Source organism: Microtus oregoni, unplaced genomic scaffold (genome assembly GCF_018167655.1).
Source record: "Microtus oregoni isolate MIOR12 unplaced genomic scaffold, Mior012 000003F_ref0000135, whole genome shotgun sequence".
Lineage (NCBI taxonomy): Eukaryota > Metazoa > Chordata > Mammalia > Rodentia > Cricetidae > Microtus > Microtus oregoni.
The window spans coordinates 32,361,066-32,427,307 of record NW_024543062.1 but is presented as its reverse complement, the minus strand read 5'-3'; the positions used below and the strand labels follow the sequence as shown (position 1 = coordinate 32,427,307).

The following is a 66,242-nucleotide window of genomic DNA, read 5'->3' as shown; positions in this document are numbered from 1 at the left end:
CCCCTCCTGAGAGTGGAGCTGGGCCCCAGAGACAAGGCTGGCGTCTCTGGCGTCAAGAAAGCTAGGTGACCTGGACCTGCCAGTGTCTTTGTTTCCCACTTGACTGGATTTGGAATCTCCGGGAGACTCTGGGTGTGTCTGTGAGGAAGTTTCAAGAGAGTCTTAACCTTGGGGAAACCCACGCTGAATATGGGTAGCAGGGATCTCATGGGATGGGGCTCAGTGAGAAGCAGGGGAAGTGAACTGAGCATCAGCGTTTCCCCTCTGCTTCCTGGTCACAGGATGCAGCCAGATCAGCTGCCTCAGTCAGGCCCCCGCAGCCGACCCTTCCCACCACAATGGACCATATCCTGCAACCGTGAACCGAAATGAACCCCTCCTTCCCAAAGCTGCCTTGTCAGGTACTGACGAAGTAAGAGACACATAACTGCCGTGGACATGGGTGTGGGCTTCAGCAGCTCACAGCACCTCAGTAGGGATACACTGGCTGGGTGCAATCATCACTACCAAATTGTCTAGAAAACAAAAGGCCTAAATATCCACCAATAGGATGCTGTTTAATTAAACAAGTAATTCCGTTACATCTGCTAGGACGTAATCAGTGGTGGGCAGGGGAACGTTTGGAGGTCAGATTAAAAGATGACTATAAATGTCCTGCACAATCTATATGCATTTTTTTTTTTGATTTTTCGAGACAGGGTTTCTCCGTAGCTTTTGGTTCCTGTCCTGGAACTAGCTCTTGTAGACAAGGCTGGCCTTGAACTCACAGAGATCCGCCTGCCTCTGCCTCCCGAGTGCTGCATTTTTTTTAAACCAGTGAGATAATGAAATGCTACAGACAGGTAGACTGGACTGTAAAGCATCAGGGAAAATGGTAATAAGGATCACCCATGGGATGATGGGAGATCTTGCTTTGAGGTTTTTGCTTATAGATATATTTTAATTTTTAAAGATTTATTTTTCTTTGTTATGTATGGGTGAGTGTTTCGTCTGTCTCTCTGTGTGTGTACCATGTATGTGTGTACCGTGTGTGTGTGTACCATGTGTGTGCAGTGGAGGCCAGAAGAGAGCCCCAGATCCCTTGGAACTGGAGTTACAAATGGTTGTGGGTGCTAGGAACCTAACCTGTCTCTAGGAAAGCAGGAAGTGCTCTTAACTACTGAGCCATCTCTCCAGTCCTGCATAAATTCTCAATATTTTGACAAAGATTATGTGTTATTTAATATAAAGAAGGAGAACCATTACTGTCAGGGATCAAAGCATTCTAAGTGAGAAGCAAATGATTTTTAGGAGCTGGGTCTCCCTCGCTGGCATCTGAGAGCTGTGTCCTTGAAAGGCTGGTCACGGTTTTCAGAGCCCTGCTCCCTTCTCTAAAGGACACCACTGGGTGATGGGGGCTGACTTACTTTCCTTCTTCCCTGTGAATGGAAGCCTGATCTTGTCTGAATGGTCAACCTTTCACATGTGACCCCTCATATGGGTCCTGATTGGTCAAAGTTTTCCCTGACAGTGATTGGTTTAGCATCAGCCACGTGAACTGGCTCTAATTAGTGATATGCTAGGAGGGGTCTACCGAGAGCTTCCTGGAGGGTCCTTTTCTCTTCTCTGTGATAGGAGTCAGCTTGTGACCAGTACAGTCACACTTTGGCGACAAAGCCTTGTCCTCTGAAAGCTAGCAACAGTGTGGCAGAAAGGAAGCACTCCTGGGCTCACCAGGCGCTCTAAGTGTGGAAGTGAATGCCTGTCCATGTGTCCTAGTGTGCTCTAGCGGATACAGTCTCAGTCCTCAGTTTACTGCAAACTGACTCCAAAGATAGATGCCAGGAAGAGGGAGGTTGTCAGGGCATGTCCTCACTCCGTCTATCCTCCTTTGAGATCAGCCAGACAGTAGGAGTGAATGCCTTTAATCTCAGCACTCAGGAGGCAGAGTTAGGCCATCTCAGTTCAAGTTCCAGGACAGCCAAGGCTACACAGATAAACACTGTCTCAAAAAAAAAAAAAATCAGAAAGTCTTTATAGCAAAAAACCCTGATATTCTTTGTCTGCTTCTCAAGTTTACATGAGTGTGTGATGGTAAATCTTTGGTTGTCAACGTGTCAGGGTCTAGAATCAGCTTGGAAACAAAGCCACAGACGTCACAAAAGGGAGAAATGGAACTGGATTGAGCACCAGCACTTCCTGACTAGAAGGCAGCGTGACTCGATGCCCGGTGGACCACACTGGGCAACTGGGAGCCAAAGTTCTTCCTTCCTTGTTGGGGATTTGCTCACAGCTGACGCAGACATGTCTATCACAGACAAAATACGAGGAGAAGGCTGAGCTACTGAAAGAATGAGCTGGCACTGCTCATCTCAGTACTGATGGGTTGTGGGGTCAATTGAGTATAGGGGACGTAGGCAGGGCTGGCTCAGACTGGCCATAAAAGCCTCCAAATAGCTGACATTTGTTGTAGAACAAACTGTTTGAAGAAATCTGTTTACACCCAGGAAGAGACTAGGGAAATAAAATGAGATTTATAACAAGGCCACTGGTGGAGAAGAAACCAGAGATTTTTTTTAATTCTATGTGCATGAATATTTTGCTCACACGTATGTCTGTGCACCCCATGTGCCTAGTGCTTGTGGAGGTCAAAAGAGAGCGGGGGGGGGGGCACTCTTTACGGACAGGGTGGGTCCTAAGTGGGAGGTAGCAGGAGATGAGAAGATAAAGTCTGGGATCGAGACCTTTCACACACACTGATGGCTCAAGCAATCAAGTTTATTAAAGAGAACAGCCCCTCATATGCTATTTCCAGGGGAGACGTGGGACAGAGGCCTCAGCAACTGCCATACAATGGGACGAAGTCAGCGGGACGCTAACCCAGCAATATTGCACACAGAGAACACGGTATCTCAAAAATATTATAGACCGAGCACACGGCAGCAGCCTCGGGGCTAATACAGTAGCCCCATATGCCAACAAGAGTTAAATTCCCAGGGTCAAGCTGAAGCCCCTGCCAGGCTCTAGCCCCAGATCCTTATCAACTCTGCCTCTACATGAGGGCCTTGAGGAAAACCTTGCATTTTCCTAACTCTCTGCAGGACTCCCTGGAACTGGAGTGATGAACAGTTGTGAGCCACCATGTGGATGCCTGGAATTGAACCTGGGTCCTCTGCAAGGACAAGTGCTCTTAACGACTGAGCCCTCTCTCCAGAGAATAGAAACCAGTGACATCTGATTCCAGCAGGTGGGGGAGCTGGTGGTCCCTGTGGTGAGAGTGGACTGGGACCAGGGGGCTCACACTTGTTTTCTTTCAGGCTGCCTCAGTACCTGCCTCTAGATGTCATCCACTGGGCTTGAGGAGGGAAGAGCCATCGGTCAGACCCCTTCCTATTCCGAGACTCAGGGCCAGAGGGCAGTTGCCGGCAGGTGTGTGCTAGATTCCAGAATGAGTCTCCACTCCACTCCCCTGTAAGAACTCCGTCTTCTCTCCCCAACTCATCACCAAGCCTGTCTCCCCACTCTGCCTTGATTCCTTGGAATCTGGCTTATTTAACAGCACGTGTGGTGACCAGGAAAGCCGTGGCTCTGCACAGACAGCAGCTTGGATCCCAGCTCCAGCACAGCCAGCATGCGTTGCAACTGACTTACAAAACCAGGAATGGTCTGAGTCCCCAGAGCCTAGCAAGCGCTCAATGCAAACCAGTGGATGGGCGTCCAATGGATCTGTCGTCTCCCTCATCCCCAAAGCAGAGGCTTCTAAGGACAGTGACCTAGGACAACTGATGTACCATTGTCTCCGGCCTCTCCTCACCATGCCTGAAAGCCCACCCCCAGTCAGCCCTTCCGAGTGAGGCATCCGTGACTGGCCAGAGCCTTCTATTGTAAACACCTGCTACGACCAAGAGCCAGCCATCCTTGCTATCAGCCAAATGCATAGGCCTCGAGTCCCCTTTCCTGTCTCCTTCAACATCTGGAATCAAATCAGAAATTCATTCGGCTATCCAGATGCTGTAGGATGCCAAACATCTGTGCAGCAGAAACCAGGTCACAGAGAAACCTATGCCTGTCTCTACTAGCACATCTGGGCTGCAGAGCTTCAGGGCGCCAGGGGACCCCATCCACGGCCAACACAGACTCCATGCCCGATTTCCAAGCAGAAGGGTAAACACAGGAAGTCTGTGGTCACAACCATGCCTGCCAAACCTTTAATAGAATCCTGGTCTGGAAAACAATGGGGAGGATGCGGGGCTGGAGGTATCTGGTTCTTTTATTCCCAAGCTGCAATAAACCAGACAAGCAGGAATGAAGGCCATTAATGAAAATCTATTCTGCCCCCCATGGTTCCCAGTGGCTTCAGGAAGAGCCACAACTCCTCCAATTCATACAATGATCTGGTCCACCCTCTCCACACAAAGTCTTTGGGGGGCGTTGTGAGGTTACAATAGGGAACCGAGGGGGAAGGAACCACGTCAAGGGGGAAGGACTTTCATCCCATTCAGTGATAGCAAAATGCAAGCAGCTTTTCCAAGCTGAGCTCTGTTGTGGGTGCTGGGAACTCAGGGCGAGTGGGGCACATGGGCTCCTGCCCCAGGGAAGTTCCTCTTCCGATAGGCGACAGACAAGAGACAACTACATACGTAATAAGTGAAGTGGTTTTGATGCCCATGCTACTGAGAAGTGAGATCTCGTCTGTGACCCTGAGCAGGGGTCAGACTACCTCAGAGGAGGTTGCTGAGGGAGTGACTTGATGTGTTTGGCTTGGGCTTTTCTTTTTGAGGTCAGATCTCTGTAGTCCAGCTAGCTTCAAATTCCTGCCTCAGCTTTTTGATTTCTGGATTACAAGTGAGCCATCATGCCCAAGAGGAGGTGACATTTGAGGGGAGTTGGGAAATACATAGGCAAAGCCAGTACCGGAGGCAGGATGGTCCCAAAAGAACAGCCTGGGGAGTGGTTATGGTGGTGGCTACCTGTTTGCCCTGCTTAGATTCCGAGGGCCAGTGAAGAGAGCGGGCTGACTAGCAATTGATGTCATGGAGAAGGAGTTGGTGGCTGGCTCTCCAAGGTTCTGTGTGTCATGGCAGCAAAGGCTGGGTGTGTTCTGAGATGGAAACTTGTGAGCCAGTGGTCCTGGCCGGTGAGGGGCTTGATGATGGCCCACGTGGAATGATGGCCAAGTACTTGTACTCCTGAAGTCTTGCAGCATCCCAGAGCTACAAACCATCCATATGGGAAACAAGGAGTTTCAGAGGTGTTTCAAGGCCCCCCCCCCCGCCAGGCCCCTGATTGCTGTGCACAGTGCAGGTGGGATTCCAGCCCACGCAGGCAGAGAAAGGAGCCTCTCTTGCCAAGTCATTGCCATCACAGAGGCCTTTAAACCTGGCTATCGGCCGGGCGGTGGTGGCGCACGCCTTTAATCCCAGCACTTGGGAGGAAGAGGCAGGCGGATCTCTGTGAGTTCGAGACCAGCCTGGTCTACAAGAGCTAGTTCCAGGACAGGCTCCAAAACCACAGAGAAACCCTGTCTCGAAAAACCACAAAAAAAATAAAAAATAAAAATAAATAAATAAATAAATAAATCTGGCTATCTGCGAGAGCTCACTCTCTGGGTGGATTCCACCGGGACCATTCCCATCTGCCCACAAAGCTTCATGTCTGCTTTCCCCCTGCCATCTGCAGGGGTGTGGACGGAAGGTCACTCCTTCAGACACCATCTACAAGATCTTTCATTCTCTTCATAAGACATTCATCTCAGATACACAGACTGAGATTTTATTATATGGAGGTGTCCCTGCCGTTACCTCCCAGGTTCAGAGACACCCTTACCAGGGCAACAGTGAAGATGTCTTAGAAATATCTTGTTTCTGCTCCAATGTGGGTTTTGCCAAGACTCAGTTTCAGCCAGGATTCTGATGGACCCTGGGCAAATGGCTGCCAAAGCTGGTATTCAAAGTTTAGCCATGAAGAAGGCAGATTGGTGAGCCTTGGGTATCCAAGCTGAAATTTTATTTATTTATTTATTTTTATTTTTTTAAATATTTATTTATTTATGATGGATACAATATTCTGTTTGCATATATGCCTGTTAGAAGAGGACAGCAGACCTCATCACAGATGGTCGTGAGCCACCATGTGGTTGCTGGGAATCGAACTCGGGTCCTTTGGAAGAGCACGCAATGCTCTTACCCGCTGAGCCATCTCTCCAGCCCACCAAGCTGAAATTTTAAAAGTGACTCTCAGGAGCATGCTCACACCACTCTCATTGAAGTGTGTGTGGGGGGGTGTCCCCCGACTATTTGTATCCTGTTCAGTTTCACAGTCTGGGAAATAGGGTGCTGGCTGAGAAAGGGTGAGTTTGAAGTAGTGTCTCTTCCGAACTCCTAAGCCCAGAAGCTGAGAGGAACTGATGAGCCTGGGAACATCATGTCCTCCCCTCCAGGGGCAAGGCAGTCCCTCAGGCTCATCACCACCCCACCTCGAAAGCTAATGGGGGTGGACAAAGACTGACCAAATAACTTCCGGAGAAAGCAAGAGCTTTCAGACAGACAGACAGACAGACAGACAGGGCTTGGCTCTCAGTTCTCACTAGCACAGTTCACCTCACCTGTCTGAATCTCTCAACTTCATCCATCTATGGACAAGGCACTAGGTCTTAGCATAAAGTCTTCCATGGTCTTTCCTATGAAGATTCAGTGAGATTGCGAGACGGAAATGCTTGCCCCAAGCTTGAGCATGCCCAAGTAATCACACGATTACTACAGCCACTATTGAGCCTCCCAGGCCAGTTGGGCATGCTCTGATCTGTGTGTCTTCCTCCCCTGCCAGCTCTGTGTCCCCACCTGGCCAGTGACCAGGCTGGCATGCCTAGAGTTGTGCCCATGCTCAGAGAGACAGAGCTGGTTGTCCAAGGCTAACCTCCAGCGCAGATGCTCTGAGTAGCTCCCACAGCTCCCACAGCAGCAGCTTCAGCGCGCCTCTGTGCGCCCGGGCTAATGTATGTATTATTTACAGAGTTTCCTCACGTACTCAGAACTCCTCTGAGAAGTATAATTGTGCACTGGGAGGTACATTTGAATAATATTTACAATTAATTTCCATCAACAAACTGATGCAGCAGGACCTCTGTGCTGCACAGATGGGCCCAGGGTTGGCTTCTCACTAACCACTCCCCTGAGAGAGCTCAGAGCTTTTAAATACCTCCCCAAACTCTCCACTCTCTCCAATGTTCCCAGTCCAGAGACCTCTGCTGTGCAGCCTGCCTCCCAGCTTCCTTTCCCCAGTGCTTTCTAGAGCGGAGAGGGGAGGGATTCAACATGCAGGTCTAAGCAGGTCAGTCCCCACCTGGGCCTCCCCAGCTCTGGTCCTCTGCCGCCTTCTGCTTACTATCCTGCAGTCCAACCCTCAGACCCCTGCATGGCTCTCCCTCGGCATTGGTACTCCTCCAGTTCTACCTGGAGCATCAGCCCCCCCCCCCCCCACCATTTCAACACTGACCTACTCTCCCCAGGTCAACACAATCCCTTCCCAAGGACATGTACCTAATCCCCTGTGACAAGCATCACACCTCATAGTTGCTCTCTCCACAAGGATAGAGAGCTCCATCTGAACCACAGAACCACAGACTCCAAAGAACCCCAGGGGATGAGCTAGAGGAGTTCCAGGAGAGCTGGGCTAGTGGGAAGGAGGTGGAGGTTCCGCTGTCTCTTTTCCCCTCCTCTTTTCTCCCTCTTTCCCCCTCCCTCCCTCCCATGTTGCTTTCTTGGGTTGACAAAGGTGGGGTCTCAGGCAGCAAAGCTGGTTCCAAGTGCCCCCCCCCATATACCCCACACCACTTCCTAGCTGTGTGACTCTGACTTCACCTTCCGCATGACCCAAAGGGACACAATGTCCACCTCTGCCAGGTCCAGGCAGAGACTGGAAGGCTCATTGGCACCTGGATGCTCAGAAGCATGGGTCCTCTCCGCCTCAGCAAGCCCTGCTCCCCTCCCCCACGCTCCAGTGATCTTCCTTTCTTGTCCCCCCACATCTTGTCTTGTTCCTCTGTTCTCTCAGCCCATCCCCCACCCACGAGGCATCAGTGAGGCACTTTGCTGGGTCCCAGCCCCAGAGAAGGCGCTGTCCTGGTCAGTCTTTGCAGGGACACAGGGGGCCAGCTGCAAGGATTACGCATGGGTCCAGGAGATAGGGGTTGCTGTGGGAAGCCGCGAGGACAAGACTGGAGGTTTCACTTAGCACTTTGCAGGAATAGGGTGTTAGGACAGTCAGGAGGAAGAGGGCTTGGCCAGTGTCACTCTCCTGTTCGTCAGCTTTTCCAATGGTCCCCTGCCTAGCCTGGCCAACCCTGAAGTCTGTGGCATGATGAATCCCATACCGTGGCATGCCACAGTTCACATCTGGGGCCCTGGGAAGGACAATGGGAACTCAAGGCTATTTTTAAACCTCCCTCTTTGTTCTCAATCCCTGTAAGTTCAGGCCCTCTGAAGCAATCAGAAGTTCCAGCTTGGATCAGTTCAGAACTGCTCATCTCAAGACCCCACAAGGGAGGAGCAGCCTGTCCCCTGATGGAGTGAGAGTTCTAGCAGCCTAAAGTTCAGGAGCTTCCAGGCCAGAGGACACACATCTGTCTATTACATCCTGACGGAGGAGTGGCCTGGAAGAGAACCAAAGGTGGACACCATGGACCTGGAGGCCATGGACCCAGAAGGGCTACCCCTGCCAGGCTCCTCCTTCGGCTTGCCCAGATTTCGAGTGTGTGTGTGTGTGTGTGTGTGTGTGTGTGTGTGTGTGTAATCAGAAGGAGTGGAGGTTGGAGATCAAGCACATTTTCTTTGCATGTTGGATTACTCTGAAATCAACATGCAAAGCTTCATAAAGACTTAAAATGTTCATATGGATCCACTAAAGAACCAATATTTATGGCTAAAACCCCAAACCACTAGTTTCTTTCTGACTCCACCTCTCCTTTGAGACAGGAAACTGAGGTTCAAATCCAGCCTGCCAGCATCTCACTTGGTCCCACTGCCCAGTTACTTAACCTCTTTGAGTCTCTGACTCCTAATATGTATAAGGACCTAAATCAGGGTTTCTGTGAAGAATGAATGAGAAGATACATGTGAAACACTTTAAATGCATGGTAAATGTTTTAAGTTTAATATGTTTAAATAATGCAGGGTATCAAATCCTCAGTGTAGGGGTGAAGGCAGCCAGGCAGAGCTGGGCTCAGGTCTGTCACTAAGAGTGTGGAGTGAGCCATTTCCCCTCCTCAAGTCTTGACTTCCCTGCCAGGAGAAAGTGTCTGATTTGGGGAAGAAAGTCCATCCATGTGCCGCCTCACCTGGGAAGGGTGATTCAAGGAGGAGTCAGTCAGCTCATCAGCTTCACAGCAGAGCCCCCAGAGACAGCTTTGGGGGATGCTCTGAGCCTGGAGTCTCAAAACTCCACTCTCTAGTCTCCAGGAAGCTTAAAGAGGATGGATGGGGGAGATGACACCCTCACCTTCCTCCCTCTACCCTCCACCCTCCACCCAGGGAGGTGTATTCTAAGACCTTCCAGCCAGAGCTGAGAGGATTAGGGAAGGAGAGAAGAGATCCTGAGATGGAGAGGAAGCTTTGGCGAGGATGTCCTCCTCCCCACCAGCCTCAGGTTACAATAGGCACGGAAGCAAAGGGCTGCCACCACCTGAACCCACAAACTAGAGCACCATCTCCCTGTGGCATGCTGCTGATGTTCTGTGCCTCCATCCTTTGGGTTTCTGCTCTCCTCCATTGCTTTGTCACCACCACCACCCACAGCTGGCCTCTCCCTTGCAGGGTTCCGTGCAGCCCCTCGGGTCCTGGTCTTCCCAGCTCATCTGAAATCCAAAGTCAAGTTCTTGGAGGATGGTGGCAGTGGCAGGGGAGGCTTGCTGGCTTGACTGCCCTGTGGGCTCTAACAGGTCTGCAATGGGTTTACGCTGAGTTCTTTACCCACACTAGAGACTCTGCAGCACACACAGAAAATTATGTGCCCGGATGGAGAACCCTGTTCTCTTCTGAGTCAGTCAAAGCTGGTCCCCTACTCTTCCTGCTCCAGAGGCTCAGATTGATCTGACTTCCATTTTGCTGGAAGAGTGTCCGTGTCCACACTCTGGAATCCTACTCAAAACATGAGCACATGTACAAAATGTAGTGACATTGGAGCATACCAGACAGGTTCCTATCATGTCTCCTGCTTCAAGAGGCAAGTCCTGGGTATCCCTGGGTGTCCCTGGGCTGTGGCACCCATGGAGGCATTGCCAATAGGGCTCAAAGTGCGCTGGTCTCCTTCTCATTCACTGAAGGCTTCTCATTCAATGAGGACATCTTGGTGAAGCTCCTGTGACTGGGGTAGGAGGAGGCTCCCGTGTCTTCACTCAGGGCATTGACCAAGCGGGAGAAAAGAGCCACCTTGAATTTCTTGAAGTCGTGGCCCATGAAGACGTAGAGAATGGGGTTCATGCAGCTGTTGGCAATGGCAATGGCAGTGGCCAGAGGCAGTCCCAGGCTGAAGACAGAGCTCGGTACAGCCGTGTGGTGGAGCTCGAGCAGGTAGAGTGTGTGGTAGGGGCACCAACAGACGAAGAAGGTGACGATGATGGTGATGATGATCTTGAAGGGCTTCTTGTTCTTGGCCAGGCGATTGCGCTGCAGCTTGAAAACGATGGTGAGATAACAGGCGGTGATGATAAAGACGGGAATCAGGAAGCCACAAAGGAAGCGGGTGACAGTGACCACCACGTGTCTTCTGAACCCTACATGATCCACCTGGGAGTTAGTGGAGTGTGGGGAAGATGCAGGGGCAGACAAGCTGAAGTTGTTGAAGCAGGTTATTTTCCCATGCGTATTGTTAATGTCCCGGAAGACAAGAGATGGGGAACTCAAGAAGAAAGACAGAACCCAGACGGCCACACAGGTCATGTAGGCCAGTCGGACACTGCGGTGGTTCTGGGACCAGACAGGAAGCAGCACAGAGATGCAGCGGTCAAAGCTGATAACCGTGAGCAGGAAGACGCTGGTGTACATGTTGTGGCTGAGCAAAAAGCTGCTGATCTTGCACATGGCCTTCCCAAACACCCAGTGGTAATCCATAGCGGCGTAGGTGATGTGGATGGGCAGGAAGATGTTGAACAGGAAATCAGCCACGGCCAGGTTGACGAACCACACAGTGTTCACTGTCTTCTTCATCTTAAATGTGGCAACGGCAATCACCAGGCCATTGCCTATGATCCCAAGGAAGCATACCACGCTGTAGATCACCACCAGGAAGACACGGGCCACCGTGGCCTCTAGTGGATTCTCCTCCTCCAATACCACAATGGGGTCAAAGATGTCTGTGTAATCATAATTGTAACTGCTGGAATCATTGTAAGCATCGTACTCCATCTCTGCAAGAGATGACAGGGTCACAGGCTAAAGACCTCTACAGACAGGTGCTAAGGCGTTGCCTGGCAACAGAGAGACCATCATCTGAGAGAGGCCAGGGCCGTAAGTCAGCCATCTCCCCTCTGTTGGTTCATTTCTTTGCTTTGTATTCATTGCCTGTCATATGTATACATACATGTGTTCATGTAGTAGGTGTATGTGAAGGGCAGAGGGTAATGGCAGAGGAGCCACGGAACACGAAGTTCCTCAGTTCATTTAGTACTCATAACCATCTTCCTGGCCTTCTATTTCCACTGCTATCACCACTCCCTTCCTCCTCTTCTCCTCCTTCCCCTAGTTCTCCTTCTACTCACCCTCCTCGCCTTTCTCCTCCTTCCCCTAGTTCTCCTTCTACTCACCCTCCTCCTTTTTCTCCTCCTCCCCCTAGTCCTCCTCCTACTCACCCTTCTTCTCTTCTCCTCCTCCTCCTCCTCTTCTTCCTCCTCCTCCTCCTCCCCCCTCCTCCTAGCCCTACTCCTCCTCTTTGTCCTCCTCCTACCCTCCATTTCTTTCTTTTTTTTTTTTTTTTTGGTTTTTCGAGACAGGGTTTCTCTGTGGTTTTGGAGCCTGTCCTGGAACTAGCTCTTGTAGACCAGGCTGGTCTCGAACTCACAGAGATCCGCCTGCCTCTGCCTCCCGAGTGCTGGGATTAAAGGCGTGCGCCACCACTGCCCGTCCTACCCTCCATTTCTTACTGTGCAGTCCCAGAACTCACTCCGTAGACAAGGTTGGCCTTGAACTCACTCACAGAGGTCCACCTGCCTCTGCCCTTAGGTGCTGGAGTTAAAGGTGTGTGCCACGACACCTGGCCTACTTTATTTCTTTCACAAACATCTGGAAGCCCGGCACTACCATACTCATTAGCATATATAGACAGTAACAGCTGGACCCCACAAGTCCAAGTAGGAATGTGAGGCCAGACGGAGCTGAGCCCCAAACAAGCTGAAGATGCAGAGGTGGGGATGCAGTAGGAACCACATAGTGTTTTGAATAAGAATGGCCACCCTAGGTTTACATGCTTGAATATTCAGCCCCATTTGATGGAACTGTTTGGGAAAGATTAGGAGGGGTGTCTTTGTTAAAGAAGGTGCATCATGGCGGGAGGAGGGGTGCGGTGCTCTTTCTGTCTCCTGCTTGTGATATGGACACTCAGCTGCCTGCAGCCACGCCTTTGCTCCACCATTATAGACCCGATCCCTCTGAAACAGTGAGCACAATTGTGTTCTTTTATAGATCACCGTGGCTGTGGTGTTTTAATCACAGCCATATAAAATCACTAATACAAATCTCAACAAAGCCAATGATGAAATCCTCCACCCCCACCACAGAAAAAGGCTGGGTTCCTAAATTAAGTCTCACTGGCCTCCTAAGGACCCTCCCTCTGTAATGTGTGTGAGGTAATTAGTATATATTAATTATATATACTAATATATATATATATATATATATATATATATATATATATATATATTAGTGGGGTATAGACTATCACACCAGCTCTGATGCAGTGGAGAAGGGAGCCTGTTGCTATGACCATGGTTCCACTCACACATCCAAAGCCTCGGGGACAGCCATCCCAGCATTCTCCCCTGACCCCACCCTGCTGATGACCCTTTGGAGACGTAAGTCCCTACCTTTGGAGACCTTCACTCTTTGCTGTTGCAGAACAGAATTCCAGTGTGAGTTCCCAGCCAGGCAGTCACTATGCACAGCTGCAAATACCTGCAGGGGGTGGGGAGGGTGGAGAAGAGGCAGTAGGTAAACCCAGAGCCCAGTAAGGAGGAAACAGCTACTTAGAGATGTGGGAATCACTCAGCCTAGGTTCCCCTGCTGGAAAGAGCGGAGCCCTTGAACCTAGAACCAAGTGGCTCTACCCACAACAGCTGCCATAGTGTGTGGGCACCAGCATAAGGGGCGAAACACAGGTGAGTGCATGCAGATGCCACACAGGCTGTGGGGGTGGCTCTGGACACTCACCCACATGAGAGGGCCCAGAAAACACCAGCCCCCAAGGCAATGTGGGGAGAGAAGAAGGAAGGATGCGCCCCTTGAGATCATCTAGTCTTCCCAGGGCCTCTTCCCAGCAGGCATTGCTGCTCTTGCTTTACAGACTATGGAAACTAGGCTGGTGAGATGGCTCAGCGGGCAAAGACACTCACTGGCCATGTCTGACAACCAGAGTGCAGTCCTGGGGACCCACACGGTGGAAGAGAATCGAGCCCCCAAAACTGTCGTTTGACTACACATGAATATGGACACATTCAGGCCTTCACACACATGTCAAATAAATAAGTAAATGATTTTTAAAATTAGAAATGTGGAGAATGAAATGACTCATGCTTATAATCCAGGCACTTGGGGAGGCTGAAGCATGAGTTTTAGGTCATGAGTTTTAGGTTAGCCTGGGCTACAAAGTAAGACTGCCTCCAAAATGTGTGGAAACAGAGCTCAGAAAGCCTTCTCTGGGCCTGGTGGTCAGCGTGAGTTAGATATAGACCTTCCTGTCCTGGTGGTCAGCACTAATTAGACATACACTTCTTGACCTGCGGACTTTGTATGAGGACAGTGACCCACGCAGCCTCTGAGCACTGTCAGGGCAGGCTTCCAACTAGTCCTGTGTCAGCCTCTAGCAACCCCGTTAGGCTTCTAGGAGAGTTTGTGAACCTGGAGGTGCCAGAGGCAGAGATTGGGTGCAGGGCTCAAATCTGACTTTTTGTCACCTCCCAGCTGTGCACTTCTAGCATATGACTTCTGTCTAAACTTCAGGCCTCCCATCAACAAAACAGGGAAATTCAGATCCCAGAACATGTCAGTGTGTTAGGAAGCAGTGGACATCAGGCTATGGGCAATTAGCTTGGCAAGGGGACACAGAAAGCCATCAGGGCTTAGCAGTGAAGCGTCACCCCCCAGGGTGCACAGGATTTGAACTGAAGGCTCTGACCTCCACTGTGGGAGTCCTCCAGTCTCGACAAATGGACTCTAACCCCAGTGAGACTGTCAATCAAAGTCTCCCTTTTTCCCAACCAGCCAACTCCCTTGCGCTTGCATTCAGGGCTGCTCCTCTGGGGCTTGAGCACGCCTCTAATTACAGAAAAACACTTTCCGTGAGCTTGATTGTCACCATACTTGGTAGAATGGGAGCCTATCCAAGGAATGAACACTGGGAACAGGGATGCCACACGGTGGAGGAGCACTCAGCTAGCACCTGGGGTTCATCATTCCTAGTGCGGGAGGGGGAGGAAGAGAAAGAGGGAGGAGGGAGGGAAGGAGGAAGGGAGGAAGGGAAGGAGAGAGAGAGACCCATTGTCAGGGAATACTTGCTGTCTGACAGTATGAAGTGCCACTTGAAACTCTTAGGTGTTGAGAGCCTGGACTGAGCACTCAGTCCCAGTGGTGGTCACACTGGTGTGTGCACGTGTGTCTTTATGTGTGCATGAGTGAGCATGCATGTATGTAAGCATGTTTGCGAGGACACAGGTAGGAATCAGGTGTCATCTTCCATCTCTTTTTGTCAGTGTCTCTGACTGTATCTGGAGTTCAGATTCTACTGGTTTGGTGAGCCAGCAAGGCCCTTACATGGCTCTGCCCCTGCCTCCTCGGTACAGACATTTCAGATGGCTGCTGCTACAGTTTTTGTTTTGTTTCCTTAGGGTGCTGGGGTTGAACTTTGCAGAGCAAGCTCTTCACCAAGTGAACCACCTCCCCTTAACCCTGGAGATGCTACTGTGTAACGTGGGGAGCAGAAGGCCCCTATGTAGCACACAGAGGGGTGAGAAAGCCGTCTGAAGCCTGCAGAAGCCAGGCTTAACTGCCAGGCCACGGTGCCCTGAAAACTGCTGCCATGTGTCTGTGCTGGGTCTCACAGGCACCAAGGATGGGAAGCAACTCCCTTAGGGTCTCTTCCCACAGTGGACTCGCAGATATGACAGAGGCCAGGGCAGACCCCAAATATTCCAAGAAGTAAGAGGAGCAGCATTCAGCCAGGGACTTTACGCTTTCTGGGACAAGGGACCTCTGAGTGGGGGTAAAAGGCAAGCAGGAATGCAGATGAGGGGCTGAGAGAGGAGGGAAAAGGCTCCACCCAGCACCCTCCATCATGGCACAGGGAACTCAGACACTGCTGGCCATAGAAAGATTACCTCAATGACGTCATGTCTGGTTCTTAGACTGGGCTGGGAGCAGCTGGGGTCAGAGGCTGTGTCATTTCATCTCTGAGCCAGGGCCACAGGGATGGCTCCGGAGATATATATGAATATATAGCTTTGCCAAGTCTGTCATGGTTCATCCTATTGGAAGCAGGTCGGCTGTTGGGTAGCCTTTACCTTTCTGCCCCTAGCCCTCCTAAGTGGAGGAAGGCCCTCAGCCTCTGTCTCCCCATAACTTGAGCTGCATGGATTTCCTGGGGACCTGGAGGGAGTCAGTGGTCTCAGCACCTGCCGTGTCTATAAAGGGAATGTGAAGGGAATAGATGATGTGTACTTCACTGTAGGGGGTCCCAAGGACTGACTCCTATGTGTACTTTACTGTAGGGGGTCCCAAGGACTGAGTCCTATGTGTACTTCACTGTAGGGGGTCCCAAGGACTGAGTCCTATGTGTACTTCACTGTAGGGGGTCCCAAGGACTGAGTCCTATGTGTACTTCACTGTAGGGGGTCCCAAGGACTGAGTCCTATGTGTACTTCACTGTAGGGGGTCCCAAGGACTGAGTCCTATGTGTACTTCACTGTAGGGGGTCCCAAGGACTGAGTCCTATGTGTACTTCACTGTAGGGGGTCCCAAGGACTGACTCCTATGTGTACTTCACTGTAGGGGGTCCCAAGGACTGACTCCTATGTGATACAGTGTCTGGCTCCCAAATGCCTCTTAGATACCCAAATCCTCACATCCATTTCTAAAATAGTACATTGGCATATAGAACCACGTGCATTTTGCCAGATGCTTTAAGTTTCCTGGGGGTTGAGTTCAGTGTCTAATGTCATAGATATTCTGTGCACATAGCCTTTGTATCTCAGCATTCTGTGACAAGAAATGAGAAGAAAAGCCCACACATGCTTATAACACCAGCAATTTCAACCTAAATCATCTTCTTCCTTTTCTTTTTTTTTTTTTGTTCTTTTTCTTTTTCTATTTTGATTTTTTTCTTGGTATTGTTTTTGGTGGTTTTTTTTTTTGGTTTTTGTTTTTTGAGAAAGAAAGCATCTTGTTGTGTAGGCCAGGCTGTCTTCAAACTAGTAATTCTCCTGCCTCTGAGTACCAGGATTATGGGTATATGCCACTGAAAGTTTTTTATGCCACCATATCCGGCTTTCCAAAATACTTTTTTTCTATGGTTGGTCAAATCCAGGGACAGAAAGCCCATCAAGAAGGAGGGATGGCTGTGCTGAGAACTGGCCTGGCACACTGTCTCATTGCCCTTTATGCCCCCTCTGGTGGCCTTTGTCAAGGCAGATGGGAAAGGGCCAGCCAGAGAGGCCTGAGGAATGGCTGTTCCATCTGTCTTTCCTGCTTGGGTTCAGAGCCAGGACACGGTCACAGGGCTGGGCATCCTGGTTCCTAAGCTCTGCCATAGAGTTCCTCCCATCCACTGCCCAGAACACTGTGTGCAGTGACAACGGGTGCTTGGTCTCTGCCAACTGTGCAAAGAGCTACTGTTACTCACACTCCTTACACACACACACACACACACACACACACACACACACACGCACACACGCACACACGCACACACACACACACCGCTGCCGCCAGGAAGCTCGTGGAATAAAGAAGTGGGACCTCTATGTACACCCCATGTCCCATAAATAGCTAACACAGACCAGAGCCCTGGCCACATGCCAACACCCTGCAATGCTCAGATGGCCCCATGGGGAAGACTCCGCCTTGTGGATGAGGAAGCAGGTTCAGAGAGGTGAAGCCTCTTGTCTGTAGCCACACAGCAGTGAGTGCGAGCAGAACTTGACCCCTAGGACGCCCCACTTTTCTGCTGCTCTAGAGAGAGGGCAGCCCCAGTCCCACCTGCTCCAAGCCTCCAAGCTTTAGCCTTGAGTCCTCAGAGTTCAGGCCCTCCCCGTGTCTTTCTCCCACAAATATGCCTTCTCTAAGCCGCCTCCCCTCCTCTCCTGGAAGTCACCCCACAGAACTGTAGCGTTCTTGCCCCGTGCTACTGCTCTCCCCCAGGTGCCCCCGGAGGAATACCCTGGAGGAAACTGTGGTAAAGAACAAGGCTTCTCTTGAAGAAGTGCTACTTCCTCTATCTTGATAATCCATGATCTGTAATATCACATCACCCTTTTTCATGTGGCCGCAAGGAAGCTCGAGGTCATGTTTGCAGATCCTGGCAGTAACTCCCTCAACTCGGTGGGTCTGTAGCCGGCCTCTCTGGCCTCAGCCGGTCCTCGTGCAGTTACCTACTCCGTACTGATTCCGTTATCAGTATACAGTTATCCAGACACTGGGCTAAGCACCTTTAAGTTCATTAGCTGGAAGGCCTCCACCCATCCCCAGAGCCCTACTACTGTTACCCCACTATAAAGGTGAGGGAGGGGGTGCAGCTAACATCTGCTCAGCCAGACTGCTCCGTGCCCACCACTCCAACCTCCACCCTCGCTTTTAGTACACGGAACACTTTATTTAGTGTCTGCCCACACCCTTCCTGATGCTGCAGGGTGCTGTCCCTTCTAACCAGACAGCCTCCCTGTGGTGGTTTGAATAAGAACAGTCACCATAGGCTCATACATTTGAATGCTTGGCCACCAGGGAGTGGTACTACTTGAAAGAATTAAAAGGACTAGGAGGTGTGGCCTTGTTGGAGGAAGCCTGTTACTGGAGACGGGCTCTGGGGTTTCAGAAGACAATGCCAAGCCCAGAATCTCCCTGTGGATCAGGACAGCTCTGTTACGGCTGCAGCACCTGCCTGCATGCCGCCATGCTCACTACCACAATATTAATGGACCAGACCTCCGAAACTGTAAGCAAACGTCCAATAAATGTTTTCTTTCCTAAGGGTTGCCGTGGTCATGGTGTCTCCTCGCAGCAATAGAACAGTGACTAACACTTCCTCTTGTCCTACTTTTCTAAGCCCCATCTCTCCTAGCCAAGGAGTGCAACCTCCCCGATTTCCAGAACCATCTGGCTGAGGTCAGGAACACACAGGGTCACAGATGAAGCAAGCACGCCTGACCTCCCTCTCCTGTCCTCAGCTCCCCCAGAGACCAGGAACAGACTCTGAGCTCCTATCCATCTGACACAGGAGCCTAAAGTGGCCTGCCTGATCCACAAAACCTTAGGCCTGTCTTGTGCTTTCTCTGGGACAGTCCTGCATCCCTAGGAAGAGAAGCAGACACAAGGAGGAGGTGGCAGCAGAGGGCCTCTGAAATCAGTTCCCCTTCTTGGGCCTCAGTGGTACAGTCTGGGAGTTGGAAAGATGACAACACCAACGCCTGCTGGAACTTACCAGGACCTGAACCTTCTAAGGCTAAAGAGCTGCTGTGGTAGGAATGAAGCAGCAGATGGAGAAATCTCAGAGGCCCCAGATGCCCTGCATGCATCTGATTAAGGTCCCAGCTCATCCCAGTCCCGATGGATTTAATACAGGAACTGCAGAAAAGCCAAGTCAAGGCATCAGCAGGGCAGCCCTGGACCAGTGCCAGTGCAGGCAGTAGCACCAGGGCAGGCAGCAGCACCAGGGCAGGCAGCAATGCCCCCGCGATGCAAAACGACATTTCCCTCTCCAAAGTCATCCTTGAAAAACCAGGTTCAAGCATCCTTACAGTGGGATCTTCCCTTGAAGGTCTCTACCCCAGTAGTGGCTGGAATGATGTCCACTCTTTCAGAGAAGTGTGTTCACTTGAGTCTGTGAATCTGGAGCTACTTGGAGGAAGGATCTTTGCAAAAGTAACTATGGTAAACGCTGTCCTGAATAGAATTGGTCCTAAATGAGCAAACAGGAATAAAACAGGAATAAACACCCAGAAAGGCAGCAGGAACGTTATGAATTCCAAACCAGCCAGAGTTACTTTGAGAAAGCTTGTCAGAGAGAGAGAAAGAGTCAGAGGAGAGAGAGAGAGGGAGAAGGAGGAGGAGGAGGAGGAGGAGGAGGAAGAAGAAGAAGAAGAAGAAGAAGAAGAAGAGAGGGATCGAGGGAGGGAAGGAGGAAGAGAGAGGGAGGGAAGAAGAGAGAGGGAGAGAGAGAGAGGAAAATAGAGGGAAGGAGGAAGGGAGGGCAGGAGAGAGAGGAAGAGAGAGAAAAGAAATGACAGAGAAATTTGACATTAGAAAATGAGACCACAAGAAGATGAAACCAAGATGCAGAGCCACCAGAGACAGAGAACCTGCAGGAAGCCCCTGGGTGATCCCACCTGATCCCTTGGATCCAGCTTCTGCACTCCCATAGTTGTGAAGAAACAATTTTCTAATTTTTCTCTGTCTTAGGGGATAAATACCAGGATTCCATGCCAGCTCCCACCATAGCCTGCTCACATGGGCAGGGCTTGTCCAGTAGAAACAGAAGACTATGGTTCCTTATAGAAATGGGCAGATGGCTGGCTCCCCCAGGACAATGGCTGGCTCTCCCAGGACAGTGGCTGGCTCCCCCAGGACAATGGCTGGCTCCCCCAGGACAATGGCTGGCTCCCCCAGGACAGTGGCTGGCTCCCCCAGGACAATGGATGGCTCCCCCAGGACAGTGGCTGGCTCCCCCAGGACAGTGGCTGGCTCCCCCAGGACAATGGCTGGCTCCCCCAGGACAATGGATGGCTCCCCCAGGACAGTGGCTGGCTCCCCCAGGACAATGGCTGGCTCCCCCAGGACAGTGGCTGGCTCCCCCAGGACAATGGCTGGCTCCCCCAGGACAGTGGCTGGCTCCCCCAGGTCAGTGGCTGGCTCCCCCAGGACAATGGATGGCTCCCCCAGGACAGTGGCTGGCTCCCCCAGGACAGTGGCTGGCTCCCCCAGGACAGTGGCTGGCTCCCCCAGGACAATGGCTGACTCCCCCAGGACAGTGGCTGGCTCCCCCAGGACAGTGGCTGGCTCCCCCAGGACAGTGGCTGGCTCCCCCAGGACAGTGGCTGACTCCCCCAGGACAGTGGCTGGCTCCCCCAGGACAGTGGCTGGCTCCCCCAGGACAGTGGCTGGCTCCCCCAGGACAATGGCTGACTCCCCCAGGACAGTGGCTGGCTCCCAAAGGACAATGGATGGCTCCCCCAGGACACTGGCTGGCTCCCCCAGGACACTGGCTGGCTCCCCCAGGTCAGTGGCTGGCTCCCCCAGGACAATGGCTGGCTCCCCCAGGACAGTGGCTGGCTCCCCCAGGACAATGGCTGGCTCCCCCAGGACAATGGCTGGCTCCCCCAGGACAATGGCTGGCTCCCCCAGGACAGTGGCTGGCTCCCCCAGGACAGTGGCTGGCTCCCCCAGGACAATGGCTGGCTCCCCCAGGACAATGGCTGGCTCCCCCAGGACAGTGGCTGGCTCCCCCAGGACAGTGGCTGGCTCCCCCAGGACAACGGCTGGCTCCCCAGGACAATGGCTGGCTCCCCCAGGACAGTGGGGTCTGGTTCTACTTCGCCCCCTCATGTCAGTGAGAGCAAACTGGGACACCAACTGTTGCTTCTTCTGCTCTGGCCTATTCTGTCTTCCCAATGCAGCCAAGCAAAACATTGTGTGGATACATAGGAGTGTCCTCTAGTCCTCTCGGCATGGTGACCTTGGAGCGGTGGGTTCTGCTCACAGCCCTGGGTTCTAGGAGTGAACTAATCCTAGAATCACTTCTGCCTTCCCGCCTTTCATCTGTCTGTTTAAGCTATTACAGACTCACAGTCAAAAGGCACCCCATGCAGCTCTCTCCCATCTGCCCCGGGGTGCATCACACACAGCTCTGGTGCAGGAATTACAGGATCATCTAGTGAATGGACGGCCACGTGATGGATGAACACGTGTGCCTCTGAGGCTTTAGGTAAGTCTGGAAGGTGGAAATGTAGCGTGACACATGGATATCACGACTATCAGCCATGAACTCTTGTGTCCGGCTCGATCCTTGAGTGTCTGCTGGAGTTCTAGGGTTCAGCCTCGGGGCGAGGGGGCTGGTGTGAAACCTGGTGTCCTATTACAGCTTTAACTGTGAACTTGATGCAACCTAGTCACCTGAAAAGGGAGCCTCACGAGGGATTGCTCAGATCAGATTGATGGAAAACGCATCTGTATGTGTGTGTGTGTGTGTGTGGCGGGGGGTCTTAATTGATGCAGGAGGGTCCAGCCCACTGGGGGAAGCACCATTCCCTTGGCAGGCAGTCCTGGGCTCTAAAATAAAGCCAGCCAGCTAAGCATAAGCCTGTGAGTGAGCCCACAAGCAGGGTCTTCTGTGATTTCTTCTTTTAAGATCCTACTTGAATCCCTGCCCTGACTGCTGTCAATGATGGAACATGACCTGTTAAGTTAAATAAGCCATTGTAAATGAAACTACAACTAACTAACTAACTAACTAACTAACCGTGTCTGTTGGCCCAGGACCCACCCAGCTCAGTGATGCTACACACAGCACTTAGCAGCCCTCACAGTCCTAAGGTTCCCAGTGTGATTGCACCCACTCCCAGTTTCAGACATAGGTTCAAGACATTCTGCTCACTCTCCAGGGTAAAGCTCTTTGCTGTTGCTGCTGGGGTAGCTCTTGCCACAGAGAGAGTCCCCAGGTCCCCACCCCCTTGCCCCTTTCACGTCACTGTCTCCAATCCCCAGGCCTTTCCTATTGCCAACCACATCCACCACTGTTCACTCAAGGCCACCACTTGACATAGGTCTACTGCCTAACATAGGCCCCTTCCCAACAGCCCTCCTCTGGTCCAGCACACAGCGGGTACTCAGTCAATGTGCCCCGTCCTTTTATGACAGCAGAATCTGTTGCACACTCTATACATGTGTGCCCAGCCCATTAGTTGTACCACACCATCACCATACAGCTCTGCAGTGGGCGTGGTATGTACCACCCATGTTTTAAAAAGATGAGGAGCCAGGTGGTGGTGGCGCACACCTTTAATCCCAGTACTCGGGAGGCAGAGGCAGGCGGATCTCTGTGAGTTCGAGGCCAGTCTGGTCTACAAGAGCTAGTTCCAGGACAGGCTCCAAAACCACAGAGAAACCCTGTCTCGAAAAACAAACGAATAAATAAATAAATAAATAAAAATAAATAAATAAAATAAATAAATAAATAAAATAAAAAGATGAGGAAACAAGCTTGGTGACTCGTCTTTAATCCCAGCACTTGGGAGGCAAAGACAGATGGATCTCTGTGAGTTCAAGGCCAGCCTGGACTATAGAGAGAGTTCCATGACAGCTAGGGCTGTTACACAGAGAAACCCTGTCTCAACGAGCCAAGATAGATTAGATAGATAGATAGATAGATAGATAGATAGATAGATAGATAGATAGACAGATGATAGATAGATAGATTGATAGACAGATGATAGATAGACAGATGATAGATAGATAGATAGATAGATAGATAGATAGATAGATAGATAGACAGACAGACGGATCAATCTGAGGAAACTGAGGCTTTAAGATGCCAACACCTGCCATCCACGTGGCCGCCTTCCTGTGCCTAACATGCGATGCTTTTGCAACTCTGTGTGCAAGATTGCAGAAGCAGCATTGTTCAGTAGTGTCCAGGCTTTCAATTTTGAGTTCGGATCCTTTCCCAGGTCACATGCCAAGAACTGAGATGTTCCATGGGCCCAGGTTCTGCCTCAAGCCTCTGCTGCCTCCGATGGAGCCCTGGACACCACGCCTTCCCTGCCAACAAAGACTATATCCCCTCAAACCATAAACTGAAGTAGATCCTCCATCGCTTAAGTTGCTTCTAGGGGTGGGAAGTTACCAGTAATAAGAAGTGGCTACAGCAGGGCACACCACACACACACACAAAATCAGAAGAGCTCTACCTCCAAAGAGGAATGACTGTCCAGAGTAGCCAAGGAACCTCGGGATGGATAACCCTGACAGGAAAACAACCAAGGAATGGGAACAGGCGACATTCAGACAAGGAGGTCCCTAGATCAAACACACCAAGCTGAAGAGCAACAGAGAACATGGCAGGCATGCTGTGGTAAGCCCTGGAGAGCTGCAGGTGCCTCAGGCATCTAGGAGATGAGGTAACCAGTGACAGCTCCTGAGGAAACTCCCAGGCAGCCTCCATGGCCTGACAGAGAGTCCACAAACAAACACCTCAGCGAGGATTCCTACATACAGGGGTGGCTGCCACGCAGTCCAGGAAAACTGGGTTGGGGAGTGGGGCAGAAGGACTGGGAGACAGAGGAGGCCGGGCACGTCAGCATCCAAAGGATTCCTGGGCTCAACCACCATACATTGTGGGAACAAGGCAGGCCATGCTCCATGCTCCAGAAAATTACATATGTCTACCACCTGCCCTCCCCCTCACCAGCATCCCAGGTGCTTCCCGCCTGTCAGTCCTCCAACAGAGCCCCAGGTCCCAGGTGCTGGGAGCAGGAGTCCACCTGGAGAAACAGTCAAGGTTCCGGGGACATGGGTGGATACAGCTGGGTGCTGGAGGTCCTGAATGCCCATGGGAAATGGGGCAGGAGAAAGGGGGGAAGTGAGCTATGATGCTCCTTAGCCCCACAGAGCGGGAGGAGCTCCATGGAAAATTCATGCAAAGAAGCAGCACACAGCAGGGACCCTGTGACCTGTAGACCCACACTGGATCAGCTGCATGGGAGAAGCACTTGGAAGGGGAGTACTCTGGGAGGAGCACTCAGGGGGAGCACTCCTGGGGAGCCAGGCCTAGAGACCAACAAAGCACACAACGGCCAGAACAGAGGCTGCAGGCAGCAGGCATGGGTGTGAAGGCAAAGAATTTTACCTTCTTCGCTTTTCTTGAGGGCCAGAAAAACATCCTAAGAACAAACACCCCAAACCCTTGTCTGGGGTTCACACCTGGGCGATGCCCTGGTCACTGATCCCACAACCAAGCTATGCTAGCAGACAAAAAGCCAAAAAACTTTCCTCAGGGCCCTTCCCGACAGTCTTCTCTGCTGGGCTGGGTGACCCTAGGGGAATAACAGCAACAGTTCAATGGGAGGGAACTGATGGGTGTCCCTACATCAGAATGTCCTCAGCAAGCCAAAACTTGAAGGACCAGAGGGCCCCAGGCAGATGGCTGCTCCTGCCCACATCCACATCTGGTTTTACCAGCCACAAAGAACAAAGCCCTCAGGCAGATGTCATCACTTTCCTCCGCACTGAACTGACTTGTGCTACATTCTGGCCACCATCCTACACATGAAGGCACAGAGAAGCTAAGTCATGTGCCCAAGCTCACACAGCAAACTCGATCAGGAAAGACACATTAAATTAACCACTTGCCTTAGGAGGAAATACAGAGGTGGACGGGAGGGAGCTCTAACCCACAGCCTGCAAGATATCCATTGCTCTTCTCCAAGACACACCAGGACCCTTTGTCCTTGGCCTAAGCAGAACCTCCTAAAACCCCCACAGGATGGATACCACAGGATCCATGGTGCACCGTGTCCTGGGTTCCCTCCAGTCGCTCTGCCTCTAGTGAGCGGCCATGTGAGGGATGCCTCTGGTCACAATGCCCTTTACAAGGAGCTCATTGTCCGCCATCCTTCAAGGATGCATGCGGAGTTCATCCTGAAATTGGTATAGGCCCTGGGATATGCCTAGCCACAGCAGATGGCCACATGCCTCTTCCGTTCTCGACCCATTTAGTGGTCCCCAGCTCACAAGAGAGGCACCTGAGGCCGGGGAAGAGCAACTTGCTCGAAGTCACCCTCCCCCACCTTACCTGGTGAGCGCAGTACAAGCCTGTGCTGCCTAAGAAGCCAGGGCGCCACTTCTGCTGTCCTTTGCTGGCCCGTGCTCCCCCACCCCCATGGAAGGAGGATGGTAGGACCAAGAGACATCTGGGCAGCAGATGTTTGTCTGTCTTCCGCTCGCTCGGCTTCTATCCCTTCTTGTACCCCTGAGCCACATGGGGTCTTACTCTCTGTCTGTCCCTCCTGCTGGTTTCCGTGCCTCACTCCCTCTCTCTGCCTCTTTTGTTTCTTTCTCAGCAATCCCCCCCCACCCCGCCCTGTCCCAGCCATCCTTCCTTCTCCCTCCCTGGCCCTAGTCCCAGCCAACCAAAAGCCCTTCACCTACAGCCCTCTCTCACCTCTGCATGCACCTGGTCCTCACCCTCCAGGCAGCTGGTTCTTTCTGTCTCTGTATTTCTCTCTTCCTTTCTCTGTTTCTATCCCTCTCTCTTTCTCTCCCCCTCCCTCGCTCTTTCTCCTCCCCCTTCTGCTTCTCTCCCCTCCTCTACCTCTGAATAGCAGCCCCAGGACAAACACAAGGGCCTTATCAGGGCAGTGGGCGTAGGCGTGAGAGCCCAGAAGGAAACTGGAAACCCTTCCCCAGCTTCAAATGGCCAGTATGTTTGGTCTGGCTTCTGTTCCCATCTCCCACCGCTGCAGCTGACAGTCCATCTGGGTGATGGCTCGGCCACGTCTCTAGTTCTCTCTGCCTGCAAAGGGCTTTCAGGAATGGAGAAGTCCCTCAGAGGTTGTCCTGGGGTGGAAACTGAAGTCCAGGGAGGGTACCTGACCCTCTCTAAGCCACAGAACGGGAGAGTTGGGCTGTCATGTGCACGATGTACCCAGAGCCTAGGACCTAGAACCTCATGCATCGTACGCTTTAGTGGGAAGGCTTACCCTTGCAGCACAGATTCACACACACAAGTTCAGAGAGGTCACATGACCAGCACAGGCTCACACAGCATTTCCTTCCCTGGCTCCCAGCCTGAACACCTCCAGACTGCCATGTCTTTGATGGCTAGTCCTATTTACTCAGAGCAGAGAAGGGGGCCTCCCAGCTCTTGTGGATAGTTCTAGAATCACTTAGGGGCTACAGTGCATGGGGCCCAGGTGTCTGGAAATAACAGAGATGTTCCAGTCACAGGCCTGGCTCCCAGCGCTGGACAGAATTAGTTCTGTCAAGGAGAGTTTCCTCCCTGATCCCACGCCCCCGCACTAGGTCTCTGAGTCAGCACACCAGAGCCTGCAGACAAGACTCTCTGAGAATTGGCAGAAATAAGAAGCCCACACACTCAGAGGGCCAGCAGAGCCCAGAACACCTCTTGTGTCTGGTGGGCACACGGATGAAGGCAAATCCCCCCCAAACACCACACCACCGCCTGGTTTCTTCCACTAGAGCAGCCGTGACTGGCTCTATGAACCCCAAAGCCTTTCTTAGAGTGCACTTCCTGCCAGGGTGCCCTGGATGGATCCCAAGAGGTCTCTCTGCTAGGCATGAGATGACATGGATGGCAGGGGCAAGAGGGTCACCACATGTTCAAGGCCAACCAGGGTTATGAGTGGTAGACTAGCCACGGACTCCCTAGTGAGAGCTCTATCTAAATAAAAGCCTCCCTGAGTGGGGCACAGAGTGTGGCTGCAGGGCATCAGGCATGGGGCACACATGGGGAGGGGGAGGTTGCTCAGTCTGGGCTGGAGACAGAACTCCCCGACACTAGCAAGAGGCTTCCACAACCTGCCAGCTGGGGACAAGAGAGTGAGCCTGGAGACTGGCTTCCTCTGGGGCCCCAAGATTCAATATGAGCACCAGTCACCTTACCAGCTCTGTTTTATTGCATGCCTACTATGTGCCGGAATGCCGAGAGACACTATATAAGCATCTAGCCCAGACTGGGATGGTGACCGTGCTTGTAGCCGCTTTACAGTTGAAGCTGGGTACTTTCTCTTCTCTCTTGGCCTTACTTAGTAAACGTCTTTAGAAATAACTTAGCTGGGTATGGTAGAGTGTGGGCTGCTTAACAAGACCCTGGCTCAAAAGAAAAAAAAAGCCACAAATATGCCCGACTCCTTGGAGTCTCAATGATTTCATAGGCTCTTGTCCAGCTTGACACGATATTTGGGCCAAGTGTCTATCCCCAGTTTAGTGCTATGGCTCCTAAAAAGACAGCATGCTTTGCTTCCCTGCCTGCTATGTGGTCCTAGGCAAGTTACTTTGCCTCTCAGAAATGGAAGTCAATCATTCATGAGATAAATAATAAAACATTTGCAAGCAATGAAGGGGGAAGAGGAAAGAATTTGTGGGGATCCTCTGAAGCTACAGTGGCTTTAGGACAATGAAGTTCAAAATTAATTTGCCAAATGCAAGACTGGGTTCTGGCTGACTAGAACACGCAGTCCTAGCTGCAGGGTCAGAGGCTATCTGTAGACCTCAGTGTGGAAGAGCCACCTCTGTTCCCTGAGCTGGCTGTGTAAACCCTCTGAGGGTGCCGTGAGACTGGCAGGGGAGCAGAGAGCGCCTGCGGGAGGTGTTCAGCACACAGAGCTCAGACTGGACCATTGTGCTGGCAGCCAACTGCAAGTCTGTCTGTCCTCTGGAGAGTGACAAGGGGAGGCTGACCAGGCTACCCATCCTGAACCCGTGACTCAGTTTTCCCTTTTAGACATAGCTCAATTGGGGAAAATAGCCGGGTAGTGGCTCGGCAAAGCACGCAACTTCTCTGGGTCTCTGGCCCTTCATCCCCACTTCAGTTTAAAAACTAACATTTACACAAACTGAGCTTCCTTGTGAGCTGCCAGCAATGGACAAAATGGATGCTCCCACACTGTGTTTCCCAGGAATCTGAAGTATTCCAGGCTTAGTGAGCAGGGCGGGCGCTTCACCTCTCTGGTTCTCGGTTTCCTCATCTCTATTGCTGCTCTCGACAGGCTGAGGACAGTGAGACCAGGGCAGCCATGTCCCAGCACTGCGCAGCTTTGACAGCAAATGGTTGTCACCCATGGGGCAGCTGTCACACACTTCCTACCAGCTCCTAGGGCGCTCACTGCTTTAGGGTCCAGGGTTCCCACCCAATCCTCTACAGCTGCCTGAGCACGCGTTAGGGGCCCTTGCTGGCTGCACAACGGTGGCCACCATGTTCCAGAGACACCTGGCTCCTACATGGCAGGAAGTGGGCTTGGCAGAACCCCAGGTGGTAAAGGACAAAGCTCTGCTTGGCACCTCTACCAGAGAGGGGTCAGGAGACAGAGGTCCTCCTGGGGGCCAGAGTGAGCCTCCCCGGGGCAAGCTCAAACCTCCAAAAGAGACACTTCCAAATGGTGACACTGACCTTGGACTGGGCTCTGAGGACCCTCTGTACCTCTTGCCGCCCCCACACTTCCAGAAAACACTCATTCACCAAGCACCTGTTGTGTGCCAGGCTGGACGGGGGTGGTGGGGTACAGCAGAGATCAGCATAGAACACGGCTATGCTCGGGAAGGGGTATAAGCGACAGTCATCAGAGGCGCTATATGACAGACAGGGCAAACACTTCAGAGGCACACTGCCTGGGGCTGAGTCCCAGTTCAGCTGTGTCACCTGGGCAAGCCCCATATCTCCCAGAGTCACAGAAACGCTGCCTGTTTAAATAAGAACAACAGCAGCCGTTAATAAGTGCTGTAAACAAACCGAGAGAGGCGCGCAGGGCTTGACATTGGCTTCAGGGAAGCCTCCCTGAGGAACCGATAGTTGAATGAAGACATGAGCTCAGGGATGGGGAGTCAGTGGGTAGAAGAACATTCTGGGAAGTGGGGACAGGAAGTGCAAAGGTCCGAGGCAGGAGCCGGTCCAGCACCCATGGAAAAGCTGCGAGTAAGCACCTGGCTGCCACCCTGTGGGGTAAGACGACCCTGTCCCTACCCTCAGAGACAAGTGGCATGGCCAGGGTCACAAGATATTGTCCCAAGTTCAGACCCCCCAACCAACTAGCATCCTTGGCTTCTACTGTCAGGGTGGAGCTGGCTACAGTCCCCACTCCTTCATTTTGTTCCTCAATTCTGGGACACTAAGTAAACCGCAATATACCATGCCATCTGCCTTTCCACCACCGTGGAAGGAGGAGCAAGGGAGGGTAAGAGAGTAGCAGAGTCCTGCCCTCATGCCTCTGTCCCAAGAAGGTGCGGGGCTCTGAAGGAGTGATACGTGCATGCTGGTTCTCCGTGACTCCAGTCTGAACCCTCCAGTCACCGTGTCTGGGAGTCCTGGCCCTGACAAAGCAAGGGGCAGGAGGCTGGGGACAAGTGAAGCCTCTAGGGAAAGTGACATTGGAACTGATCTCTCAAGGTGCCAGTCATTTGCCAGATGGATGGAGAAGATGCCCCAGTGAAGGGTGCTGAGTACAGGTCAAGAAGCCTAATAAGGTGGTTAGGGTGATGGGGGACGACAGAGAGACTCACGTTGCAATGCCGTACTAGACCTGACTGGATCATGCTGGCAGTAGGGAGCCATGGATACACACAAGTGGAGGGTGTCTGTCTTTCTAAAAAGGCGTACATGGGTGGATAGTAAGGTCCGCACTGGAAGAAAGGAGGCTGGAAGGGAAATTGAGGCACCAAGCAGAAATGGCTCTGGCCAGGAAGGGCCAGGAATGGGGTTTGAATGAGGACAGCCTGACTCCTAAGACCTACACAACCAAAGACAGCTGTCCACTGCCGTGTTCTGGGGCTCTTCTGTTGGGTGCTGCCCTGTTCTCTGGCTGCCCTTGGTCTATCTGCCACTGCAGCATGCCTCCAACATCTCAAGAACCTCCAGTGACCCCAACTTGCCCATCTCTTCACTGGGCTGTCCTCGGACTCCAGGGCAAGTGGAGGACTTCAGAAACATAGACAGCCCAATGGGACATGAGACAGCCCAGGGCTCTGACCTGCCTCAGCACTCCAGCTACAGCCAGCTCAGAATTCCCTGGCCTGGGCCCAGGCAGTAACAAATGGGCTGTCACTATTGCCAGGATGGTGGAGTGTGAGGTCCCACCCTGTTCCCAGGCTCTGGGGAGGAGGGACATGGGCAGCCTGACCCCGCCCCCCATCACTGTTCCGTTACCTCTTCTAAGGCAAGCCCACCCTTTGACCTGGGAGGGAAATGGTCAGGGAAATGGCCCTCTCATCTGCCCTGACACCATCAGAGAACAAAATGCTGGCTGCCGACCAAAGGGAATTCAAAACTCCTCAGGTGAAAGCCTGTCTCCTTCTGTTGGAGAAGGGGTCACCAGGCCACTGTCAGGAACTCTAGTCTCATTTGATAGCAGTAGATCTGACACAGGGCTAGGGATGCAGTTCAGCTGGCAGGGTGCTTGCCAACTGCGCATGACTCCCCAGACCCTATCCTGAGCACCTCATAAACCAAGCATTGTCATCCAAGCCTGAAATCCTTGCATTCTGGGGAGGGATCATGTCTCAAAAAAGAGTAATAAAAAGCAAAGCAAAGCACACACACACACACACACACACACACACACACACACACACACACATTTATCTAGTTGCAACCTGGCCTTCAGTTGCCATAATTCTGTATCGTAGAATCCACCCACACATCTGCAGAGTGGGTCTACTTTGGACCTCACGAATCCTCACATACAGAGAGTATGGAATGACCTGTCCCTTGTAAGAACTGAAGGCTACCTCAGGACACAGGATTCAGTGTCCCTGCAGGTCACTCCACCTCTGGAGCACACATGCCCTTTGCCTGGTAGTTTCCAGAGAGGTGATTTGGGGGTCAGTTAACAGTTTGAGTCCCCAACCAGCAGAACTTCTAGTAAGATTGAGTCATTGAGAACGCTGCTCTGTTTACTAACTGAACTTGAATGGCCTGGTTCAAGTCCCGGGAGCCACCCAAACCACACCCGACACCTCCCCATCCTGGCACTGAGCGTTTCCTCTCTTTGACCTTAGCTAGCACTTCCTTAGCACCCTTCTTAGGCCTCCCCAGCCCCCTCTCCCTCATCCCAGGACAGCTGGCACACCCTGAGTCCTCCGGAGGAAGGGGTTCACAGCGGTGTTAGGATGGTAGGCTGGCGTTTGCTTAGGTACCGGCTCAGACCAGAAGAGGGTGAGAGTTCAAAGGCGAAGTTTGTGCGTGAGGAACATAAACTAAGAGTGGAAGGAGAGCCAGGCCTGAGAAGGAAACAGACCAGACAGCAATGCCAGAACTGCTCCCAGGGGCCTCCACCTCTGAGGCTCCTGGCCAGGGAAGAGATGCCAGCTTCCAGGTCACGTGGTCCTGGCCCTGAACAGTCCAAACCACAGTGAGGCGGATTCCTGGTGCTAAGATCAGAATACGTTTGCCCAGGATATGGGACAGGGCTCCTGGGGACCTAACCACACTTAGCCTGGGGTATTGCAGGAGAGACTGACCATACAGACGTTCAACAAAGTCATTTCCCCTGAATGTACCAGGGAAGGCTAACTGTTCAGTCCAGCAGGAATATATGCGGCTGGCTTAAAACTGAAAAAACAGCTTCTAAGAATATTCCCAGGAATGTCAGAACAGAATCCCTCTGCTTCTCCGTGCTGATGTCCTGATAATGTCAGCATCCACAAGTTGGATACTATTGACAGCCTGTACAGGTAGGAGACAGCCTGGGCCAATTCTGTGGTCCCTACTCTTCTTGTTTATTAACATGGTTTATCATACAAACTAAACTTGCTTGTGAGTACCTGCTTACACCACGGACAGTCCCCCTTACACCTGTTACTCCTGCACCCACACTGCAAACCCACATTATTCTCCTTCACAAGGCTCAGCCTTGGTCTCTCCAGCTTCATTTTCCAGCCAAGCTCTCATCCTGAGTCACTGCTTTCCAGTAATAACCCAGGAGGCCGGCACTGTGATCCACCCCTGACAGGTCAAGAAACTAAGGCTTGGAGATCTACTCACCAAGGCAGCCACGCGCTGGGCACCTGGTGAGGAGACACCCAGGACCCCAGCTGACTCTGCACAGACAGAGCCCCTCCTCACCTCTGTGCTCACAGGCAAGCAGGTGACCTCACTGGCTCCTATGACCACTGAAGTAACAGGTGCTGCTCAATCTCCTCCCTTCAGAATCAGTTTTATTCCGCCAGGCCCACAAGCTCTGTGCCCTTGGGCAAGTGGCTTGGCTTCTCTGGATCTACGGTTATTTCATCTGTTTAATTGGGAGGAGTTCAGTGACCCCCTGTTGTTAGATGAACCTCTCAGTGTGGCACCTCCTCTGTCTCAAGTCAAAGAAGGTCATGACCTCCACACAGCCGTCTGAGTAGTGAACAGGCCCAGTGCAATAAGAAAACACAGCCCCTCATCCCTAAGAAGTCACCGTCCCTCAGAACAAACAGTGGCAGAATCTCAAGTGTACCCCTACCAGGGCCTAGTGGCTGCAATGGTCACTGTCCTCAAGGCTGGCCTGCCCTTGGCTTCAGGAAAGCAGAGGACCAGTCCTCTCTCTTCAGACTCCTGCAGGTCAGGGGCCTGGTGGAGCTGGTAACCATAGTCAGGGGGAAGCACCAAGGAGCTAAAAGAAATGTGGACCAAGGTGGTGACTGGTGACACAGAGGTAGGGACAGAAAGACAAAGGGGGTGGGGGAGAAAACTTAGGGGGAAGAGACAAGACACCAAGACAAGAAAGATGAAGGCAGAGAAAGAGAGAGACACCAGAAGGAGAGGGGCTAGGGGCAGGCTGCAAGATCAGAGAAGAGAACCAAGACCCACACCCAGGGAGAAGGGGCCTGGGCTTTGACCTGGAAGGTTTGAGCCAGCAGCAAAAGGGCAGCCCCTGTGCTGGGCCCAGGAGAAAGTTATCTGGGACTTTGGGTGATGTCACAGGAAAGCTGTGGCTTGTTTGCTATTCATGGCTTACGCAACGCTGGAGATGGACCCCAGGGCCTTTTGCACACAAGGCCAGAGCTCTGCCCTGACCTGCAGTCTCTTTCAGAAGATTTCAGAAGAGGCGTTACTTAATGCAAGTCGTTTGGTGACAGAGTGGCGGGAGGGGGGGGTGGGGAAGTTCTGGCAGAGACAAGATTAAGACAAATCAGGCCTTTCTGGACTGAGCTTGGGGTCACTGACTTCTCTAGAAGCCTCCATGCGTTGGAAGTGAGCATTGAGGAGGGCCAGGAGGACACATCGCTCTCCTGAAAGCACTTACCAAGGGTTTGAGTCTCAAGATTGCTGTAGGAAGAGGCAGCAGATCTGTGCCGAGATGTCAGCTTGGCCCACAGGAGACAACCAGACACCAATGGCAGCTACCAGGAGGATGGGAAGCTAGGCAAAGGAGTGATTCTGACGTAAACCCCACAAGGACCCTTCCCCTGTGACACCACTAAGAACTAGAACCAAGTGGAGGTAATTCGATTTCCCAGGCTTGTCCAGGAAGGTCACAGAGACCACGGGCCTAGGAGTTTGCTACGCACACTTAAAACAAAACATTGACTATTGAGAGGGTCTCCACTCAGAACTAAAGTCTCACCTCTTTTTATTACTAAATTTCTGACTTGGTGACATAGCTTTACCCAATTAGAGATGTTCAAACCATGTAGAACTCTAAAGAGTTAGAACAAAAAGCCCCACCCCTTCCACACTACGATCTATCTGTTCCCAGGGCACTCAGCTCCTGTACCAGGTTACCAGGTGCCATTCTGAAGCCTCTGAGTAATTACAAAGGGATCTCTCTCTCTCTCTCTCTCTCTCTCTCTCTCTCTCTCTCTCTCTCACACACACACACACACACACACACCCTTTGTATAAAAGAAAAGATATATACACCTTCCTTCTTTATCCAATTTTGGAGACGGTCAATCATCATACCCCTCCTTCTAGACAGCTGCATAATAGCTCACTGTTAGCTTCACCAGCTTTTCAGTAATGGGCTTGGGGACAGCTTCCTTCCAATTGCTTACTGTTGGGCAGGATGGGCACTTGATCTCTGTCGAGTCTCTTAGTGTTACAGTGTTTAGGCAGTTTTGTCATGTGTGTTACAATGTTACAATTGAATCCTTAGCCCTCCACTCCCTCTTTCCAGAGTTTGTTGTTTTAAGTTTTCCTTTGAGTTATCTTCCTTTTCTTTCATCTTTGTTGATGTGTGGTGGCTGAGATGGAACTCTGGGCTTTGTGCCTGCTAGGTAAGTCCTTGAGGAGCTTTTATAATGAGGAAACAGGGCTGGCCCTCCTTGGTAGAACCACGCTGTTCCATTGCCAGTGAACTGCATCCTCCAGGGTCAAGAGGTCCTCACACAGCCGGGCCGCACCTGCAGCACCAGTCACAGAAATACCCGCTCTCACTCTGGTCGGGAGAGCTAGTCCACTTCTGGCCCTCAGTTTCCACATTATCCACCGTATCATGGGCTATTGCAGGGAGCAGGAGAGCTGCAGTGCACTGGGCGGACGCATCTCTGGGCCCTAGGTAACCTCATGGGTACAGCTGGATGGCAGGGGTTCAGAGAGTAGTGCAGAGGCTAGAGAGGCAGCCTCTGTGGAGGGCAGGTGACCAGTGTCATCGTAAGCCTGAGGGATGGTGATCTGGAGGTGACCTGGCATAATGAGGACTCCTAGCAGCTGCTAAGGTGAAGATGTGTTCCATCTTTATTTGGTTCTAAAATAAAATAACAATAACCCTGGGTGGAGGGAGGAAAAGCCACTTCCTAAGCCCTTCAAGAAGAGTCCAGAAGAATCTTCCAGCCTGGCCCAGGAGCAGTGCCTGGCAGGCCATGCCAGCCCGCCTCTGGGCAGGAGTCTTGTTCTTTGGAACACTCATGGTTCTTCCATCAGGCCCCTCCAGGCCCCAAGTGGCTGACAGAGGAACCTTTGTCCCCCTCTTTGCTCGCTAGCAGTCCTGCCAAGAGTCCTGGCAGTGACTTCTCTGTTGGTTCAGGTTTCCAAGGCCTCTTGGGTCTGGCGCCAGGAATGAAACCCCTTGAAACACTGAGACCCTCACTGCCTGTCCCTCACACTCCCCCCACCTCTCACTCATCCTCAGCCTCCCCAAAGCCCTGATGATCCCCTCAGGAGAGAAAACTGAAGCTCAGGAGGGTCAAGCAAGCTGCCCAACAACTAAAAGAGGAAGAAGCCAGGAATGGATCCCCAAAGCTGGACTCAGCACGTAGCGATAGCAGCCACGATTCGGAAGCCCAGCCTTCGGGCCAAAGGCCAGTTATGCTGTGTAGCCCCTGGGAGAGCTTGGGTTCTGTGTCAGTGTCCCCAAGTGAAGCAGTGACAGCACGTGCTTCACAGGGTGGGTATTGAGATGTAAGAGGAGGAAAACAGACCTCAGAACAAGAGTGCACAGCCCATGGTAGAGTCCCAGAAAAGCCATTAGTATCTGTGCTATTGCATGTGTGGTGTGCACCCCTGCAGGAGGAGGCCTGATCACGACCCCCAGGTTCTTCTTCTATCACCTCCCACCTTTTTCCTTGTGAGGAGGGTCTCTCACCAAATCAGAGGGTCACTGGTTTGTATAGTCAGGGCCGGCCAGTGCACACTCAGGACCCACCCATCTCTGTCCCCCAGTCTTGGGCTCACAGGCACAGTAACCACGCCCGGCTTCGTACATGGATGCTGGGTATGTGAACTCAGACTCTCATGTTTGCAGAAGGAGCATTCTCACCCACCGAGCCATCTCCCAGGCCCGTCACTGCTACCGTGGAACAGGGCTCTGGGTCTCACTGCTCTGTGCCTTGGCTAAGGGTGAGCACCCAAAATCTCTCCTGCCATTCACCAACCTCAACATGGAGTATTCAGCCACAGAAATACCCTAAGACACCCTCTCACACACTGAGCTAGGTAGGGAGAGGAGAGCCTGGAGCATGAATTTAGGAGAGAGGGATACATACCCCCAAACTCGCCAATCAAGCCTATTGATTTCCTGGGACAGCTTTACATTTTACAGAAAAAAAATCACAATGGAAAAGGGACCCACTTTTAAATAAAAATGAGCTCCTCCCGACCAGGACCCTGAGACATACCCTCAACACATCGAGGCCCTCCAAACCTTACCTCATCTAAGATGGTGTCTGAGCCACGGTCCTCGGTAGAACTTCTAAGAACTTTCTTTTACTTATTTCTGTCCCTTATCAGGCTCCTAGCTCTTCAAGGAAGGATTCTTCGTTGTCCAGGAAACTGATCTCATCTGCCCTGCCACAGACCTGAGGTGACAGATACAAACAGATCCTGCCAAAGTAACACCTTTGTGAGCATTGCGGTTAAGCACTGCGGTTTCGAACTCTGACTCAGGCCAATCACTCGCTGTGTGTCTCACTTAACCTCTCTATTGTGTCCCTATTTCCTTGGGGAGGGCGGCAAGAGGAAGAAGGTTTGTTACCTGCTGGGGACTCCCTCAGACCACAGAACACAATTCTTCAAGTTTCTCATCAGCTGCATGACAGGAGCCCAACCTCAGCCTCCACCTCCCTCTAGAGCTGACCCAAAGGCTTATGGAGGCCTCAAGTTATTTTCCATTTATTTTGCAAATGGGGGTTACGTGTTTGTATTTGGAGGTGGGCTCTTACCATCAAGCTCAGGTGACCTAAAACTCCCCATCCTCCTGCCTCAGCTCCTGAGTGCTGGGATGACATGATTGGATCATCATGTGCAGTCTAAAAGCCGCATTTATGTTGAAAACACACAGACTTGTGTTGAAGAATGCAAACTCCTCAAGCTGTCCAATGCATGCCTGCACACACACATACACTCTTAAAATAATGTCACATATTTTCAAAATAAAACACCACAAGCCCTCACAAGAATTGTGGTTAAGGTTTATTCTTCCCTCAGGGAGAGAGAAGGCCTCAGGGATGTCCCAGATCTTATTCCCTGAGGGTCCTTCTGCTGTCAGGCTCGCTTGCTTGCTCACCCTTTTGGTATCTACAGAGCACCAGGATGTGGTGGACATAGGGTGAGGTTACTGGGCGTGTGGACTAGGCAGCAGGCACACGCCCTCCCACAGTGTGGTAGCTGGGTCTCACCACAGTCAGCTCCTGAGGGGAGGGACCACCCAGACCCCTTCCTCTGAGACCAGACATGAGCCTGGGGGAAGGAAGGGAGGCAGAGGGAGAGCATAAGGCGATAGGTGGCCGTGGGGGTCACCAAGACAGATGACACACACATTCCACACTTCTGCATATTGCTCTGGGAAAACAACACAGAACCCTAGCCTTTAGGCGCTGGGATCTAGAGGAGTCCCTAGTTTCTGCACACAACAGCCCAAGGAAACAAGCAGTTGCTACCCTCCCCAGGGGTAGACCAGATGGCCATACTGGTGGTTGCAGAAGCATCTAGAGAGTCAGCCACCTGATGTTTTACTAGAGTTTTTCAGGGGTACTACCCCAGCTTCTAGAAAACTCTCCTTTTGAAAGGGGGTTCAGTTTGCCTACCACATCCTGTCTAACCAAATCCATGTGGCTAAGGATCAGCCAGTAACAAAGATGCAAACAACAATGTCAAGCTAGCACCAAGACTAAGCACTTCTGAGTAATCAAAGCAAGCACTCAGAGGCAGCAGCCTGCATCCCTACTGATGTAAATAACCTAATTCCCACTGCCCAGTTCCAACCTCTTTGAATGAGCTATATAAACTAAAAATTAACTCATTCATTAATATTTTTAAAGGATTTTTTTTCCCAATAAGTCATCCCAAACTATTGTCACAACTCATTTCTCAGATCGGGACATGGAGGCTGTGTCACTAGGACACTGCCTCACTGCATTCCATCCATCTTGTCACACACGGTGGAACGGGCTCCCTCCCATTTCCCGTGAGTGTGTGGTAAAGACATTGCAGGAACAGTCTGAGGTGGTAAGTCCCAAAGTGGACTGGGTAGGCCTCGAGGCAGCTGTCCCTCAAGATAGTACTGGAAAGATTGACACCCTGTTGTCCATGACCCAGATCCTGGGAGTCTGCGCGTGTCATGAAGGAGACTGAAAGTGCCCACATACCCTCAAGAGCGATTCCTCCTGTGGTTTGGTCTCCTTCCCTTCCACAGAACCCTGTGATGCCAGCCAGGCCTACTGGCCACAGCGTGTGTGGCAGAGTATTGCCCCTGCTGGGAAGGAATCACCAAACACGACAGGCAGGTCAGGGCTCACACCCGGAAAACCCTAACACAATCTCAGCACCTCCCACCTCTGTGCCTGTATCCCCCCAACACACACATCCTACAGTTCCCCTGTCCCAGCCAGAGCAGATGGTCTGGTTTATGGCCCAACAACCCAGCACATAAAGCCCCAGACTTCAAATTTTAAACTCAGTTAGTTCTGGTTGTTTGGAATCTTCCATTTCCACAACTTCAAATGTAAGCACCGAGTTTGAAGGGGGTGGTAAAATGGAGCATGTCAGGCCACCCAGAAAACTGGGTGGAGCCTTCAAGGCCCTGCAAAGCCTGCAGCCTCCCCCTGCTCCCTGCCCTCTTTACTACACACCCCAGAGCCATTGGTCTTCCACTCCCCATCCACGCTCCCCCTCACTCCTATTCCTGCCAGCTTCCCTTCGGGCAACTTGAGGCCAGATTGTGCTTTGAACCCAGCTCAGAGACGGGCTTCCTGTCTGGGGACTGGTTTCCTGCCATTCCTGTGAAAGCCATCTCCCCTTTGCTCCTACAACCTTTGGCCACCAAGTGTCTCCAGCCAACACCAGTGTGGATGCAGCTAACAATTTGTTCTTGGTCAAAAAAAGCCTTGACGAATGGGCAGATGGTGTTCCCACCCCAGGAGTGGTATGCTCCAAGCTTCCCGCTCTGTCTCTTCTCAGTTGTCTTCCTGAGAGACTAGGAGCGCCTTAGGGAGAATGGGCTCCTCCCAAATTCCCTGCTATGAGCGTATAGCAAAGCAGGCGCCTCATAGATGCCCAAGAATGAAGGCTGCCTCTTGGCTCACCCACAACCTCCCTGCCTCATTTTTCCTACCTGAAAAATGGGGTTGTTGATGAATTTGGGTAGTATAGTGGCCAACTGAGGTGGTGTCTGTAATTCCAGCTACTCAGGAGGCTAAGGCAGGGGCATCTCAAGTTCCAGACTTATCTGGCCTAGAAAGTGAGTTCAAGGGCCAGCCTGGGCAACTTAGTGAGACTCTCTAGGCCTCTCACCCACCCTCTCTCATCCCCTAGGGGAGGGAAAAGAGAAAAGAGAAACCAGGGCTGATGCTGAGGTCTGGCTCAGAGTTAGGGCAACCGCATTACATGTGAGACTCCCTGGGGTCCATTCCTTTGGTGGGGGATGGGCAGGGACAAAGAGAGAGCCTCACTGCCTGGCAGCCAATGCTCTTATACTGAGGGGACCGAAATTGAGACCTGAGATCCGGCAGAGGACAAGCCTGATTGGGCAACTGGTTACCTCCTCAGTTGGCACGTGACCTCACTGACAAACCTACCAGCAAACCTGACTGCATCTTACCACCACCTCTTCCACAAGAGCACAGTCAACTGCAGTCACCAGCTCCTACCCGCTAAAGCAGGGACCCAAACCCACCTCAGTGCCAGAGTCCAGAGCTGAGGTCAGACCTGCCCTCTCCTTATGCCTGCCTCAGCCCCACCCACATTGGTGCTCTTTGCTCCCTGCTGTGCTCCTCAGAGAAATGGCCCAGAACTCTTATCATTTGGGTTGCCCTCAGGCTGCTAGCCTGTAATAATAGGCAGTCCCTCAAAGGTGCCCACATCCTGGTCCCCAGAATCGGCGCACCTGTTCTTAGATAGCAGAAAGTCACTTGACAGCTATGACTTTGGGGTGGTGTTATGAAGTCATCTTTTTGTACACTGTGAAGATGTGTCTTTGCCAAGGCAACATCTGATTGGTTTAACCAAAGAGCTGACTGACTGGTAGTGAGGCAAGAGGTATAGGCAGGACAGCCAGACTGAGGACACTGGGAGGGAGAAGCGTGGGGTCTCAGGAGTTTCGAGAGATGCAGAGAGTAGCAAGATGAATGTGTCACATTGAAAGACAGTATTACCATGTGGCTGATGGTAGATAAATAAATATGGGTTAATTTAAAATGTAAGAGTTAGAGCTAGTAATAAGCCTGAGCATTTACAGCTAATATTAAGCCTCTGAGTGGTTATTTGGGAGCAGTTGCTGAGACACAGAGAAGCTCCACATACAGGGTAGCCAGGTGTGATCTCGAAGCTGATTAGACTAATTGTTAACTTGATGTAACTTAGAATCGCCTGGGAAAAGACTTTGGGTTTTTTTTTTCATTCATTTTAGATTTTTAATTACAAGTGCATGTACAGCGCCTCCCAAGGCCAGAGGTGCTGGATCACACAGGGGCTGGATTTACATTACACATGGCTCAAGCCATCCACTGTGAGTTCTGGGAATCATATGAGGTCCTCAGAAAGAGCAGGATGCATACTTAACTGGTGAGCCTGAGAAGAAAATCTTCATGAGGAATTATCTTTGCCAGGCTGACCTGTGAGCCTGTCTATGGACCACTGTCCTGGGCCTGTGGTTGTGTCTGTGGGCCACTGTCCTGGGCCTGTGGTTGTGTCTGTGGGCCACTGTCCTGAGCCTGTGGTTGTGTCTGTGGGCCACTGTCCTGGGCCTGTGGTTGTGTCTATGGGTCATTGTCCTGGGCCTATGGTTGTGTCTGTGGGTCACTGTCCTGATTGTTAATTGACCCAGCCCATTGTGAGAATATGTAAGTAGCAAGGACAGCTTTACTCTTCACTCCTGGCAATGGCTGGGATGTGACCAGCTTGCGTGAGTTCCTGCCTTGACTTCCCCTCAGTGATGGACTATAACTTGGAACTGTGAGTTGAATAAATCCTTTCTTCTCCTAAGTTGCTTTTGGCCAGGGTGTTTGTCACAGTAAGAAAGAAACTAGGATGGCACCCACACCCATCCCTCTCTCATGGAGGGACTCGGACTCTGGAGACTGTTCTGATAAGTTCATGCAACAGGGGTGAGCATCTGTCCTTAACCACGACCCTGGGCCGCTCACTGAGCGTGGACTACAGACTAAAGAGCAGGGTAACCTAAGCAACTCTGAGAGGAAGAGACTGAGGCCAAGGAGCTGAGCCGGAACACAGGCTTGCAATGCAGGGTCCGCTACCACCATCCCTCAGCAGCCTCTCCTCATGCGCTCACTGCCCCTGCCATCCTTGAGCCCCAGGGGAACGCTGGGTGTGCCCAGCCATTCTATGCATTGATTTCCCTGACCACCCACCTCCTTGCACAAGAACCGCCCCATCACCAGCCTGGGCTGAAAACTCAGAACCTGTACCCCCAAGAAAGCAGAAGTGAGCCCTGCTGACTCAGCTGTGGGTACTTCCAGCATTTCCAAAGCATGTGGAGAGGACACCCAGGCACCCCCACCAGAGCCCAGGCAGAGGTCCCAGGCTGGAGCCAAAGGCTGCTCAGATCTGCCCAAGTGCATTTCCAAGTCCGGGCTTCCTCAGAGAGGCACACGATGTACTCAGCCCTCTGTGCCTATCGGAGTATCTGGTCCCACAATCGGGATGGGTTAGGGTTAGGGTTAGGGTTAGTTCAAGGGGCGAGGCTGAGAGCTGAATCCTGCAGCAGCCTGCTCGAGGATCTCTGGCCACTGCCAGCTGCTGACTTCAGTTGCAAGCATTTCTTTCTAAGACAGCTGCATCATACAAACTGCGCCTCCATTCCATCCAGCAGCGTAGCTCTTTTCCAATCTCACTTGTGACCCTTGCTGCGAAAATGCTGAGACTCCGAGATAAATAAATTGCCCGGTGTCCCACTATTGACCGAACCCAGAAACAGCACAGGGCCCTGAATCCGGAAGCAGCACAAAGAGGATGCCACAAACAGCCCTTTCCCTGCACCCCAGGGCTGGCTCAGCGCCTCCCTCTGGAGGTAGCATAGAAAGGGCCACCTGTGGGACACCAGAACCTGTGGGTCCTGTGGGACACAGGTTAACTCCATCAAGAGCCTCTGGAATGTCACCTAGCCGATCAGCACCTCACTTCAATGGGAGGCAGGAGACTACCTCACAGAGGTTCCCAGGAGGAAGAATCTAGCCAGGCCATCAGACACCTTCACACTTTCCCATCTACCACTGGGCCAACCAGACTGTCACCAATGGGAGCGTGGAGCTGCCAGGTGGGTCCCTGACTCCCTAGGGCAGGGGATCTTCCACTCTGAAGCATGTCCCTTAAGCCAGTCATTGCGCTGTGCACCTGCCATCCCAGGCACTTGGGTAACCGAGGCAGGGGAATTATTTGAGCCCAGAAGTATAGAAATGGCCTGGGAAACATGATAAGACTCACGGGGAAAATAGTAAAGAAAAAAAAAGGTCTCAGAGAGAGAACCAGAAGATAAAAAGAGCTGGCTGCCTTGTGCTGTCTCTTCCGTGTTTGGGGCAGTAAGTGTGCTTGGGTCTATTTGTCCCTGAAGCTCACACAAACTTATACAGCACAGTCTCCTCCTGCCGGGAATTCAGTGACGGCCAGACAATAGGAATGCCTCTCCTGTGATCACACAGGTCCAGCAAACTTCTGGGACGTGCATCTCTTGATACCCATGGAGTTTGCAGCCTACCCTGCAGAGCCGTGGGGCCTCTCTAGTGGGCCGCCCTTCTGTTTGTGGAGAAACCGTGTTTTTATTGGTTTGCAGTTGGTTTCTTCCCATCTGCTTTACTTCAATAAGGGGGAACAGGTCCGATCAGACACGCTGTGTCCCATGAGGCAGTTTCACTTCTCCACACAGCCTCCTGGCCTCAGCTGCTGACACAGAGCGTGTGGCTCCACGGAGGTCTGTGGAGATTTGCTTAGAAAGGGAAAAGAAACTCAAATGCACAGCAAAGCATCAAAAACCTGGGCAGAGGGCGAAACAGGAAAACATTCGAGTGTTCCTGTGAGCCGTGCTCAAGTACGAAGGGCGTCGAAGTCTCTGAGGCGCCCGTTTGACACAGATGCCCTAGGCTCACCCTCAGAGAGCCTGACTCACAGATGCTGGAGCTCTAAGAAACATCCATGAGGGCTGAGGAGATGACTCGGGGGGTGAGAAGGCATGCTCTGCAAGCTTAAAAATCCGAGTTCAAGTCTCTGGAACCCACGTTAATCCAGACATGACTGTGTGTGTCTGTAACTCCAGTATTGGGGGCAATTTGATGTCCAGCCCATCTAGCAAAACAGTGAGCTGCCAGTTAAGTTACAGGCCCTGTCTCACAGCAGGACAGTGGACAGTGATAGAGGAGGACATCCAGCATTTGCACTGACCCCCCACACACACACGAGCATGTGTGTGTGTGTGCACACGCACACCATACCGACCTCTGTGTATGGCTCAGATGGATGACACAGCCAGAGGCCAAGAGCTATATGAAGTAATAATATTCAGAGCCTTAGGGGATCATCATCTGTATCATCTGCTGAGCATTGTCGGGTCCTGTCATTTAACCTTTGTGACAATCCTACAGGGTAGCTCCTGTTCGGAACACCGTTTTACAGAAGTGGAATCTGAGGCATAAACCCACCTCTGTAGCGTGGAGCCCTGTGAAATCTGTGGCTGCTTGGACCTTCTGAGGTCTATGCTTGGACCTTCCGAGGTCTCGGATTTCTAATAGGCAAATTGGGGGTGTTACTAGAGCCCTCATCGTGTGGCCATGGTGGAGCACCGAAAAGCCAACTCAAGCTGTCCTTCATAATCAAACATCTAAGAGACAGGACTACAGTCCATCGTCCCAGCCCACTCTGCAGACGGTGAAACTTCTCCCTGGACCCAGGGAACTCTGTCTTGTGCATAAACTCCTATGCAGAGGATGGAGGACCCAGAAGACATAACACTGAACTGTGGTCTAGGGACTCCCAGGTTGCTAAGAGACAGACAAGATGACTGACAATGGGGGAGGAGTTGTGATGGGGGAGGGAGACCAGTGGGGGAGAGGTGTAGAGACTTCTCCACCAGCAAAAGGGTTGAGTTTTATAGAAAGAGGCCCCGTGTGGGGTTCATCTACTCCTCAAAGAGTCGGAGGAGTCCAGAGTCACCACCCCTGGCTCTCGGAGACTGGCACCTCACAGGTTTAAGCCAAACCTTTTGAAGGAGAATGCTGAGTCAACCCCTTCCACAGTCTGACCCGGCCAGGCACACCACAGCAGCAAGGCACAGAGCCGATCTTGCCTTTCTCTTGACAGAAGCAAGAACCACAGATCCTCTTGGAAAGGGGAAGAAGAGGGAAGCAAAGGGGAATTGGGGCTTTCTTAAGACACTGAGCAAACACAAGAACTCCTCCACCACTTCCTCACTGTATGACCTCAGACCTGAAACCTGCCCTCTCTGAGCCACAGACATACACGGGACATCAAACTCTCCAGGCCGCTCCTGGGTGGCTGTAGGCGGTGATTTCTGTACCAGAGCTCCCTTGCTGCTGTAAATGCCTCAGGATGGAAGCAGAGGCAGTGTGATGCTTTCAGGCAGAACTTGGCCGAACGGCTCCTGTCTTCCATATGCAAAGAACTTTTTGATATCAATAAGAAAATATGAACATGGTGGGGAGAAGGGAGGCTCACACAAGTGAGTCTGTCTATTTTCTATAGACCCACTATAGAAAATCAGGGAGACGGCTCAGTGCTTGAGAGATGGCCTGTTCTGCCAGCACAGAACTCACATAAATAGCAGATGTGGTGGTACATACATGTAAGGCCAGTACTAGGGAGGCGGAAGCAGGAGGATCCACAGGGCTCCCAGGCCAGCCAGCCTAGCCTAACCAACAAGCCCAGGATCCCAGTGAGAGACCCCCTATAAGTATAAGTATAAGTATAAGTAAAGAGGCACAAGTAGAGGCACCTTAGGTAGAAGGCAGATAGCCATGGGGGCCTCCAAGGCTACTGAACCCCATATCACACCATAGGGAGTGCCAGCAGGCAGAAACTGTCACAGTCAAACAGTCACATATCTCAAAACGGGTAGTGAGGGGCCGGAGAGATGGCTCAGCAGTTGAGAGTACTAGCTGTTCTTCCAGAGGACCCAGGTTCAATTCCCAGCCACCCACATGGTAGCTTACAACTGTCTGTAACTCCAGTTCCATGGGAAGCTGATGCCCCCCTGGTCTCCTCAGGCACCTGCACCTATACACACAAACCCACATAGAGACTGCCACATGTAGACATCAATAAAAATAATTTTTTTTTGAGACAGGTATCACTAGGTTTCTCTAGCTATCCTGGAAGCTCTGTAGAGCAGGCTGGCCTTTAACTCACAGAGATCCGCCTGCCTCTGCCTCCCAAGTGCTGGGATTAAAGGTATGTGCCACCATGCAAACCTATTATTTTTAAAGTAGCATAGGGAGATGGCTCTTTGGGTAAGAACATTTGCTGTGCAAGCATTAGGGCCTTAGTTCAAATCCCCATCACCTGTACAAAAAGCTGGGAATGACCACACGTGCCTGTAACCCCAGCATTAGAGGACAGAGACAAGTTGACGGCTGGAGTTCCCTGGTGGCCAGTCTACCTAAACCGGCCAGCCTCTGAGTCTGTGAGAGACATTGCCTCAAGGACCCCCACGTTCTCCTCTCTCTGCATTCACATCTGGATGGGGGGAGGGGGGAAGAGACAGAGAGACAGAGTGGCATCTCCACCTATGGAGTTGTATCCACAGGACAAGTACACAAAGCACAACTATCCCATAAAGCGTCCATTGCGAAGCTGCTCACTCGTATTGCTAGTAATAATAAAAACAAAATGAGAAGTAGACCCAACAGCAGTTACATGCGTCCCAGGAAAACCTTTTCTTCCCCTGGAGAACACGGAGAACCTGTAGGTGACTGCCTCTGGTTAGGAACAAGTTGGCTTCCAGCGGGTTTCGGAACAGGATGGACCCGCGACCGCTACGCTGGTTTTCACAAGCACCAGCATCGCTCTTCAGATCTGACTCAACCCTGGGAACCTTGACACGCACCTCTTTAGAAGCGCTCTGGTCCCTGCCGGTGCGACCCTTCCCGCCCTCTGCAGGTCTGAACGCCAAGCGCCATGGTACCTTCTCCCCAGTCTCCCCTGTGGTTCCTGTGGCTTCAAGCTTCCTTCTCCTGGTCACACAGTTGTGCTGGTAAGGGCTGTTTGCTTGGAACCGTTTCTCCTATTCACGCAAAATTTCCTCTGAGCCCCGCGGAGCACAGTCCCCAGGCACATCCTAAGAGTCGCACTCTGTCCAGAGTTCTGTGCGGGACAAGGACAGAACTCAGCTAGACAAACAGCTGGAGCCGGGAGAGGAGGGAGGAGCAGGAAACGGCGAGCGGAGGGCGGGGGCGCCAGCTGTGTGGCGTGGGGGCGCTAGAGGAGACCGAGCCTGCCAGCCAAGCTGCGCTCCTGGGTGGTAGCAGTCCACTAGGGATGACCCGCCCCTTGGCTGGGGGCCGCAAATGGAGCCTTGAAACCAGGCTGCTGGGGTTGGGGGTAAGTCCTGAAGACCTGCCCCCCTCTAAGATCTGTCTCAAACTCCAGGCCCTCGCATCTGCTGTACCTAGTTCGAGTGCTATTCCTGTCCCTGTTGTGGACAGATGACTTCCAGGTCCTTCTTTGAGGCTGCTCTGGGTTTCCACATCACAGCAGGCACTGACCATGCTGGGCCACCCGCTAGGTGTCTCATGTTCAGACTGGGAACTCCCTGAGCAACTTTCATCCCGAGTCTGTCCCAAGCACCTAATATTGCCTAGTTTGTTGGTTACATCATCACCACCAGCAGCAGCATTATTGAAGCAGCCAAGAACCAGGCAGGGTACTGGGCACTCAGTGCTGACCTTCACAGTGCTAGACACTCAGTACTTGATCCTCCTCACAGCAGTGCTGGCAGACAGTTATTTTTATTATTCTTGTTTATTATACTTGTTTCTTGGTGAGTCTTTTACTTGACACCACCCAGCCAGCGGAGGGCAGAGCTGCAGTCCAACCAGGCTGATCCCAGTCCTTGGTCTCCAGATGACATAGCAGTCCTTGGTGTGTGTATGACCCACAGTGAGTGCTTCCATTAAGAATGTGGCTAGAACAGCTCACCCATTGCCGACGAGGATGCTAAGACCATAGACAGGAAGTTGTGCCCAGGCAGCCAGGTTGGGGCTGACAACTGGGACGGAGCTGAAGTTCCTCGGGGTCTGAACTCATGCTGCCTAAAACTGCTTAGAGATGAGGGGAGAGGGGACAGAAAGGAAAGGGGAGGAAAACAAGGAAAGGAAATAGAGAAAGAGAAGGAGGGGAGGAGAAAGATGAAGAGAAGGGAATAAGATAGGAAGGAAGGGGAGAAGAATGGAGGGAGGGGACTGAGGGGAGACTGAGGAAGAGAGAGATGCGGGGAAAGAGAATGGAGGGAGGGAGGAGAGAAGAGAGGGGATGGGAAGACAAAGGCGGGGGTAGGGAGCCCAGCCTCACAGTTTTGGACAATAAGACATGTCTGCCATCGCCTGTGACCATGGACACATCTGTCATCGCCTGTGACCGTGGATGGTGGACATGTCTGTCACTGCCTGTGACTGTGGACACGTCTGTCATCGCCTGTGACCATGGATGGTGGACATGTCTGTCATTGCCTGTGACCATGGACATGTCTGTCATCACCTGTGACAGTGGACGGTGGACATGTCTGTCATCACCTGTGACAGTGGACAGTGAACATGTCTGTCATCACCTGTGACAGTGGACATATGTCATTACCTGTGACAGTGGGCGGTGGACATGTCTGTCATCGCCTGTGACAGTGGACGGTGGACACGTCTGTCATCGCCTGTGACCATGGACATGTCTGTCATCACCTGTGACAGTGGACGTCTGTCATTACCTGTGACAGTTACGTCTGTCACCGCCTGTCTTTGTCTATACTCATAATCAGAAGTGTATGTGGCCCTGGGTTCCAGAGGCAGGAAGTGGTCCGGAATCGTGGTGTCTGGTGGGCTTCCTGCTGCTCGTGGTGGGAACCAGAGGTGAAGCCACAGAAGGGCTAGGAGGAGGGGGCTGAGCTCTGCCTGTCAGCAATGATGGCATTAGTCGCCCCGAACATGGAACACTTCAGACAGAATTATCCCTTGAAAGCCCCACCCTTCCTCCCTCTAACCCTGGGAAGAGTTTCCCAGTGCTTCTCCACAACAGGGACACTACAAACCACAGCACAGCCTGACCGCTCAGAATGCCGCCCGCCATTCACAATAGCCAGCTGCTCTAACCTTTCTATTTCACAGCACCAGAGTGGTCAAGTTATTTCCCCAAGGTCACACAGTTTCCTAGAGGACCAACCTGTCTGACAGCATCTCTCTTCTCCCCTCTGCTTGGCCTCGGTTCAAACCCTTCCCTTACAGAAAGTGACTGGACCCAGGGAGGCAACGGACTGGTCCTTCTCATTCAGACAGCACACCCACTCCCCGGTCCAAACACATCCATTCCAACCTCAAAAGTCCCCATAGTCGTTCAGTCTTAATACTGTTTAAAAACCCAGCACTTGGAGGTAGAGGCAGGTGGATCTCTATGAGTTTGAGGCCAGCTTGATCTACAGAGCTAGTTCCAGGACATCAGCCACAGCTACACAGAGAAACCCTGTCTCACAAAAAAAAAAAAAAAAAAACCACTAAAGTCTCTTCTGAGACACAAGACAATCTCTTAACTGTAATCTCCTGTAAATTCAAAAAGCAGATCACATACTTCCAATGTATAAATTGTATAAATGGCACAAAATATGCCCGTTCCAAAATGCAGGGAACAGAGCAGTCTGAGGAAATACTGGACCAAAGCAAGACTGAAACCCAAACTCCAAGTCCTGTAGCTCAGTGTCCAGCGTCAAAGAGCTTAGATGATGGCTCCTCCCTTCGACCTTTGCTGACTGCACACACTTCTTTCTCCTATGCTTGTTCCACTCCTGGTTAGCAGTTTTCCTCAGCAGGTATCCCATGGCTCTGAAATCTCCAACATCTTGGGGTCTCCAAGGTAATCCAGCTTCACCTTCCTAGCTTCGCGGAATGGCCTCTCTGAGCCTCCATGCAGGGACAGCCCTGACACGTACCCTTTACACAAATGCCTTCGCTCCTGTATCCTTCATGCCTCTAAAATCAGAACCACGTGTCCAGTGCTGCCAAGTTCTGCTGCCTGCTTCGGATGGAGCCTGGGCCCCTTCTTGAATTACATTTCATAAGCTTTGATTTGTTGATACTTTCCTTTGTTGAATAAGTTTTTCTTTGCTTTTTTGTTTTCCTTAGGAGCCTAAAATTCCTTAGGAATTGCCGGTTTACTTGTTGGAAGTTTAGCTGGGTGGGGTGACCTCCTGCCCTGAGGTCACCTCTCCCTTTAGTCAATTTAGCATCAGGCCGATCTTTAAACTTCTTAAGGACTTGTCTCTAATATTACAATCTCTGCTGTTGTTTTCCCCATCAAACTGTACAGTTCATATTTTTTTTTAAACTTTTCAAGACAGGGTTTCTCTGTAGCTTTGGAGCCTGCCCTGGAACTAGTTCTTGTAGTCCAGGCTGGCCTCGAACTCACAGAGATCCATCTAAGTCTGCCTCCCGAGTGCTGGGATTAAAGGCATGCACCACCACCGCCCAGCCCCATATTTCTTTTTACCCTGCTTGCTTGTTTTAATTGTAGCTCTTTGTAAGAGTGCTCACTAATAACCAAATAACACAGTCGAAACTAGGATGTCTTGAAAGCTCCGCTGCCGACAAAATTATGCCAGAACTCTTCAATTTAGCCTCAGAGTCTTAGAATGAAAGAGAGAGAGAGAGAGAGAGAGAGAGAGAGAGAGAGAGAGAGAGAACAGTCACATACTCTTTGTCAAAATATCACAAGAATGTTCTCTCCCCCAGTTGTAATATTGCTTTCCTCTGACGTGGATGGATAGATGTGGTGGGTCCACATTGCCCTCAGCACTATCATCGTCCATGTTTCTTCTGAGGTCCATTGAGCTCAGCTTACAGCTTTCAACCACTTTCCTAGTCCAAAGTCCCAAATGTGTCCACAATCCTCCAGAAACCCACATTGTCGGGTAATGCTTCATTCCCTGGTATCACCTTATGTCTTAACAACTTTTCTATTGCTACAAAGACACCATGACCAAGGCAAGTTATCAAAGAAAGCATTTCATTTGGGTTCACAGTTCCAAAGGGTTGGAGTTCAGATTCATTGTGGTGGGGAACATGGCAACAGGCTCTGGTGTGGCACTGAGCAGTGGCTGAGAGCTTACACATTGAGACAGTAACTATGAGGCAGAGGGAGGGAGGGAGGGAGGGAGGGAGGGAGGGAGGGAGGGAGGGAGAGCATGCTCACTAATCAGGAATGGTGTAGACTTTTGAAACCTCGAAAGTCATCCCCAATGATCTTCTCCAAGGCCACACCTCTTAATCCTTCCCAAGTGGTTCCACCAACTGGGAACCAAATATACAAACATGTGAGCCCAGAGCATTCTCATTCAAACTAACATGGATGCTTTTGGGGTTTGATTTTGCTCTTGTTTTAAGGGGGAATTTGAAGTCTAAGGCCTAGCAGATGGCAAAAGCCAGCAACCACTGGGGCCAGCTGGGCAGACAGGGCCTGGACCTGGGGGTGGAGTTTGGAACCTAGGGCAGAGTCTGGAATGGTCCGGGTAATGAGTCTGGAATCTAGGGCAGAGTCTGGAATGATCCAAGTAATGAGCCTGGAACCTAGGGCAGAGTCTGGAATGATCCGGGTAATGAGTCTGGAATCTAGGGCAGAGTCTGGAATGATCTGGGTAATGAATGAGTCTGGAATCTAGGGCAGAGTCTGGAATGATCCGGGTAATGAGTCTGGAACCTAGGACAGAGTCTGGAATGATCCAGGTGTGGCCTCAGGTAAGCTTCCGGGTGTTCAGTTTTCCCATATGCAAAACGGGAGTTGGTTTGGAAAACATCTGCAGAGGTGGATGGAGAAGGTGATCAGAGTGGGGATAGCCAAGTGAGGACCAATGGGGAGGTGGAAGTCTCCTGAAACCTAAAATAAAGTTTTAGGGAGGCCATGTCCCACCAGGCCCAAGGGAACAGTGGCACTTGCAGGTGACAGCAGGGCACTTTGGGCCATGTTTCATGGAGCCCAAAGGGGTACCTGAAGAACAACCCTGTTCTGTGTCCTTTTCCACACCAGTCTTGTCCTCACGGCCCCATGCCCAGGTGTTCTTCAAATAAGGACGGGTGCTCCATGGAGAGCCTGAGGCCTTTGTGGGGCCCTCACTCTGGGAGCCTGGGAGGGTGAGGAGGTCTGGCGGTAGCTGGTAGAAGCTGGGAGGAGTTGGAGCCCCTGAGACAGTGTTGCCGTCCAGTATCACAGACTCTGCCTGGCAGATCCCACATCTATCCCATGTTAGAAGCTCAGAGAGGTGAAGTCAGTTCCCCAGTGGCACACAGCCACATGGGCAGAGCGACCAGAGCGGCCTCTGCTTCCTCTGCCTAGATGTTTCTGCAAAGGCCCAGACCATCCCAGGCCCCGCGCCCAGGATCCCGGAACACAGAGTCCACAGACTGGACCTGGACCCTACAAAGCTACTTAAACACAGAAATCATGCACCAGCTGAGGGCAGAACCCAAGAGGAAATGGCAAAGCCAAGTTAATCCAAGTCCGTTTGGGTATCTACTTGTGCGTCAACAGCACTCGTGTCCTTAGAAACAGAATAGCACAAAATTGCGGGGCCACGGTGGACAATGTATGCCCTCAGAGCACCGGGGCACAGCTGCTTTTAAGTCCTCTCCCTTACTTGTGCACCAATACACCTTTGCTGCAGACGTGGAGACCTTTGGAGGATTGCCGGTGACGCAGGGTGGGTTCCCGAATGCCAGCCACTCCAGCCAGCCTTCAAAGGCTACAGACAGGTTGTCCTGGCCCCTGGCCCTCTGGTACAGGCTTCCCTGTGTGAGTCACTAAAAGAAAACATTTAAACTCTGAAAACACGAAGTTTGTTCATAGCAACAGGGAGGCTGCTTCTGTTTTGAAAACCCAAGCAGCCTCCTCCTTCCCTTGATTCAGGGCTTATTTTCTTACCTTGGGCAAACCCAGAGCTCATGAGAGATGGGGCTGTTAGCACACTGGCCCCGGCCAGGGAGAGCATGCCCAGGACCCTCACCAGCTGAGCCCTTAGCATCGCTGCTCACCCCACCCCACCCAGGTGGCCCTGCCTGTGGGCTCCTGGGAGAACTCATGAAAAGACGGTCCAGTCACTGAGAAAACCCACTCCCTGTACCCCCTTCCCTCTGGTGGAAACCTGGGAGCCGAAGGGGCAAAGCTGACGATAGGAACCCAGAATCCTAACGCAGAGCTATATTTTAATTCGTCAAGAGCCAGGATGTCACTACAGTCTCAAGACAGTGAGTGGGGAATGTACTGGGTAGAGCACGGGTTCAAATCCTGCCCCACCGCTTTGTTAGCTGTGTGACTTAGGTAAATGCCTTCACCTCTTTGGGCCTGAGTTCTTTTGTAGAGATAATAGTAGAAGCAGGAGAGTTGTGGGCTGTACTAACCGATATGATGGTGAGCCATGAACTGAGGGGCTTACACGCTGTACACATCTCTTGAGACAGTCCTGGAAGCCAAGAGGCCCCAGACGCTGTGTCCTCTGAGGACTGCCTACCCATGGATGTCTAGTTTCTCTCTGTGGCTTCATGTGACAGTGTTAAAAGATTCTGGTGGGGGATCCTTTATAACATCACTAATCCCAGTTTGCAGGACTCCAACTCTATGACCTACTCACCCACAAAAGTCCCCCTTATGGGCAATACTAATTTAGATATGCTTCATAAGAACCCCAGCCAGCCATGACTGGGCTGTGTGACCTTCCACAAACTGAAGGCCACCAGGAGCATCCACTGGCTTCCCTGGACCTGTGGGAGAGCCAGAACACTGAGAATTCGGATAGGTGAGGAGCCAGCTTCTGTCAAAATCAACGCATCCACTGGGGGATGGTGGCACATACCTGTAACCCCACTCTGGAGGCCACTTCAGAAGGATCAGGAGATTGTTGGTTAGCCTGGGCTGCCTGCCTAGTGAGGCTCTGTCTTAACACAATCAATCGTGCACTCAGATTTCCCAGGTACGCTTGTTTCCAGACAGAACCACTCAAAGAATCTAGGTTCCTCTGCCTCTACCTCTCAGTGCTGGGTTCTCACGGCCAGCTGCCATGTCCAGCCTTCTATATAGGTGCTGGCGATCTGAACTCAGGTCGCCAAGCTTGCACAGCAAACACTTCACCTGCTGAACCATCTCCCAGCCCTCCATCTGTTTCATTTACTGGAATAGCAATGTTTCCGGACACACTAATCTAGTAATGACCCCCTGGAGAGCTATGGCTGGTCTGAAGGGGAGTCATACACACAAAATTGTGTTTGTGCCTGTGGGCCACAAGGCTTTCTGGGAAGGAAATCCAACAGTTTCATTAGATTTTCTAAAGGGCTCTAGAATTTCAAACAACTTTAAGTATGAAACCATGAATCAGATTCATATCTGAGCAGCCAACCCTTAGTAATACAGCTGGCACGTGACATATATTTGTGGGATCTTTGCTGTATGTAGGAATTTGATTGGTTGGGTGTTTTTGGTTGGTTGGTTTGATGGTTGGATGTTTGGATAGATGGGTGAATGGATGAATGGCTTCGTGGATAGGTGGATGGATGGTGGGTAGATGGATGGATGAATGGATGATTGGGTGGATGAATGATAGATGGACGGACTGACGGATGGATGGATGGATGGATGGATGGATGGATGAGTGGGTGGATGAGTGGGTAGATGGATGGTGGGTAGATGGATGGATGAATGGATGATTGGGTGGTTAAGTGGATGGATAGATAGGTGGGAGGGTGGATGAATTGATAGGTTGCTGGCTAGTTTTTTGTCAGCATGTTATAAGCTGGAGTCATCTGAGAGGAGTGAACCTCAATTGAGAAAATACCTCCATAAGACTGGGCTATAGGCAAACCAATAGGACATTTTTTTTAATTAATAATTGCTATGGGAGGGCCAAGGTCACTATGGGCAGTGCCATCCCTGCGCTGGTGGTCCTGGGTTCTATAGAAAGCAAACTAAACAAGCCATGAGGAGCAAGTCAATAATCAGCACCCCTCCATGGCCTCTGCATCAGCTCCTGCATCTAGGATCCTACCCTGCTTGAGTTCCTGAACTGCCTTTGATGAACTATGATAAGTGAAATAAACTTTTTTCTCCATAAGTTGAATTTGGCCATGGTCTTTATTGCAGCAATAGAAACCCAAGACAGTGTAAGTATACAGGTAGATGGGCGGATGGATGGATGGGGGGATGGATGGATGGATGGGTGGGTGGGTGGATGGATGGATGGATGGATGGGTGGGTGGATGGATGGATGGGTGGATGGATGGATGATGGATTGTGGGTGGATAGACGGGTGAGCGTGTATATGTATGGGTAGATAGGTGGATATATAGAGAGACGGGTGGGTGCTTAGATGGTTGGTTGGGTAGAGGATGAATAGATGAATGGATGGGTAGATAGCTGGGTAGGTAGAGTGGATGAAAAGGTAAAGGATGGGTAGATGAACAGTAAGTGGTCACATCAATGACAGCATTAAACATTAGCTTATGTGATGATCAAGACATTTTCTGTATGGCCATCCCCCACTAACCTTGCGGGTAAACTTTTGTCAAAACACTTCTTGACGCTAGACTAGAAAAAACAAAAACAACTGCTGCAAACCAGAGTGAGGCCTGGTGCTGAAGGTGCCACTGTCGGCAGGAGAGAGCCTGTAGTATGAGCACCCATGATACTGTCAGCAGGAGAGAACCTGTAGTCTGAGCACCCGTGACACTGTCAGCAGGAGCAAGCCTGTAGTATGAGCACCCATGATACTGTCAGCAGGAAAGAACCTGTAGTATGAGCACCCGTGACACTGTCAGCAGGAGCGAGCCTGTAGTATGAGCACCCATGATGCTGTCAGCGGGAGCGAGCCTGTAGTATGAGCACCCATGATACTGTCAGCAGGAGAGAACCTGTAGTATGAGCACCTGTGACACTGTCAGCAGGAGCGAGCCTGTAGTATGAGCACCCATGATGCTGTCAGCGGGAGCGAGCCTGTAGTATGAGCACCCATGATGCTGTCAGCAGGAGCGAGCCTGTAGCACCAGCACCCGTGACACTGTCGGCAGGAGAGAGCCTGTAGTATGAGCACCCATGATACTGTCAGCAGGAGAGAACCTGTAGTATGAGCACCCGTGACACTGTCAGCAGGAGCGAGCCTGTAGTATGAGCACCCGTGACACTGTCAGCAGGAGCGAGCCTGTAGTATGAGCACCCATGATGCTGTCAGCGGGAGCGAGCCTGTAGTATGAGCACCCATGATACTGTCAGCAGGAGCGAGCCTGTAGTATGAGCACCCATGATGCTGTCAGCAGGAGCGAGCCTGTAGTATGAGCACCCATGATGCTGTCAGCAGGAGCGAGCCTGTAGCACCAGCACCCGTGACACTGTCGGCAGGAGAGAGCCTGTAGCACCAGCACCCGTGACACTGTTGGCAGGAGAGAGCCTGTAGCACCAGCACCCGTGACACTGTCGGCAGGAGAGAGCCTGTAGTATGAGCACCCATGATACTGTCGGCAGGAGAGAACCTGTAACACCAGCACCCATGACACTGTCAGCGGGAGCGAGCCTGTAGTATGAGCACCCATGATGCTGTCAGCAGGAGCGAGCCTGTAGCACTAGCACCCATGATGCTGTCAGCAGGAGCAAGCCTGTAGCACCAGCACCCATGATGCTGTCAGCAGGAGCGAGCCTGTAGCACCAGCACCCATGATGCTGTCAGCAGGAGCGAGCCTGTAGCACCAGCACCCGTGACACTGTCGGCAGGAGCGAGCCTGTAGCACCAGCACCCGTGACACTGTCGGCAGGAGAGAGCCTGTAGTATGAGCACCCATGATACTGTCGGCAGGAGAGAACCTGTAACACCAGCACCCATGACACTGTCAGCGGGAGCGAGCCTGTAGTATGAGCACCCATGATGCTGTCAGCAGGAGCGAGCCTGTAGCACCAGCACCCATGATGCTGTTGGCAGGAGTGAGCCTGTAGTGTCAGCACCTCTGGGATGAGCAGGCTCCCTGAGCTACGTGACACTGCTCACTCCTGAGGATTGCTATCTGAACAGAAAAGAATAAATCTATCAAAAGGAATTCCGAGATTTAACTTGGCAAGCTCCTCTACCCAGAGGTGCCTTGATTAGCCTGCTTTATCTCCTCCACACCATACTGTGTCACAGCTGAGCCTAGCCCAAGCAGGAATTAAAACAAAAAACAAAAAAACCAAAGCTGTGATGGAAGAATCATCTTTTCCTTTGGTAAACAGCAGCACCAAAGGAGGCAGCCACAGGTCCCTAGTGAAGCCATGGTGGGTGATGGAGGAGGCTCCAAGGCTGGGAGTCTTCCAACACTGGCTTAGGCTGTGCGCATTCACTTCCTGTACTCTGAGAAACCCACCAGACCGATGCATCAAGATTTATTTGTGGAAGGCTGGAGTGTCGCTTAGTAACGGAATGCTCGCCCAGTGTATACAGACCCTGGGCTTAATCCCCACTGCGTCCTCCATCCAACCAACAAGACTGTCTCATGGGGATGTATTCATAATAGAACTCTGTTATCATAGTAGAAAAGATTACTAATCTATGATCCGATATACTGACAATAGCAAAGATGCCAGAAACCGTGTGGTAAATGGCAGACGTTAGTAAAACCATGATTACATTGTTATCTGTGTCCCAACTGCATTCCTATAGTAAATGTAAAATCAGATCTCAAAACCATGCCCTGAAAGACTCTGGAGAATTCACAACAAAAAAAAAAAAATTAAAAGCTCCCAAGGATGCATCCAAAAAACGGAAAGGACCACCTCTAGAGTTGAAGGATGTATTTACAGTTTGTCCATTAAGGGGCTCACATGGAGACTGTGTGAAGGCCTTCTGTAACTCAGTGTAGGGGCGGGGGAGCAAGCAAGCCAATCGCTTAGTTTTCAAGGGGGCAGAGAATCTAAACAGAGGCTGCAGGAAAGGCTTAACAAGGACTCACAGCTCATAACATAGGGGCATTGACATCACAGATCACCAGGGAAACCACCTCAATCTCACCAAGATGCTACACACAGTGCCTCCCACACACTGCCAACGGGACTGGGAAATGGTGTGGCCCCTCTGGCGGGTAAAAATAAAACCAAAACAACAATAACCCTACAACTGTACTCTTTAATAAAACTGTATGTTCACGCAAAAACTTGTACACAAATGTTCCCAGTTGAATTATTTATGATAACCCAAAGGAAGAAATAATGCAAATGTCTGTCAATAGATGAACAGAAAGAATATCTACACAGTGGAGTATTATTTTGGCATTAAAGGGAGCAGAGTACAGATGCATCTTGCAGACATGAGTAAGCCAAGGGCCAGGCGGTGCGAAGTTCTATTTATGTGAAGAGTTAAGGGCAGGTGATAGAGGGAATTACAGAGTTTATAGAGGAAGGGCTAATAGAGAAAGAAAGTAGGTTAATGACTGCCTGGGACTGTGAAGAACTAGGGAACGACTGCTTTTATATACAAGATTCTTTCTGAGCCAATGAAAATGTTATAAAATTGATTGTGGTGTTGACTGTTAATTTTGAGAACTCGATAAAAACAATTGAATTGTTTACTTTCCTTGGACAAACTGGGATACATCAATCACAGCACACTAAAGTGACTGCACAATGTATGAAGTATCTACCTATTAGAAAGCATATAGGCTGGGCTGGAGAGATGACTGCTCTTCCAAAGGACCCAGGTTCAGGTCCCAGCACATACATGGCAGCTCACATCCAACTGTAACTCTGACTCCAGGGAATCTGACACCCTCTTCTGGCCTCCACAGGCACTGCACCCAGGTGCTTGCACACATAATTCAAAATGAAATAGATTTTTAATAAACATGCAGATGTGATGTGGGAGTGTCATATATCAATCTGTTGATTTCATTGGTTAAGCAATAAAGAAACTGCTTGGCCCTGATAGGTTAAAACATAGGTGGGAGGAGTAAACAGAACAGAATGCTAGGAGGAAGAGGAAGTGAGCTCAGACTCGACAGCTCTGCTCTCTGGAGAGAGACGCCAAGCTCCCCTCTCCCAGGCAGACGCAAGAGCTCTGCTCTCTGAGGCACATGCGATGAAGCTCCGACCCAGGATGGATGTAGGCTAGAATCTTCCCGGTAAGCGCACCTCGGTGCTACACATTATTAGAAATGGGCTAGTCCAGGTGTGAGAGTTAGCCACGAAGAGGCTAGATATAATGGGCCAAGCAGTATTTAAATGAATACAATTTGTGTGTTGTTATTTCGGGGCATAAGCTAGCAGGCGGACGGGGTGCTGGGGACGCAGCCCCGCCGCTCATATTACAACAGAATCTGGACTTTTCTCCTGTGCCCATCGCCTGGTGAACATTATAAAAGAAGACACCTGAAGTAGAAGAAGACTTTCTTCCAGATCTGGAGTCTGAGGTCCAGCCCACACCACCGGGACATTTTTCTTTGAAACCTCGTTGCTCATTTACATAATCCAGGTATATTTATCTTCTGTTCATCTTAATATAAAAATAAAAGTAGGGGCTGGAAAGATGGCTGTTAGGAGCCAGTTTCCTCCTAAAATCATTGCAGGAACCATCACCCTGGGGAGTCTGCAGAGAACCCCACACCCTTAATTGTGTTAGGAATAGTTCTATTGACAGAGCCTACCCCACACCCAAATTGGCTGTTAATGAGAGCTATCTGTTAGCGGAACCCACCCCACATTCCAAACTATCTAGGGATCTAGGTGTGTCAACTCGCGACTTCTTGACCTACAGTGACCTGACCGAAGACAACCTCCTGCCTACGTGACCAACCTGGACCATGTGACCAACGTGAACCACGCGGCAAGAGCCCAGGCCCCTGTGCCCACCCCCCAACTCCTTACCATATATAAAGCTGTACCCCATCTCTAATAAACGGAGGCTTTGACAAGAATTCTCGCTTAGCCTCATTCCGCTTTCCTAGCCCATGTCTTCCAGGTAGTGCCTCTCCGTGACCCTGGAATAACTGATTGCAGGGTGGGTTACAACCCCTAGACTGAGTAGCCCACCCAAAGGCAATCAACAGATGGCAAGAGATTAAGTGCACTGGCTGCTCTTCCAGAGGTCCTGAGTTCAATTTGTAGCAACCACATGGAAGCTCGCAACCATCCGTAATGACACCTGGTGCTCTCTTCTGACCTGGAGGGATAGATGCCAGAACACTGTGTACATGATAAATAAGTCTTTAAAAATAAATAAATAAATGTAGCAGGTCAAGGTGTGACGTGGTAGTTAGAGATCTGGAATGACACACAGGAACTATGGGCTTGGTCTCTAGTATCTAAAAATTGTTTAGATTATTTTTTTCCCTCCAAACCTATGTCTAGGTAAGAGAGAGGAAACATTTAGTGAAACGAGTAGGAAATCCCCACCACGGATGACACACGGGGAAGGCAAGCATGAAGCCTCGAAGGGAATGTGACTCGACCAGGGGACAAGACCTTAATGTAGCCATCAGGAGCACGCACACGCAGAAGAAAGGACCAGTGAGAAAGATGCAGTTGCCGTCTCAGGCCCCAGGTCTTCTTCAGCAGAGGTTTCCCTCTGCCAAAACCCTCACTGACATTGCTCAACAGTCAAAAGTAAACACGACTTTCTACAGCTGCAAACCCTAGAGGGAGAATCAGGCCCTCCCTGTCTTTGGGGAGATGGCTTGGCCCAGTCCTCTGGCCAACACACCCTGATCTCATGCCACCCCCTCTCCACCCGTGGGGAGCCTTCCAGCACCCCTGCTTCCTGCAGGTGCCCAGGGACTCGAAGCCAGAGCCTTCGCAAATTTCGGGAAGAAAACCGTACAAATGCTCTGTGAGTGAACACAGCCGGAGCAGGCATATAGCCCAGTGAGGGAGGCTGGAGAGCAAGGTCCAGAAGTGCCGGTCCGCAAGCCTCTGCTCTGCTTCAAGCCTGCACGATAAACTCAGTTAGGGCAGCTGTCTCTCCCGGCTTCAGTTTCTCCTGTACAGAAGCCCCGCTGCTTTCTAGCTGTAATGTCTATGATCCTCTGGACACAGAGGAATCTGACATATTTTGTACTGACTGCCGGAGCACCCCTCCTACTTTCAGTAGCCATACTGTCCCCGATCCTGAGGCAATCTCCACATCAATAAGACCCTAATGCCTTCCAATGACAGTAGAAGAGTTCTCAAGAAGGCTGTGTGAGCCAGGCACGGCCATGCACACCTGCAACCCCTGCCCTAAAGAGGCAGAAACGGGAGGATGAAAAGTTCAAAGTCTGCCTGGACTGTCCAGTGAGATGGTCTACAAACAGAGCAGCAAGGCAGTATGGGTAGCAGCTCTCCATCCACTCCCACCCCTGAGCACCAGATATGACCAGTCATGAGGGAGGCCCTACCTCTCCCCTGAGAAGCAGAACCGAGTCACACAGTCCCGCACTAAGCCTCACGCCCAGCCTGAGGTGGACACTAGCTCGCTCCCAGTCTGTGTCTGAGACGCTGGTTGAATGAGGTGAGAAGTATTATATTTAAGGTCCAAAAACAAACAAAAGCATCAAACCAGACTTGCCCAGCTGTGGCCAGGCCCCCACAAAGACGCCGGAATGGTCTCTGGCTTTCTTTGTGGTTTTGTTTCTGGGTTTTGTTTTTGTTTGTTTTACAGAACACGGCGTTGAATCGAAAGCCTCACTCAGGCTAGCTCGGCCACTGAGCCTCACTCCTGGCCTGTCTGCATCTAACATTCCGTCTTCCACTCAGGTTCTTATTCCCAGGCTGTGACTGAGACAAGCCTGAAGGCTTTCCAGGGTTTGCCTAAACCTCTTACCCTCGCAGTTTAGGACGCAGTAAAACAACTGAAGGCAACTGTCTCTGTCCTGTGGGTTTGTCAATTAGAAACAAACACTGGAGAGAAACCGCAGAAAGCCCAGTGCCCAAGCCTCGAGTGTAAGGATCTGACGTGAGTGAGAAGAAAACACGCTTAGGAGTTTATTGGGGCGGGGAGGTGCACACAGGCCTGAGAAACAGTGTGCAGAGAGAGAGCAAAATGGCGCGTCCAGCTTTTTAAAGCTGCCTAGCACAGGTGCAAGGGGGTTGGTGTGACTACGTCACACGCAGATGACGGGAGACCCACACATGTGTGCAAGGGTTTTAGTTGAGTCACACATGGAGGTAACCACTCATGCACGCACGTGGGTCACGTGGGATCTGCCCACATGTGCCTGCCTTTAGAACCCGGAAGTGCAGCCTTATCTGTGGCTGAATATTTACATTAAGCTCACGCATGGGTTTGTGGGACCAAACAGCCCTCTGCCACAAGGACAAGATGGAAAATAACTGTGATATCACCACAGGCAGAAACCATTCTTTCCAACTCTTAATCTGTCTTCTGACTCCTGACTTGCTAGCAGACTTTTAATACTTTCTCAGGCCTTTGAACCTTGCTGTGTCCAGGCAGAATGCAGCATGCTTTGTACATACAGTGTGTGTGCGCACCTGGGTAGGAGAGCATGCCTGTTGAGGCCAGAGGCGGACATCCGTGTCCTGCTGTGCCACACCTGAGATTCCCTTGAGACAAAGTCTGTTGCTGAATCTGAAGCTAGACTGGTAGCAAGCGCCAGTGAACCCTGTCTCCAGCCCACACAGCGCTGGGGTTTCTGGGACATTGGCAGTCGTGCCTGGCTTTTACGTGAGTACTGGGGTTCAAACTCAAGTTTGGAGCACCCTAGCCACTGAACATGCCTCTGACAGTTGGCAGATTGTTCTAAGCCCATTGTTTATGCAGTGGTGGCTGCTCCATATCTACCTGAATTTTTAAAGACTTAGCCAGGAACTGAACACGGGGCTCTGGAAGGGCACAGTCGCTCTCCAGGCCTAGCTCACTTGCATGCTGTTCTGCATTTATTTTGAGTGACAGCTGACTGTCTGTTTTGTGTGCCCACATACGTTGACTGGAGGGCTACCCTGGCTGATTTTTTTTAACTGTATTTTTACTATCATTTTAGGTGAGTGCTTTTTAAGGGAAACGTTAACTTTGTGACATCACAGAAGAGATACCTTTGCAGGATGAGAATCACAAGGTGATGCTGGAAGGGCAGAGGCCTGAAACACACTGTCTCGTGAAATTAAAATAGCCCAGCCATGGAATCACACTGTCCTCAATGCAGCCTGTGAGTCGGGCACAGAGGGAACGCTCCTGCAGTCCCGCACTACTGCGGATGATCTCTGTGGGCTCATGTAGGCAGCAGGGGTAACACTGAACCACATGGCAGTCACAGACCTGAGAAACACAGCTCTGCCTCATTGAAGGCCACCCAAAGCTCTCAGGATGATTCAACAAAGCACGTCTGTGCAGAGGAATCAGGAAAGGGGTGCCCACCCCAAGATGGAGTACCCTCAAGGACCTCCAGGATTCGGTTGTCAGTCATCTCTTCACTCACTGACATTTTCAAAATTTTTTAAATGTTACTTACTTGTGTGTGTGTGTGTGTGTGTGTCTCTATGAATGTGTGTTTGCACTTGTGTGTGTATCTATGTACACGCCCTTCTCTGTGTGAGAAAGAATTGTGTGCACTTATGGGGAGATATGAGTGTGTGGGCATGCACTTTGTGGGGGATGTGAGTGGGTGTGTGTACTTGAGTGTGAAAGTACACGCACGGATGCCCAAAGAAGGTACTGAATGTCCTTGTCTCCCACCCTCGCCCTATTCCTTTGAGTCAGGGTCTCTCCCTGAACCTTAGGCTCACATTTTCTTGGCTAGGCTGGAAACCAGATAACCCCAGCAACCCTCCTGTCTCCACCCTCTCCACCCTCTCCACCAGCACCTGGCAGGGAGACCTGGCTTGTTATGCACTGAGATCCGAAATCAGCGCTCCAATCCTCATGATTGCTACACAAATGCTCTTATACACTCAGCTATCTCCCTGGCCCCATGGTGCAATTCTTTAAAGATTTTTAAACTACTTTTATCTGTGTGCGTGCATGTATGTGACATGTATGTGTTGATGTGCTGGCTACTCTGGAGCTGGAGTTACATGCAGTCACAAGCAGCCTGACATGGATGCTAAGAACCATAACGATCCTCTGGAAGAACAGCAAGTGCTCGTAACCACTGAACCATCCCTCCATCCCTCACTGCACATTTTACTGAGTCCCTGTTATAGATACTGGAACACAATTTAGGGCCACACAGGCCTGAAAGATGTGACTTCCCCTACCACGAGCACCATGAAAGCTTCCAGTCTAGGAGTTCCTGACTTCAAGCACAGCCTCCCATGTGTTTATGGAGACCTACTCTCTAACCACATATAACCAAAGAATCTGGCTACCCTGGGGACAGTCAGAGGTTTTCCAAAGGAAGTGACCACCAAGCTGAGACCTAAAGAAAGAAAAAAAGGGACTGGCATGTTGTGTTGTATCATAGTTCACAGGGTAGGTTCTGGGCTGAGGAAGGAGGTCCTTCTGCTCCTCCAGCCAATAGCCGCTGAGATACCAGCCCATCAGGGCATGGTCTCTCTTTTTAAAAAAGTGGCATCTTCCCTCCTCGCTCTCTCTTACTTCCTGCTCCGCTTCTGGCTACTAGACTCCTTCCTGATTGCGCAGAGGGCTGTTGTCTGGGACAGTGATCTGTAAGTTTTTTCCCATTTAAATAAATACCACCCTATTAATCATAATTCAAAACTGCTGTGGGATTGTTTGTGACTTATGCCTTCACCTGGCACCCAACGTTTGGTTTTAGGACCGCTCCTTCCCCCGCTCAGCTGCCAGCCGCGAGTTTGGCTTGGTGTGAGCCCTCCCTTCCTCAGCCGAAGCCTGTGCCTTGTGCATGGAGCCAGCAGTTTAATATAAATTACCACTCACTGGCTTTTCTTGCTGCAGTTCTTTATATTTTTCTTTTAGACACCTCAGATTGACTTCAAGTCCCCACATATCGTTTGCCTCCCCATGTGGATTTAAACCCCACAGTCTCTGCCCGCATGGTTTGATCTTTTCTGAGTCGTTTTCAAATCTCCCTTGCAAGCGCAGCTCTTAAGCAGCGCGAACCAGAGCACGCAGTTGCCGGTTGCCTAAAGCTGCAACCCCTCGGGGCAACTCTGTCACATGGAGGCATACACGGCTTCCGGGTTGCTCTTCTCTACCCCTGGATTCTGGGTTTATGGTTCCGTTTATGGAATTGATTTAATTACATTTACTTTGTTGAGCAACTTACATTTCCCAGTTTTTAACAAATACTAGGCGGACACTGAAACAGGACCCCATTTTCGTCGTGACTTGGCAACAGTGCCACCTGCTGGATAATAGGTAATATGGCAGTTTTCATTTCCAACACGAATTTTACTGTTTTGGTTACCAATACAATGGGTTATATCATGCAAGGTTTATATGACTATGGGGATAACTTATTTTACTGGTTACTAGGTTTCAGTATTCTTTTGCATATTCTATCATTTAGGAAGAATATGGCACTCCTAAGAACCATACAATCTTTACTAGAAACTCATGCAGGTCAGGAGATTCAGGATTCAAAAGAGACAATAATAAAAAGATTTGAAATGCTTGAAGAAATTATTGGAGCTGGTGAACAGAGTAAGAAGGCAAAAGGACAGGATAAATGCCACCACCAGCTATTAGAACTGGCTTACCCAGGGTTTTAGCGACATACCCTATACTTAATTCTGACAAAGTGCCAACTTCTAAAGGCTCAAAGGGAGTCAGAGAAGCTAGATGGACGCCAATAGCAATGAATGATCTAAAAGAAATTAAGCAAGCTATTGTTAATTTTGGCTTGCATTCTGCATATGTAAAGGAAATGATAAGGACTTGGGCTTCTAATGCTAGAGCTACCCCCCATGATTTCCATCAGTTAGTGTCTGCAGTTTAAGATAATGGACCTTCCATGATGTTTGGAATTTATTTCAGAGAAGAATCCAAACATATGGAACAGCAAGGAAGAGCAAAAGGTGTTGAGGTTTCCCAAGATCAAATTCTTGGTGCAGGAGAATATGCTGATCCACAGGTCCAAGCTCTTTATGACGATGAAGTACTGTGTCTATGTCACCAAGCAGCTTTAAATGCTTGGAATAGGATACAAGATCCAGCAAAAAGTGTTGAATCATATACCAGAATTAGGCAGGGACAGAGAGAGCCCTTTATTGACTTTTTGCAAAGATTAATTAAGGCTCTAGACATAGGAGTAACAGACCCAGAAGCTAGGCGAATACTTCTTGAATCTCTAGCTTTTGAGAATGCAAACATAGAATGCAAAAAGATAATTGGGCCTTTAAAGGCTAGATCAGCACCTATGGATGAATGGATTCAGCGTACAATGAATGTTGAGACGTTTAGCTATAATGATGAATCTTGGGTAGGAGAAGCGATTTCCAAAGCAATGAGGAGACATCAAACTGCCAGGTGTTTTAATTGTGGTAAATTAGGACATCTGAAAACAGGCACAGAATTTCTAGGAATAATATCTCTTCTGGGAATGGCAAAAATAGGAGACCTCGGCCTTCAGGTATATGTAGGAGATGCGGTAAAGGCCGACATTGGTCCAACGAATGCAGGTCAACAACAGACAGACAAGGCAACCCGATGCCATCGGGAAACTCTTTGAGGGGGCCTCTCGCAGGCCCCCAAGCCAACAGTGGCCCAGTCATTCCCAGTCACAGTGGAGAATGTGCCTCACCAAGAAAATTAAAAGCTCCAATTTCTGCTGAGAAAAGTAATACTGGTCTAAATGATGAATTACTCGTGGAGGATGAGTCAAAAAACCCAGTAGGACAGAGTAAATGTATTTTTTGGCAGACTTCTATTAACAATCAAAGACCAAAGCTATGAGTCTGTATAAATGGCACTTTTATTGAAGGCTTTTTAGACACAGGTGCGGATGTAAGTATCATTACTCCAGAATCTTGGCATCCAAATTGGCCTCTTCAAGAGGTAGATGTTCAGTTCCTGGGAATTGGAACCCTATATTGTGTAAAACAAAGCACAAGATGGGTTGAATGCATAGGACTCGAAGGGCAAAAAGGAAGAC

At 51.0% G+C, this 66,242-nt stretch overlaps 1 protein-coding gene across 3 annotated transcripts; it reads right to left on the bottom strand.

Moving 5' to 3' along the window:
- Positions 1 to 8,910: 8,910 nt before the first annotated feature.
- On the bottom strand, positions 8,911 to 46,356 carry Cmklr1 (chemerin chemokine-like receptor 1). 3 transcript variants are annotated; one of them, XM_041646430.1, is made up of 4 exons: positions 46,097 to 46,356; positions 36,241 to 36,414; positions 13,052 to 13,139; positions 8,911 to 11,380 (listed from the first exon to the last, which is right to left on the bottom strand). In XM_041646430.1, exon 4 carries the CDS (start codon positions 11,376 to 11,378, stop codon positions 10,263 to 10,265), a length of 1,116 nt encoding a protein of 371 aa, XP_041502364.1. In that variant the 5' UTR covers positions 11,379 to 11,380; positions 13,052 to 13,139; positions 36,241 to 36,414; positions 46,097 to 46,356; the 3' UTR covers positions 8,911 to 10,262. The 3 variants fall into 3 exon arrangements, with proteins under 3 accessions (XP_041502364.1, XP_041502373.1, XP_041502354.1); XM_041646439.1 differs by lacking the exon at positions 36,241 to 36,414; XM_041646420.1 differs by lacking the exon at positions 36,241 to 36,414 and having other exon boundaries at positions 46,175 to 46,356.
- Between the last annotated feature and the right edge of the window lie 19,886 nt (positions 46,357 to 66,242).

What these genes read in the sequence shown, in the direction of transcription:
- Cmklr1 (XM_041646430.1), bottom strand. Translation starts at nt 11,378, where the DNA reads ATGGAGTACGATGCTTACAATGATTCCAGCAGTTACAATTATGATTAC.